Here is a 68469-nt window from a genome sequence, read left to right on the forward strand (position 1 = left end):
ATTTTACCAGGTTCCACTTTAATAACTATGTACAATGCTCTAATAGTTCCGCATCTGCATTTCGGTGTACTATTACGGGGTCTCAATCCGGCACGTCTGGTATATCTACAGAAACGAGCTATGAGGATCATCACCAAAAGCAAATATAATGAGCATACTGAGCCAATTTTCATACGGTTAAATCAATTAAAATGAGATGATATCTACATAATACAGTGCCTGAAATTCTACCACAAGTTCTTAAACAATAACCTCCCTGCTTATTTCCTGAACATGTTCACTCAAAATGCATCCTGTCATAACTATAACACAAGGCACCATCTTAGACTTTACACCCCTTTTTGCAGGACTGCTGCCTACAAACATTGTATCAGACATCATATTCCATATTTACTGACACACTTAGACACATGCATGACAAACTCACTACACATAGCCTTGAAGGATTAACCCGGTATTCAAAAGCCCACCTCATTTCCAAATATTCTGCCAGCTGTAAAACAGAACATTGCTATGTTTGCAACTAAGCTATTTTTATTTGTTTTATTTGTAATAATATTAATTTATTTTAATAGCAATTAACTACTCTGGGTGGATCCTATGATAGAGGCACAATATAGCCTTATAGGATTCTCCCGACAGCATCATATACTTTTCTATACACTCATCTAATTTCTTTGTTTATTTTATGTATTTAATTTATTGTTATTCCATCCGTAAAATTGTACTAATATTGTTGCTGTCAAATAAACAGTTCTGAGTTCTGAGTTCTCCGTGTTGTAGTAGCCTACAACAGCTGGGATAGCGTAGACTTGACATCAGATGGCGCCAAAGCTCAGCGTTTGAATCTTTATTTCTTGTTTTTTGTTCCAATGCGTTAACATTAACATGCCATAACAAACTAGATAGCATGCTAGTAACGTTGTGAAATAGTAACATCTTGTTTGGTGATCCTTTAACACGGTTGTTGAAACGGTTCCCCTGTCGCCACTGTAGGCTACAAGCATGCTGGACAGCGCACAAGCAATCCTAAATTTGCTTGCAGGAAACGGTCCTCGATAGAAGTGACTGAATTCATTTCCACCCAATCATATGGTACCAAGCTTCAAAGAAGGTGTGTACAGTGGCCGGAAGTTCTTTACTCACATGAAGGAGCTGTGGGATTATTGTTGACATTCTGATTTGCTGACTGCCCAACTAGCGGAATTAAAGCATATCTGACGAATTGTTTGGATTGTGTAAACTGCAAGTGAATGTAATGACTGTAACAGTGCTTTACTTTGTAACCAAGATATCACCACACTCTAATGTAAAGGTAAGATTCCATGATTGGTGAAGACCTTTAAAACAGAGTTGCATAGCTACGTAGCTAAATTATACCCGAAGCCCCCATTGCATGTTTTCACCAATTTAAGGTTGCGATTTGGCCTAAGGTAGTACTTAACATAATGTTTTGCTACGTGAGTGCTGTTAATACAAGAGGTGTCCATGTTTGGGGTCTTCAAAATGTTGCTCTAATCTTGTTGAATGTGAGACACAACCCCGCATAGAAACATGATGTTAACGTCAACCTAGCTAGTAATCCAGGTAACGTTGTCGGCTAACTGCTAGCAAGTTTACTAACAAGGCATCGAGTCACCCATTTTAAGTAAGTTGGCTAAAGCTATAAACTGTGTTGTGAAGCACGTAGGATGGGCATAACCTAAGGTCGGATAACTTGTCAACAGCTTCTCAAGATATTTAACTGTCTGTAGGTTATGAATGTTGTAATCATTGTAAGATTCCTGTAATGTTTGCATCGCTGTTTCTGACAGTTTACATAACGGTGTACTAAATTACTAGTACTGAGAAAGCATCTTGTGGACTAACGTTTGTAGACGCTGGCGTGAGCTGTGGTTCTAGATTGAAAGATTTACAGAAATGTTAATGTGGTTGTGAAATGTGATCGTTACCAATCATATGCATGTTCCTCCATGTTTAAGAAATGTCACAAGACAAACTGAGGCGTGACATGCAGTTTATACGTATGTCACGCGACGACCCAACAATTTCGGACTGACACAATAACCTAAAAAGTTATGAGACAATGGGAAAGCAGTGTCGTTGTGCGACGTAAAGTTATGGACAGTACCGTGCGCTTCATCGGAAAAGCACCTTTAGCCAGTTTGTAAGCACCGCCTGTGCTGGTAACTGCTGATGCTCTGTAGTGCGCGTCAGTTGTAATGGACTAGGTACTACCATGCTGAGGATGCTGTTGTGATTTTTATGTCTACTGGCCTCGTTATGTAATAGAGCCCGACCAATATAGGATTTATAAGACCGATACCGATTCCGATTTTTCAGCATTTAAAAAAAATCTGATATGGATATATCAGCCGAAATACATTTTTAACAGAAACACATAATGTAAGATTTTCTTCTACAATCAGCATGGCAATTTAAGAGTTCTGATCAAAGTGGGACATAATGTTGTTTTAAATAATTATTTGGTTGCCGAAATAAAGGCTCTCATCTGTACACAATCAATTATAAAAGGATAAGTAGCCTACAGGTAGGCCTATTGGTTTTTGTTGTTTGATAGTTATAACGATTAATTAATTATCTGTAACAACAACTACTTTCAATGTATCCACATCCAGTTTATCCCTTTCAATTCTATACAAGTTACAAGAATATATATTTAACCACCATTTGTTACCCTTTTTAAAAGCCATATGAAACTATGCAGTAACTTCCTTAGAGTAACCTGCTGTTGAAACGCAAGAAACTGATTTAAAACTAAGGGGCAAGGGGGTGTTTGAATTACCATATTTCCTGAAATAGTGTCTAGAGCCTTTAACTTACCTTCAAAAGGTAACAGCCTTTATTTCAGGCAGACTTTCATTAGAGGCAGGCCTTTATTCATATTTCCTTCTGTTACTGCATTACACTGTATGTCTCTATTTAACTAAGTTAAAGTAACACTATGGAGTTTCTGGAGCCGCCAGGTAGTGGGGCTACTTTCTGCTGGACTATTCAGTAACTTATTTGCTGTCTTGCTTTGTCTTGTTAACTTGCTTGATGTTTGACTGTGTTAGGAAAGTTGTTTGCAAGCTAGCCATAGTTGTAGCCATAGATGGCTAGGCATAGTTGTAGCCAAAGATGGCTAGCCATAGATGTCTTGCTAGCGGGTAAACTTAGCGACACCTGTTGAAATGAAGTTACTTTGTTTATGACAAACTAACAGAGTCCATAAAAAATAGATATGAGCAGGTTTACAATTTGGAAACATGTCCTTTCTTGCCATTGTCAAGTTTAATGTTGAGCTTGCCTTGCGCTTGTTCATTAAGGTTCTTTGTCCTCACCCGGGCACATGATGGCAGCACTCCGATCCCATCCGATTCTCTCCATGGGGTCTCCATGGGGGGTTAACTGCTCTATCTCAAAGCACATGGCAGTGACAAATCTAGATCTTGGCCGCGTCAGTTCAAATCAAATGCGGAATGTTTACATCTGCTACCGTTGATTATACAGTAAATACGTTGTGAAATGAAACAAAAACACACCACAGTTAAAGTTGTATTAGTATTGATTGATTCACATCGATATGAATGGATTACATGACTAACAACTGGTGGAAAAGTAATATGAAAATATTTGTTCACTGAATTAGGGCGTTCTGTCCCAAACAGTTGCGTTCCAGTTTCAAAGTTTCAGTTTCGGTTTCAGTATTTCAACGTGAATGAGAGGGAGCACAAGAACTGAGCGTCTAACAGCGATTATCATATCATAGACATATAGGCTATGATGCATGTATATGTCTGTGGGCGCGATCTCAAGCACGTGCTGTTGTTGTGCAATTTGAATCTAGATTCGAGAGACACATGCGCGCCCAGTCCAATTCCCAGCGGAATCGAATCGTGTATCCAGGGGTTTACATCGGAGTCCAGTCAGACTCAAGTCGGACACAATTAATCTAGATTTGGGGAGACACATGTGTCCAATCTCCAATTTAAATCGGACTGAAATCGTAAATTGGGCACATGTGTCCACACTGCAAAAAACCTGTATGAGCTTTGAGTCTGGGGATGAGTGTGAGGGAGGAGGCACTCCAATATTTAGAATTTTGAACACTTGGTGTCCTATCTGCATATTGCTCCTTTAAACATAAGGTAATGGTTTAGTTGGTCATTTGAACGTTTTATTGTTGTAATTTAATTTCTGTTGCAAACCTTTTTTTACTGGTTGATCGGTAATTGATTGATCAGTATTCAAATAATCAACTTGATTTTTTGCTACATTTTGTTGGCTTGATTTGCCAGCGCTGTTGTTACCGATGTTCCAAAGCCTGAAATCCTATGTTTATGATAGATCTCAATAAGCAGCTTACTCAACTCTGCATTCATTTCACAGAAGATAAAAAAATATTAGTCAGTCTTCAGTCTGTTATAGGGTATAACAGAAGAAGTCATTGCAACAATGTTTTTTTTTTTTTTTTTTTGCTCATAAGCCGCTCAGCAGGTTTTGACATCATGTGATTCAGTTCAGGAATAGAGAATTCGACTCTTTTCATGGCTGCCACTCAGATACTTATAAATAACTCGCATAATGTGGTAAACCTCCTAATATAAGAGTCCCAAGGCTTCAATCTCCTACCAAAACAACGACCAAGTAAAGACTGTGTTGGAAACACTATTGTTCCCTTAAGCCTGTTATGAAACCGAGGTTGATTTGTTTTGATTGATCTGATGAAGCTCTCTCAAGCATTGCTTTAGAGTAAACATCCATTTAAGTGTTTGCTGAGGGATTTCACACATTTGGGTTGTGTCCATCAGTTCTGTAAACAAATTGTTTTTGTTTGTGTGTGTGTGTGCCTATGTGCGTGTGCGTTTGTGGGTGCACAGGTGTAGCTGTGAGCGGGAATGAAATATGCTGCTGTCCTTGGGGATGCTGATGCTGTCCGCCACCCAGATCTACACCATCTTCACCGTTCAGCTTTTCGCCTTCCTCAACCTGCTCCCAGTGGAGGCAGACATCTCAGCGGTGAGTGCCTGAGCACGCTCCACTTCTGTGGGGAGACTGGGGAAGCTATCCTGGGTTACCACACATGCTTAAACAGTATATATAAAGACACTGCCACCACATTGAATACTCTGTGGCTGCTAAACTGTGGCTGTTAAACTGTGGCTTAACACCCAAGTGAGTCCAAACCAAAACGGCTTCTCATTCTGCAGCTTACTTTTACCATAAATATGGTTCAATACATTTGTTTGGGACATATTAAACATATAGCCTAACACCATACGTTTTCTGTGCTCTGTGTATTTTATCATTCATGTAAACAACTTGGAGGGCGAGCAACCCACATGGGTTAGCCACAGCTTCTCACCATGGTCTAAACCGGGCCCGTAGCTCTCCTTGAAGGATCATTGTAACAGTAAAGTCCTCGAGTAATAAGTTGGCCAAAACTTCCATCATTGTGTAGCGTCCTTTGGCCAATGATGAATTGTGTGCAAGACTAATAGGAAAAACCACTGAGATCGATTTCTCGTAACACATCTCAAACAGTTAATGGATGATCTGTCTTTCCCAGAAATCCATTGCTCGGTTTCAATTCTAGGACCTTATAGCCTTAGGGAAGTGAAAAACAGCTGTTTTTGCTGGCTTAAGCATTTAGGTTGTTCTAGGTTCTCAGCATAGATGCAGGGAATATGGCAGTACCTTTGTGTGGGCTGTGTTGGCTTAACAGGCTTAGCAACAAACAGAGAGGCAGCCTGTGACTTCCTCACATTGTCCAACAGCATTGGGACAATGTAAAAGTAAGCATAAGGACACTGCAGGTATGGTCTCTGTGTGGTTACTCATTACATGTAGACTATGTGTTGATGGCACTGTAGCTTTTTTCAATGTGGCTTCTCCTAAAATGGTGTCGAAGGGTTAGTCACTTTATAGTGGTATGATAGGAAGACAGGAAGTCTATAAAGTACAGCTCCAAAGCCACTATAGATTAACAACAGGGCTGATTTATTTTTGAAAGTATATAGAAATATTGTGAGTTAAGATAGTCAGTTAGTGCATGTCAGAGTAAAGGTAAAGACGAAGCATTAAGTATGTATGTCTGTAAGGCTCGGTTGTCTGAAGATGTCTGATTACTGGTTATCAATTCATCAAAAGTAGTTAGAGGTACACTGTGTTGATGCTTCTCTCTTGCTTCTCCTTTGTCTTGCAGTACTCTTTCGACAACAAGACAGAGAACTACGATGACCTTCCTGCGCGCTTCGGCTACCGACTGCCAAGTGAAGGACTAAAGGTTAGGAAGGAGTTATGAGAGTGGCGCCTGATCGTCCTCTTGTTTAGGAGGGCACCTCACACCACCCAACACCACACAGGACCTAATAAAACAGAAAACAGTGCAGTACCCAACCAAACTCAGTACAGTGCATAATGAAAAAGGTGTTGCACAAAAGGGCCCACTTCACTACTTTACACAACGCTTACTTTTCAGGTAGGGGTGGGAATCTCTTGGCACCTCACGATTCGATTCGAAATCGATTCAGAGGTCAACGATTCGATTTTAAATCGATTTTGTAATAAAAAAACACATCCATTTTATGTTGAAATGCAAGCTGCATCGATTATTGCATTGCTCATAGAAAGTCAAAATTGTGACAAGAAAAAGCTTTTTCTCTAATAAAGCAAATAGAGAAGGTAATTCATCTGTTGATTTTCTTTAATTATCAAACACAAAGTAGGAAGTGATTTTAGAGTCTGAGTTGCAAACTCAAATGATTCAATAGTCGAAATGCATCGATAATCGTTCTATCGGTTTCGAATTGATAATCGATAATCAATCGATAATTGCATTTCAACATAAAAAAAACGATTATCAATTCTAAACCGATAAAACGTTTATCAATCCATTTCGACTTTTAAAACATTCGAGTTTGCTACTCAGAGTCTTTGCTCCACTTCCTACTTTGTGTTTTATAATTAAAGAAAATCAACAGATGAATTACCTTCTCTATTTTTTATTAGAGAAAAAGCTTTTCCTTGTCAAAATTTTGACTTTCTATGAACAATCCAATAATCGATGCAGCTTGCATTTCAACATAAAATGGATGTGTAAAAAATCGATTATGAAGTTTTCTGAATCGAGAGACAATCGTTTTAGAGAGAATCGAGAAAAATCGAATAATCGATTTTTTTCCCCCACCCCTATTTTCAGGCCACATGGTATAATCACAAAAAAATATACAGTACTGTGCAAAAGTTTTAGGCAGGTGTGAAAAAATGCTGTAAACTAAGAATGCTTTCAAAAATGGAAGAGTTAACAGTTTATTTTCATCAATTCTTCATAAATTAACAAAATGCAGTGAAGGAACAGAAGAAAATTCTAAATTAAATCAATATTTGGTGTGACCACCCTTTGCCTTCAAAATAGCATCAATTCTTCCAGATACACTTGCGCAGTTTTTGAAGGAACACGGCTGGTAAATTGTTCCAAACATCTTAGAGAACTAACCACAGATCTTCTGTGGATGTAGGCTTCCTAAAATTCTTCTGTCTCTTCATGTAAACCCAGACAGACTCGATGATGTAGAGATTAGGGCTCCGTGGGGGTCATACCATCACTTGCAGGACTTTCTGTTCTTCTTTAAGCTAAAGATAGTTGTTAATGACATTGGCTGTATGTTTGGGGTTATGTTCCTGCTGCAGAATACATTTGGTGCCAATCATACGCCTCCCTGATGGTATTGCATGATGGATTAGTATCTGCCTGTATTTCTCAGCATTGAGGACACCATTCATCCTGACCAAATCTCCAACTCCACTTGCAGAAATGCAGCCCCAAACTGGAAAGGAACCTCTACCATGCTTCACTGTTGCCTGCAGACTCTCATTATTGTACCTCTCTCCAGCCTCCAGCGAACAAACTGCCTTCTTCTACAGCCAAATATTTCTAATTTTGACTCATCAGTCCAGAGCACCTTCTGCCATGTTTCTGCACCCTAGTTTCTATGTTTACGTGCTTAGTTCAGTCACTTGGCCTTGTTTCCTTGTCGGGGTAGAGCTTTTTGGCTGCAACTCTTCCATGAAGACCACTTCTGGCCAGACTTCCCCGGACAGTAAATGTCTGTACCTGGGTACCACTGGTTTCTGCCAGTTCTGAGCTGATGCCACTGCTTGAAATCTTCCGATTTCGAAGGTAAATAAGCTTGATGTGTTTTTCATCAGCTGCATTAAGTTTCCTTGGCTGAACACTGCGTCTACGATCCTCAACGTCTTCTTCAAAAGAGCTGGAACTGCACATTTTGAAACCCCTGTCTGCTTTGAAATCTTTGTCTGGGAGAGACCCTGCTGATGCAGTATAACTACGTTGTGTCTTGTTGCTGTGCTCAGTCTTACCATGTAAATGGATAAAAAATAAACATTTATTGTTTACATTTTTCAAAGCATTCTTAGTTCATAGCATTTTTTCACACCTGCCTAAAACTTTTGCACAGTACTGTATATATCAGACAACAAGTTCGTCAACCTGAATTCAAACACTCCACCCATCTAAAAGGCGTACACTGATGAACACAAGACCACACACTCTCACCACCACCACCACCACCACCAGCCCTCACTCACTGTGATGCCATGCCACACTGCACTGCATCCCCTCACCCCATGGCACACAAGGCGAGCAGGCCCCTTAAACAGGCTTTCAGGAAGCACAAAACAGATGCTCATAAAAATTTCACAACTCTTTTTTATAAGGTTATCAACCCTTATATGTCCCATTTCTGTGTTAAGTGGCTTGGTGGTGGCATTTTGAACAGGAAGTGTGCAGAGAAACTATGCTATTAGAGGGAAAGTACAGCAAGCCAGCAACGTATTTGTGGCTTTGGCTCGTATTTGGTGTTGTGCTTCTTTCAACATTGGCCAAAGTTCGTTCACTTATATCGCATCACACTTATGGCATTTACCTGGAGAGGGTACATTTTGTGTGATTGCTGACAGTGCTTGAAGGAGAGATGGAGATTTTTTTTTTATTAATCGCAACTACAGTTTCAGTGTGATCTGTGTGTATTTTTGGTGACTTGGCTGTGATGGCATAGAAAATAATCAGAACCATAAAATGAGTTTGAAAAGTTTGATGCTATCAGAACATGTCCTCTGGCCGAGTTCCAATTCCTAAGTTGGTAACTGTAGTACATCCACACACACTTTTTCACCCTGCAAGTGCGAACAACACCACGTGCTTGTACTGACCTTCTCCCTATAAAACCGTGAAAAAAACACTGGAGAAAACATGTTTGTGGAAATGTATCCCCCTTTAAATCTGCCTCTGAAATCTTGCACTTGCTGCACTTGCTGTTGTTGTATTTCCTTCTTGCCATTGGAGTTGGATAGATTCTGCCTGTTCAGAAGCATTTTCATTGTGAAATGGTAGAACAATATACATGTGTTTTTATTTGTTTGTTTTCTTGGGAAAGAAATGTTTTTGAAATACCCTTTAGTCAATCCGTGACACCCCCAGTCGTTCTCTGGCTGGCCATTCTTCATTCGCCCACATCATGCAACATGTGCAGAACTGAAGTCTCTGTGTTTGAGAGGCAAGCATTGTCCACTTCTAAGGCATGGCGTCATCGTCGACGTCCCCCCCCCCCCCCATCCCCTTGTCAGTTGCCCATGCCAAAACAGCCAGCCACACACCCCTGCCACAGACTGGAGCGGGCACAAAAGACACTTCTGTGACTGGCAGCCAAGTGTCTGCTGGGTGCCTTTCTCTTTTGGGTGTTTGGTCTTCCTATGTACAGTCAGTCTGGGGCGGGGTCCAAAAAAGCTTTGTTTACTCTATGTTTGTGAGTAGGGCATGTCATTTGATGCAATATAAATATATCTTGTACCCTAAATGTAGTGAAGATTTAGGGATAAAAGTGGGTGAAGACAAAATTCTGTGTGCATTGTGGGCACACAGAAGGCTCATGGCGAGGGCCAGTATGACAGCCAGCTAACATTTGGCTCTTAACAACGCTTTATTTTGTGTCTCTTTTGGAAGAACCCTCAAAATGGGGTGTCGCCAGAGTAACTGGTATAACTGGAATGCATTTCAGACACTCGATTACCCCCTTGGTGTTGGCAGGCGAAAGCTTAGCTTTGGAACACAATGACGACATGGCCCCAACTTTATCCATTCATGTTTCATTCTGCATGAAGTTGCAGCCTGAGCTCCGCCCTCCTAAGCCTCCACCACATCCTCAGTGGCAATGAATAGAAAATCAATTTTTTAATATGATCTTGTCAACCAATCCTTATCATCCAATTTGTTCTATTCCTGCGAGGAGGACCTTATCTTTTGGAAACATCAGCAGCCTAAGTTCTTCACTGGTCAAATGCTGTTCGCCCCAAACCACGTTTTGCTGATTTAAAAAATAGATGATTAATAGGATTTATCTCACCTCGTAGAGCCATAGCTTTTATAATAATCTTGTTTAGTTGAAGGCTATAACTTGTAGCATAGTTTATATAAGGAATGTGGTTTTTAAACCCAACCGTGCTAGCAACAGCATTTTTACTCCTTGTCACGTGGACGTTGTGTCATTGAAAATGAATGGCAGCTGGTCACTTTGTTTCTCTCCTGTGTCTTCCATGTAATTGTAGGTCATGAGTCTTGAATCTTCATGAAGCTTAATATATGTTTGGTCACTCTCTCTGGGAAGCTGTTTATCAGTTGAGACGATCTACTACGTTGATATCCTCCTTTACACTCAGCCTTCATTAATGCTTCATTTAGAGTTTTAAAACCCTTTCCAAAATGAGTCCCAAGGGTGAGGTGGTCAATGAGCCATGAAAAAAATCTGTGTTAGTATGCATGACTTTCCCCTTTAGCCTCTACCTGTTTGTTAATGAAGGCTTGTTAGATGGAAACCCACACCTGGTCCCCTCTGACTCCCTGGAGTAGGACACAGGTGTGGGGGAATGTCGTTAACCAGCAGAGCATCAACCCTGTCTTGAAGCTGAGAGGGCAAGACTTTGCGTCGGCATGGAACTGTTACCCCTACTGAACCCCATCTACTCGACAGTCTCCAGAGCTCAGCTCCATTCATTCGGCGTGTGTGTGTGTGTGTGTGTGTGTGTGTGTGTGTGTGTGTGTGTGTGTGTGTGTGTGTGTGTGTGTGTGTGTGTGTGTGTGTGTGTGTGTGTGTGTGTGTGTGTGTGTGTGTGTGTGTGTTGGGTCCTTCTGGCTCATCAGGCACACTCTTCCCTCTTGTCCCCACTTACCCTCTATGAATTTCCCTTTCTCCGTCTCTCTTGTCTCTCGCCCTCTCTCTCTGTCTCTTTAATTCTCTCTCTCTCTCTCTCTCTCTCTCTCTCTTACCCTCTGGGTTATGCATGGTGGACTGACCCAGAACCCACTCTCTCTCTCTCTAGTGAGCCTGTCTGTGTGTCTGGTTGGAAATTGACCTTATTCCCGTCTGCTGCCTGCACAAAAGACAAAAAAAAAAAAGAAAACAGACGAGAAAAACCTACATGGACTGTTTTTTGGGCAGGAAAGACCGTGATCCAAACCTCCAAATCTCCCATGATTCACCTTGAGCGGCCTGAACATCTTCTCAGTGCTCTCATTACAATAACAAGAGCCCCTCCCTTCTCTTTTCCTCCCTCGTCAGCACCATATAAGGGAGAGTCGCCAGGATCTGCGCTGAACTCAGTGCTCTCTGCTCCTCTGCCCTAAATCCCCACCGTGCTTCGGCTGAGCCTTCTGGGTAGAATTCATACAGTCTCTGGCCAACAGAAAGTTTCTCCAATTGTGCCAAAGAGCAAACGAGGGAGAGAGGAAGAGGGGTAGGGGCAGGTTTTGAAAGCAAGAGGGCAGCTGCTGCACTCGGTTCTCCTTTCCTCTCTGACCGAAAGCAGCCTCGGAGCTAAGCATGTGATTTCACGAGACTGTTGTGCTCCCCTCTCACTTCTGCTTGCAAAAGGAATGCAGATGTGGTCTACCGTTGAAGGTGATTGTTGAGAACTTTAGCATGCTTTCTGTCAGACGGCCACATATCCTGTGGATCAGAAAAGGCAATGGGCTTTATAAACAGAGTGATTCTTCCTCGTTCAGCCTGCTGTGTGTTGCACAGTCTGATAAGCAGTGGCAGCCAAAAGCCACAGAGCAGAGAGGAGCAGGGCAGAATGTGGTTGTTGAGAGGGAGAGGAAGTGGTTTGTCACTTCTTGACACACGCTGGCTGTTTGGGCCATGGGCCAGTGTTGGTTCTTACACTTAGCTTAGCTCGCTGTTAGCTCCTATCATCCTCCAAGGCTGTGAGGACTGTATGACTGACAGGTGGCGTTTCCCTGTTGACAGTTGTGTCTCACAGCTGAGTCTGTCAGACACACACACACACACACACTCACACTCACATACAAATACATCCACACACACACACACACACACTGTGTATGCATGCTCCATCTCGCTTGGAATGACTAGCTGTAAACTGTAGTTGATAGCGCACATTAATATGATTTATGAGTACGAGGAGAGCGACATCAACTCTCGTTCGCTCCTAACTGGGTGTTATTGCAGAAGTGATCTTGTTATAGCAGTCAGGAGCATCCAACCCATCTTTCGACCAGTCATAACATATCCTGTTCTGTAAAAAACACACTCCACTTAAGCCAGCCTGCACAGGAACTTCATTTCTGCATTCAACTTCACAACTGCATTTAAGGGCAGTGAGTGAAATAAATGTTTGTTTTTATTTATTTACAGTCTGCCTGCTGTGAGTCCCAGGAGTGTACCCCCAGTATTGTGTTTGTTCGGAGTGTACCCCCAGTGTTGTGTGTGTTTGGAGTGTACCCCCAGTGTTGTGTGTGTTTGGAGTGTACCCCCAGTGTTGTGTGTGTTTGGAGTGTACCCCCAGTGTTGTGTTTGTTTGGAGTGTACCCCCAGTGTTGTGTTTGTTTGGAGTGTACCCCCAGTGTTGTGTGTGTTCGGAGTGTACCCCCAGTGTTGTGTGTGTTTGGAGTGTACCCCCAGTGTTGTGTGTGTTTGGAGTGTACCCCCAGTGTTGTGTGTGTTTGGAGTGTACCCCCAGTGTTGTGTTTGTTTGGAGTGTACCCCCAGTGTTGTGTTTGTTTGGAGTGTACCCCCTGTGTTGTGTGTGTTTGGAGTGTACCCCCAGTGTTGTGTGTGTTTGGAGTGTACCCCCAGTGGTGTGTGTGTTTGGAGTGTACCCCCAGTGGTGTGTGTGTTTGTAGCTGAAATGTTTTTGTGGCCTAGTTTAAGGCTCTACCCCAGTCTTGGGCTGGCTACATGCCTCCATTTTAATCATGGTCCAATAACCCACTATGTTATTCTGATACAGCCCGCTCTTTTCAGGAATATACAACCCACTTCTGCAGTGTCAGGTTATTTTTTTCCTGTGGTTCGGTGTTCCTTCCATTTTTCTATTTCTATTTTTAGTTGCATTTAAAATTCCTGCCAACTGGCTTTATTGAAACATCTTTCTTTAAAAAAAAGAAGAATCTTCAGATTTCTTCTGTGGTTTTAGTTTTTAAGTTCTCAGATGATTCACTGGAGGTGCTAATCAGTCCTCTAATCTTTTAAAATTGAAGAAGGAGAGGCAGTGGGCTGCAGCGTGTGTGTGTGTCTGTGTGTGTGTGCGTGTGTGTCTGTGTGTGTGTGTCTGTGTGTGTGTGTGTGTGTGTCTGTGTGTGTGTGTGTGTGTGTGTGTGTGTGTGTGTGTCCCAGTTCTGTCTCCGTGGATGTTTCATCCTTCAGATATCATGTGCTGCCTGCCTGCAAGCTGTCTGTTTTCATGGCCATGTGTCTCTGTGTGAGAAGGAAAGCTCTATCATGTGATAGACCCATTCATCCTAAAACACTTACAGTCCCCTCATGCTCATCAAGCACACGTCAGCACTCTTCTACAAAAATGCTTCTCCTGTCCCTTCTTGCTTTATCATGGCAGGCCCGCTGTGAAGGATTGCGGGTTGGAAGGACCGTTTGGGAAAGCGAGACGGCCATGACGATGGCTTGGGCGGGATGGAAAATCCAACAAAGCAGAAGGGTTTAGCCCAGCCCAGCCCAGCCTAGTCAGCTGCAGCCCAGTGAATCATTTATGACTGAGCGGGAATGGGAACATATCCCAGTATCCCCGCCTGCTTTTCTCTTTTTTTTTTTTTTTTTTTCAAACTGTCAGTGAATGAGCCGTTCAACAACAGGCTGCTGGTGAAATTGAAAGATAGCATAGTCCAGATCCCAGCACTGGCTGCACGGCGTATAGAAATGAAGAGATCTTACTTGCGTTTATGCCTCAAAGGAAAAGCGAGACAAGATGGCTCTTTTCTTTCATGTCCCTTTTGTTTTCCAGCAGATGTTTTTCAGCTGTGATTCCTTTGTTTTGTGTGAAGAGGTGGCGCTCCACCACCAGAGGGCACTGCTGCAGCTTCAGTGTGGCTGTGGTGTGCGGGCCCTGGCCTGCAGTGAGCAGGGAGGCTGACGTAAGATCACAGGTCCTTCTCTATCCTGTAAACAATCCAGGGTGAGGGATCACCTCAAAGAGGTGAAAGAGTACAAAAAGTAGTCCTTTCCATTTCTTACAGGACTCCTCACTTATGCTCAACGTTGTGTTTTCCCATAATCCCTTTCCTCAAAATGCTCCCATGAGCCATGAGCAGGGTCGTCCAGCTGGATCTCGAAGACAAAACCGTGCACACAGATAGATATGTGAAGAGGGAAAAGGAGAGGGAGAGAGAAAAAAAAAAAAAAGAGGTCTCTGTTGCTGAGGTCACCACAGAAGCATGAGGAGCGCGTTCTCTAGACTCCAGAGCTCTGCGGAGCACGCGGACGCTTTCCAGGTCTGCTTTAGAGGCGCAGGAGGGAGGAGGAGGCTGGGTGTTGGTGGCGGCGGAGTCCATTTATAGCAGCTGAGACTCCAGGAGCAGGGAGCGCATCAGTTCAAGCCCTGGAGTGTCTGGAAAATCCCAGAATAATTGTCACTCTCCAGCCTCCTCTCTCTCTCTTTCCCTTTTCTCTGTCTCTCTCTCTCACACCCTCCTTCTCCCCACTCTTCCTCCCTCCCTCCCACCCTCCCTTTTTTTACCATCTCATTCTCTTTTGCCTCTCTCCCCTTTTACCCATTTCCGTCAACCTCTCCCTCAGTCTCGCTCTCCTTCTGTATTTCACTCCATGTGAGCCATGTGTGTGTAGCACTGCACTGTGTGGCAGTTCATTTCACAGCCAAAATAGCTCGTCTGTGCATTGCATACTGAGCGACTCCGCGCATATGGACCAAACCTTCAGCCTCCATCCGAGCGAGTTATTTTGATTGGTAATGTGTGGGCCATAGAGAGGGAGCCAGATGGCTTCCAGAGGCAGCTGTGTCCTCTGGCAGACTGCGAGTCGAGAAGCTCGATGTGTGGATCCAGGTCTCTGGAGCGGAGCCGCGGCATGGCCGGTAGCAGAGGGCTGAGAGCAGTCTCACCATGCGGCCAGACAGGCCTGGTCCTGCCCCCTCTCCCACACACCCTCTCACAGAGTAGCACAGTGCTGCTCAACTCAATTAGCCAGGAGAGAAAGAGGCACTATAAGAAATAGATGCTGAGGGGGACAGGAATGAAACCAGAGAGATAGAGCGCTGAAGTGACACAAAGAGGAGCTCTCCCCTGTTTCATTGTGTCACAGACTTGTTTTAATTACATAGGGATTGTGTGTGAGGCTGGCTTGAATGAGCCTGTGTTGTGTACCGGTAAGAAAGGCTGCAGGTAGTCGTTGCTAAATTAAAATGCACTGACTTCCGTCTTTGTTCGATAGTTGATTTGTGTAAAATATGCCCCACACACCACCACTGCCTTCAGCCCATCCCTTATTTCATTTGTTTAACCCTTATTTCACAAGAAAACATTACAATTTATTTCTCAGATATGACAAAACCCTGCATGAACCCAAGTTATTTCCCACAGTACATGTTTATGTGTTTTAATTAAGTATGTGTGAAAGTTTGTGGAACTCCACAGAAAGACAAAGTACAGTTTGGTGTTTTTTCAGGAGGAAAAGGTGCCTGAATTGATTATTTCTCAGAAAAACATAATTTTCTCTCACATTTTGTTTCCCTGTTCTGGGCTTGTGTTTATATCCGTGTTCAACATGAGGAATGACAGGTAGAAATGCTGCCAAGACCTGATCTGGTTTGATCTCTCTGCTTTTGCCAAACCCTGTTGCTCTGATAGCATTATGATGAATTGACATTTATGTAAAGGCCAAATGTTTATAATCACAGTTAGCCTCACAGATTATTTTTCCATCCTCTGTTTTAGCTTGACCAAGTTACAGTTTTATGTTTGAATTAAGTGTCCGCTTTTGGAGTGAGGGTTGTGATTAGTCGGTTGACCCAGTGGTCTGTCTCCTCAGGGCTATCTGATTGGGGCGCGGCCGGAGAATGCGTGCGAGCCAATTGAGCCGCCACCGCCGCGGGACAACCTGACCGGAGCCTTCATCGTCCTCATCAAGCGCTTCGACTGCAACTTCGACATCAAGGTAACAGTTGTGTCATGGAGCTGCCAGTTTGTCTCTTTCAGACCCACACTCACCATACTCATGATTGAAAAAAGTGTATTAAAGAAGTGTGCTCTTATATAAATTCATACACAAACATACACTCACATATACGCACATAAACACAAGCCCTCACACAAAAACACTGAGGTTGTCTACACAACGTTGTACACATTTACAGGAAGGCAGTCCGGAACCAAGCCCCCGGTTTGATGTGGGACGACCACACACACACACACACACACACACACACACACTTCCTTCTCTCGTTTTACTGAAGCATTCCTCTGCACTGAATCCTTTTTTGATGTGTGGACTGAAACGCAGCCAGACAGAGTGAGTGAGTGGGTGAGCAAGCGAGCGAGTGAGGGGGTACAGTTTGGCCTCAGCAGCATGTGAAGCCGTAAGCGAACACCACGCTTACCTCCTCGCCTTTAAGCGTCTCTGGAGGGTGGGGTGGTTGGCGGGGGGATGGGGTGACCACTGTGTGTCGAGCGGCTGCACTCTCTCGAGGGAGGACGTGCTAAGGTTTCACTCCTATAGCGCCTCAGCCGGGTGTGCGGGGTGAGCGTCTCCACCGATAGAAAATGGTGGCTAGGAGGCACGCCATCCCCATCTTGTGTTTCAAAGGGGGAAACGGGCCAGTTTCATATGCTCACCAGTGACTGTGTGTGTGTGTGTGTGTGTGTGTGTGTGTGTGTGTGTGTGTGAAGGGGAAAGTGTGACATCTCAGGTTCTTGAGTTTGTGTTCTCCTAATAAGTCTCTGTGGTGAGGCAAAGCACACTTGATCTGTGCCATTACTCTACCATGAAGTATGGTCCTGTTCAACAGGGAGGGGTGCACAAAGAAGTGTGTGTGTGTGTGTGTGTGTGTGTGTGTGTGTGTGTGTGTCTGTGTCTGGGTGTGCATATCTACCCATGTGAGGATTTTTGAATCTGTTATCTAGGATGCATATATCTGCCCAGGCGAGGGTGTTTCTGCATCTGTCTGCCAAATAAACTGTGTGTTTATGTCTGTGTGTCTGTGGGTGCATTTGTGTGTGTGTATCTGTATGTGCGAGACTCTGGCGGACCAGTAGCCGGCGTGTGAGTCAGTCAGTCAGTCAGTCAGTCAGTCAGAGTGAGTGAGAGACCAGGTGGCCCCCTCGTCCTCTCATGCCTTATAAGGCAGCGGTGCATCACAGAGGTGTTCCCTGCGCTGGGCTGAAACCGGAGTCTCCCAGCACCGCAGCGCACTGCAGCGCACCACCCAGCACTGACCCCAGAGAGTCTCTTCCATGCTCACGGAGGCACTGCCAGCCGGCTGGTCCAGAGCCTGTTAGTCACACCAGTCTCCGTTAAATCACTCATCGGCTTTCTTACGGCTAATTAAGAGAGAGTGTGAATTAAAGGTCATTGTACGTCAGTTGGCCAAAGTTGTTGTTTTATAAACCTCTTTGAGGTGGAACCTGACTGGCCTAGAATCAGTGGGTTAGGTAGGCAAACGCAGACAAAGAAATGCCTATTTTAGAAACCGATAGAGGGTAGTTGCTAGGGGAACCATGCTGAGCTGTAAGGCCAGCAGACTGACCCAGAGTCAGTGAATGAGATGGGCTGCAGACTCTAAGCAGTGGCCAACTGTAGACTGTGAGTCGATATACACACACACAGTCAGTGAGCTTGAAAGGTCAGCTGTAGGGGAGGTGCAGTGAGCGTCTCTCTGACCTGAGATCAGTGAAGTGGGACAGCCCGTAGGAGCAGAGCTGCACCAAGCATGTAGACTGACAGGGGATTGGTGGTCTACTGTAGAGACTTACGTAAGAAGGCACAGTCTGGGAGGATGGATGTCCGGGGGACTGGCTGACTCTGAAATTGAATCACTTGGTCATGGGGGGGTGCATCCCTGCTACTCTGTACCCCTCTCAGCCTCTCTCTCTGTCTTCTTCTCTTTCCCCTTTCCCCCCTTACTTACTTCCACCCATCCAACCTCCCTTCCCCCCCTCCCCTTGCTGTTTTATTTTCTCTCCCGCCCTCGCTGTGTCTGCACCCCCCCCCAACCCCCCAGATCGATTGAGCTGACATTCCTGTCTTGCATGACTCAGAGTGTTCTGTGTGTGCAGATCACAGCTTTTCCTCATCAGTCCAGAGGGGCCCAGATGGAGAGGGCCGGTCCTTCCCCACTGCACACTGCACACTGCACACTGCACGCTGCACGATGCACACTGCACACTGCACTCTGCCCGATGCACACTGCACACTGTACACGGGTGCTTCCCTTCCTGCTTCCACCCACACCGCTCCCGCATAGGCCCCGCTGGAGCAGATTCAGCTGGCACGAGACGCCGCCTACAGTACACAGGCACTGCAGTGTCTTTCTGTGTGTGTGTGTGTGTGTGTGTGTGTGTGTGTGTGTGTGTGTGTGTGTGTGTGTGTGTGTGTGTGTGTGTGTGTGTGTGTGTGTGTGTGTGTGTGTGTGTGTGTGTGTGTGTGTGTGTGTGTGTGTGTGTGTGTGTGAGAGAGAGAGAAAGAAAGAAAGAAAGAAAACTCACTTAACCCAGAATACTGAGGAGTTGGCTGTGGACATGCATTAAAAAGACTGCGGCAGTCACCACTTAGTGTGGGTGTGAGGCAGAGTGGTAAAGGCCACGACTGGAATGATGAGATTGAGAAAGTGCCTGTGTGTGTGCCTGTGTCTGTGTGTTAGTATTAATAGCTAAAGGGGGGGGGACATAGGATACTGTTTGAGTAGACTTTAGACACACATGATGAACGAGTGAAAGAAGGGGATGAGAGGAGAGATGAGGGGGGTTTAGCTGGAACATGGGCTTTGTGAAGACAGAGGGGAGGGGGAACTTCATTTGTGACCTGCCTGACCCGAGTTGTTTGTGTGTGTGTGTGTGTGTGTGTGTGTGTGTGTGTGTGTGTGTGTGTGTGTATATGTTCAAAAAGGAGGGATGAGGGGACACAGGAAACTCAACACTGGATCCATCTGTGTCAGAGATCTCCTCTTCCCCCTCTCTCTCCCTCTCAGCGAGGACGCTACAGAGGAAGGCCAGAGAATCAGCCCTCTTCCTGTCTCCAGCGGCCCCTCCCCCCACTCCTCTCTCTTTTCTTTCTCCCAGCACACACTTGCACATTCATGGAGCGCTCACACAATGGCATGTTATATAACACACGTGCTCTCACAGACACATGCACGTTCAACCCCCTAGGCAGATGCCGCGGCTAAGCATAGGGGTAGTTCACCTCCTCTGACAGAAGTCTTTGTGGAGGTGTTGGTTGTGTGTTGTTTGCTAATTTTAAGTGCCGTCCGTCTTAAATCACCCCGAGCCGCCATTCCTCATCCAGGTCTAGTTTTTGTCTGCTGCCGCCAAGGAAATGCCTTATCGGCCCGCGGCGCCCGTTCCGTCTCCATGGTGTTCAATCGTGGTCACCTTTCTGAGCAGGATGACGCCACCTTGTGAGGTGGGAGGGGTTCACACAAATGCACACGCACACACACCCACACTCACACACCCAGTAAATGTGTCCTAGCAACAGAGGAGACTCTGTACAGTACATACTCAAATAGACACACACACACTCACACACACACTCACACACACACACACACACACTCACACAGACACACACACACAGATAGTCATATACACACCCACTTCCAACACAAAGAATGCTGGTGTGTGCTAGTTACTCAGAGGGCCCTGGATAAGTCTACAACACACACACACACACACACACACATCCTGTAACAGTCCTTTACCTCACAGCATTATCAGTAACAGCCCCTCCCAGCTGTTTCAGCTCTTATCTAATCTTCCATTGGACTTTGAAACCGAACTGTTCTCTTCTGGAAGGAGAAGTAAGGAAGAGAGAGAGATATATATTCATCTATTAGATAAACAGATAGGGCTTCTTCGTAAGGGGGTGTAAAAGTCTGCAGTGTCAGGCTGGCAAGTGTTATAAATGTAAAAAAACACACTGCAGTAATGGCTGCCATCAAGTGTGTGTGTGTGTGTGTGTGTGTGTGTGTTTGTGTGTGTGTGTGTGTGTGTGTGTGTGTGTGTGTGTTGATAAGTGATATTAGTGTGCTGCAGTAATGACTGATGCTATCTTCTGCTCTAAAATGATCAGAAAGACCATGCTGAAAGGGTGTGTGTGTGTGTGTGTGTGTGTGTTTGTGTGAGAGAGAGAGGCTAGTGTAGAAGACGCATCTGTTAAAGGTCACACCATTCAGTGCTCATTATCGGTGTTGAAAACCGCATGTCTGTTGCAGGTTTGGAACCTTGGCATTTTTCAGATTCTTTCATCCCAAGGCCAATACAGTTGGGTGTGAACTAACAAACTAACCAATGAGACGAGGGAAATCAACCCACTCCCAGTCGCATTCGAACTATACGCCTATGACCCTCTGCAGATTATAGCCATTCCTCAATCTTTACAATTGCGACTGTGGACACCATCCAGGCCCAACCTTAACCTCCGCAAACCCCTTTACAGTCCAGTCAGTATAGCTATCCTAGCTTTGCTGCATTGTATGTCTATTCAACCAAACCAGTACTAGCATATGGTTAAACGCTTAATACATGAGTCATGTACAGCAGTTAACATTTACCCCACTTAAACCGTGTACTTAGCATATGCTCTAAACCGGCCCCATCCATCATTGCTGAGGTGTGAATAAACCCAGCCCTGTATTGCTGTTACTACAGTACACACTGATCCCACCTCTACTGTGACCTCTGTACTGCATACTTCTCATTATAAACAGAAGAACACTGACTCAGAGTAGCTCTTACATGTATTGCTGTAGCTCAAATGAAATGAAATTAGAATGCATTTTTATAATAATAATAATAATATATGTGATGCATATTTATAATTTACGTTTTCTATAGTACTGTGAATTCCAAATGTAGGCCCACATGCCTTCTAGCTGTAGTGGAGAGTGCCCAAATACCCTACTCCACCCAACACAGCCTGAAAACAAATGTGCACTCACAAAGCCTCCTAACAAACATAAACAGGCCATACCAGACTGACTGCCTGTGTAGTTCACCCTACACTATTGTGCACCGGTCCTAGCTGTGATGTGATTGTCTTTTTGTGTGCTGCTGTCAGTAACCTGGCTTCGGGATTGCATCAGGCTGCCAGTTTCTTGCCTCTCCGATGCTGTTGTCTTGACACGACGCGGTAAATTAGAATGTCAACTTGATTGCAGGCTTCCAGTCCAAATAAAACTGTCAGCATTATATTGCTGATTTGATTGATCCAGTGCCATCCGGCAGCCTGTTTCATCAGACGCTGCATGTCTTGTACTCACACATCCTCCTTGTGTCTCTCTTATTGACACATTAACTCCCATGTGCACTCTGTCTCCTTCTGTCTGGCTGATATAAATATATGCACAAGTCATACACGCACACACAGATACTCTGATAAAGTATGGGGAAATATAATACTGCTCCTGTGTGTTGATCTCTAGTATGTAAATCCTCTTGAAAAAAAAAGATAAAGACACTTCATGGCCTTTATTAAAACCTGGCTACGTTCTGATAACATGTTATGACATGGCACCCTATATGAACCTGGCTACGTTATGATAACATTAGCTATTGCCTGCTTCACTGTTGTTGTTTTGTGTGTGTGTGTGTGTGTGTGTGTGTGTGTGTGTGTGTGTGTGTGTGTGTGTGTGTGTGTGTGTGTGTGCCTGTCTAGGCCGTCCTAAGCGCACACATATGCTCATCTTTAACACTGTGCAGCGCCCCTGCTGTGTGGCGGAGCGTGAGCCTGTGGAGCAGACGTCTGAGTGGTGGTGTAAAATCGTCACGCAGGCATGAGAGCCTAGGAGGCCTCCAGACAGTCTACCGCAGGCTTACTCTCCCCCCAAACATTTGGAGAGCTTTGTGTGTGTGTGTCTATCTCTTCTCTGTCTTTGTCGTGGTTGAAACAAAACACTTCATCAACAAAACAGTGGAGGGATTTTCTGTTCTTTTTTGATCTGTTCTTTTTCAATGCCTTGGACTTGCACAATGTTGGTGTGTGTGTTTTTTTTTTTTTTTCCTTGGTTGCCTGTGCTGGCACATGAGGGCTTATCAGTCTGGGGGAAAACCCTTTCGGTAGTGTTTGGAGTTGCCACGGCTTACCACAGTTTCGACCACGTTTGGAACTACACGGCCTGCCCTACCCCCACCAGTCCCTCCAACCGTGAGGGATGGAGGAAGCTGATGATATCTGGCTGGCCTGTGTGATAGAGGAAGTGTAAGCCCAGCGGGGTAGGATGTGTTTGATGTGGCCCCACTGGGACCTGCAGTGATTTATGCTTCAAAGAGGGGGGAGGGCGGTGGGGTAGAGAAAGACTCACAATCACTGCCATCACCTCAGGAGACGCACACCGAACCATGGTGGAGGAAGGGTCAATGCGATGTCGAGTGTGTGTTCATGTGGCAGTGCGAGGGGTGGGGGGTTGAATGGGTGATTGCTTGTTTGTGGGTGTGGGTTTTATTACGATGTGTTTCTGCTTGTGGTTCACTCTTTGTCCGTGTGTGTGTGTGTGTGTGTGTGTGTGTGTGTGTGTGTGTGTGTGTGTGTGTGTGTGTGTGTGTGTGTGTGTGTGTGTGTGTGCGTAAAAGGGACTATGGAAGAGGTAGGGTATTGATCCCTCTTTGTCATCCTTCTCCTCCCTGACTGCCCCGACTCCCTCACTTCTTGGCCTCTATCATGCTCACTCACTCACCCTCCCCCACTCCCTCACTCTCCGCTCCTCTGCTTCTTTCTCTCTTCATCTCCATTTCTCTCTCTGTCTCTCCTCTCGTTCCCTCCTCCCTCCCTCTCGGTTACCCTCTCTCCCTCTCCCTGTAAACCCTGCCGTCTGAGGAATGCTTTGAATGCTCTTATCTGTGCCCATGCAAACACTCTGTTATCCAGCCGTTTCTCTCGGATTCCACTCAGCCCTCTCGTCTGTTGCTACTGGAGCTAACAGCCTTTCAAAACACTTTTCACCGAAATGGTCTTTATCTTCTTAGTCTAGCCCTGGCTAGAGTCCTCTTTACCCCGGGCCGGTGCTGTCTGTGACCAGATAGGTACAGTACTGGTATGGAGGAGACTCTAGGTTAGTCACTGGTGTCTATACAATACAATAGATCTTTTGAGAGTTCAGTTTTTAACGTGTGTGTATGAGCACCAGGCCCTCCGTGTGGTCCTGTGGGCCCTCAGACACAGCCAGGTGTCCAAAGAGTAATTCGGGACACAGTGTGTGTTGCTGCTGTGGCGAGTGTGTGTGCGGTAGGGGTGGGTCCCAGGGGTGTGGCCACTCTGTGTTTCAGTACTGTGTTAAAGGGTGGTGTATTCTCATGTGACCCTGTTTGTGTGTGTGAGAGAGAGGGTGAGAGAATGTGCGTGCCTGTGACCGTGTTGTGTGTGTGTGTGAGTGAGAGATTGGGGGTAGGCTGGCTAGTTTCAGATGTGAACCCTGCAGTGAGAGTTGATAGCGCAGGAGGATGTTGGGGGCTGTGGGCTGTTACATGTAATGGGAATCATCTGGTCCTCCCCTCACCGTGACACAGCTTGTTTCTCAGCATATAGAGACACACACACACACACACACAATTAACACACAATTAACACACATACAGCCCCCAGTGTTACCAGCACCCCCTGTGAGTGCATTGATTTATGGCCTTCATTTGTCTGTCTCTCTGGGGGAGCAAACCGAAAACAAGCTAGTGTGGGTTCAAATGGAAATTTGGTGTGTGGCAGCGCCTGTGTTTTTGGATCATTAATGATCAGAGATACAGTCAGAGATACAGCTCATAGAGTAGCACTGTACATTGAGCCGCCACATACACACACACACACACACACACACACACACACACACACTTTCTTTACCCGCAGAGGCCATAACATATCCATGCCCTGCATTGAGGCGTAGCCCACAGTCTCGGGCTAGGGGCCTCCAGCCAGCCGGCAGTGAGCGCAGTGGGCACTGGAGCCTCGCCACTCTGGTAGGGGACTGCAACAACACTGCGGTTAGCACAGATACTTACAGAACCTGCACAGTTTACCCATGGCTGAGGTGAAAAGGCGTTTTCTGTTTTCTGTGCAGCGGTGCTCCAGAATAAAAATATCTCACAGCCAGAACCGAAGGTACTGGTTTGTGGGTCTTAGTTGCCCACAAGTGCTGTGTCACCTCAGAATTTGCTCGGACATTTGGTTTCAAAATAAAAAACGTAGAAGGATGTTGTAAACCCTAACTGTGTGCAGTACATTTAAATGTGTCACTCCAACCTAGATAACTTTCAAATTTCAAATTTCTACAGTTATCTTTTAGAAATCTTTGCATTGTTCAAATTTGAAAGAAACGTTTTGTCATTGATACCTGATTCCTTATCGCAGACAAAGGTCAGAGAGAAATCAACATAAATCTTTACTTGGTCTCATATGAAGAGTGCAAGGCTCTTTTGTTGTCGAGGGATGCCCCAGTAACACTGAACACAAGGCACTTCTCCAGGCTCACAGGACCAGCAACATTAGCAGTGTTTGATGTGTTCACATATCTGTCATAGTTGTCTATAGCCAGAGAATAGATAATGTGTGACTCCCTTGCACAGTTTTTGTTCAGTTCAGTTTTTTTAAAACTTGTATTTATTACGAGCAGCGTGACTGTCGGTTTGACAAATGACAGGCAAGCCGGAGAGGATGAATTAAATTACTTTTTTTTGCCTCCTAGCTGAATGTTCTACTGTTGGAAATTCAAATGATTGAAGACGACTCTAGACAGAATTTTTGCAGATGTCAAATAATGTTTTGAAGCACAGTGGAAAAATGGCTCTGATATGCCAGATGTGCTTTGAGACCCTCAACATGATGTTTAATGTATAGGCCATTGCGATTGTCTATGCCAAAACTGTAAGATGGTCAGACACTGGAGGTGCAGGCAGCAAAGCAAAAAAAACAGCAAAGCTAGAAACGGGCAGACAGAGCTGAGTCAGGGGAGCACACTAGTCATGAAGTGCATCTCAAATTAAGATTAATATAAGACCTAAAAACAACTTCAGAATCATTGGTGGACCGGTATAGCAGGGAGTATGTGACTAGAATAGAACAGCGTGCTGAGTATGGATGCAGGGAAAAGGTCACGCCAGTGACTAGGCCAGAGAGAAGATTGAGGACTGGATGACTTGAACTGGAGCAGGAGGTAGGCCACTGGTGGAGCCATGGAGGCTCACGCTGGGGGAAGGCAGCAGAGTGTGTACAGGGTTGCTGTGGTCCAGAGGCCGTGGCCACAGGCAGTTGCAGCAGGCTCTGGTCTGGAGGAGGGAGTGCAAATGAAGTGGTTTGTACTGGTGGGAACTGGATAGTGGGCGCCGCCATGGGGACCGAGGAGGGAGGCTACAGTAGGATGCCCAGAGCAAAGCAGCGCAGAGCAAAGCAGCGCAGAGCAAAGCAGGGCAGAGCAGCGCCAGTATAGTGCCAGCACATTGAGCTGTAATAGGAGAGGGCTGGGCAGTGGCCTGAAGAGAGGGTACAGCAGTGGGCACTGGCGTGCCTAGAGAAAGGGTAGTGCCCACATTCAGCCCTGCCGGCGCACTTGAAAAAGACAGACAGACGGAGATTTAGATCTTTGATTGCTGATTCTGATTTCTGATTCTGATTCTGATAAGGAAGAAGGGTGACGACTGGGTTGTTTGAACAAACCTTTTTGGCTGGAGTGAAAATCCTGTGCTTCCTGCTTTTCGTATGTGCGTGTGTGAAAAGAGAGGGAGCAAATAAAAAGAGTGTAGTAGCTGCATAGCTGATTAGAGCCAGGCAAAGCTTAAAAACATCTGTATTTTTCCACAGTACCTGATGTCTCATGGGCTAACCAGCACATTTTATGGCAGAGTTCAGCCTGTTTGGGATGCACACAGACACACACACATACACACAAGAGCAGGCAGATCACCCCCCTCCCCCATCACACAGACACATACACACACACACACACACTCAAACACACTGGCCCTCTATGCGACTCCTTGTCTCTGTAATCATTCGGCCATGAGAGCCAAGATCTTGAACCAGGAAAAGTCTGTCAACCCCTGGCCTGACAGGCTTCCAACAAGATGGCCGCCAAACAGGAAATGCTTTAGTTTGTGTGGAGAGAGAAATTGTTATTTGCATTATTTATTTTTTCTGCTGCCAACAGCAATGTATGAATAATTGTAACCTTTAACAAGGGCATTATTGGAGGAATACTTTAAAGTTGTCTAACAACCCGATTCAAAGCACAAATAATACACTTTTACACAAACTCTACCTCTCCCTCATCAGACTTTTCCTGTTATGTAGCCTGTGTCTGTCAACATGGAGGCACAGCCAATGAGAGGGCCAGGGAGGGGGAGTTCCAGCAGCTCGGCTTCTGAGGGAGTACAACTGCCTTTTATGGCCAGTGGATGGCACTTTTTTTAAACCGCATTTACAAATATTTTTGCAGCACAGAGAGAGAGTGTTAGACAAACCTGATGTTAGTCTGAGTGTAGATTCAGCCTCAGTGTTCTGTTTAATTCACAAGAGCGTGTTTTCTAAAGTGAGTGTCCTCGTTTGGTTAGCTATAGACTGCTTTAGAGTGGAACTGAAGGCATGGAGGGAAGTGGATCTAAGGAGGTTTTGATGTGAATAAACTTGAGTCTAGATTAACACTTATGTCTGTAGGCACTCTGCCTTTTGATTAAGGTGCGACTCCAAACAAGGAATCCATGCCTGATAAGAACCCCATACCCATGGCAACGCATGTTATTGGCCAATGTGTTTATGATATGGAGAAGAAATGCACACGCTCATGAGGTCGTTTTTATTACCCTGTGGCAAAGACGTAAGCATTTGAAAAGATAAAAGGCAGTAATGAGTGCACACAGACACAGTGTGCAGGTTGCCTTTGAAGGACCAGGGCCTGTGCCCAATGTAGCTTCCATGTGCACACACTCTTTTCCTCATTTCTTAAATAAAGGCCTGTTGCTAATTCCGCACAGCTACTTTTTATTGCCCATGTCTCCACTAGGAGCTGTCGTGACTTGGTCAGAGTGAGATGGTCATGAGCCTGACGAGTCCCTCTGAGCCTGTCCTAGTGAAGCTCTTTTTCTTCTGCTGTCTACAGATAGGAGAGATGAGTTAGGACAGAGCTCAGTAATCATCGGACGAGAGTCATATGCCTGTCATAAATGTGTGGGTGTTATTTGACAGTCAAAACCATGTGGGTTTGATTACTGTAAAACAGAATGGCTGTGTGGGTGGGGTAGGTGTCTTCTACTGCTTCTGTTGTTTTCGCCTGAATGTTTTCACTGTTCAGTAGAAACTCTACTTTGTTTACAGTTTGTGTAGGTTTCAGGTTCCATCCTGGTTGTTAGGTTTTCTCACACCCCCTTTGTACTGAGTGAATATTGTTCAAAGCAGAAGGTTAAGAATGACTACATATGTAATGTGAAACTTTATCAGCCTTCGCTGAATATGTATCTTAACTTTAGATAAGGATATTGATGAAGTAAGTGGAGTTGCAGTTAACTTGGCATCATGCGACTGACGCCCATTATAATGCACTGGCATCTATGTGCCTGTAAATGTATGTTTGCAGGGCTGTGTGTGTGTGAGTGTGTGTGTGTATGATGCCTATAACCATCTGAACACAACGGTTTTTTCTCCTCTCTCTCTTTCCCCTTCCCAGGTTCTTAACGCCCAGAAAGCTGGGTACAAGGCGGCCATTGTTCACAATGTGGACTCTGATGACTTAATCAGCATGGGATCCAATGATTGTAAGTCTCTCTCTCTCTCTCTCCCTCTCTCCTTCTCTCCCCCCCTCTCCCTCTCTCCTTCTCCCTCCATCTGTGCACACAAACAGTCAAACATGCAGCGGAGTGGCCTGCTCATGGGTCTGTGTGGGACAATCCTCCTTTGATGGCGCAGGCGCTGACTCTGAATCAGCGGCCTTGTGGCGGCCGTGCGCTGCCCCTGACTCACAGCCTCGGCTCTACTGGAATGCGAACGCCTTCAGCAAGGCAAATGGGGCTCCGAGTCTGACTGCACGACTCCTCAGAGAAGATTAAACTTGACTCCAACCCACCCACCCCCCCCTCACCCATAAATGCCAGGCACTGAGATGAATTACTAAAAGATGACAGACGAAATTAAAGAAAAAAGACAGTAAGGATCTTGTGAGTTGTGAAGGACGCAGCCAGAGCTCTGGTTTTACTCTTGTTATCCTTTTGTTTGAAAGTGATGCTAATGGTATGACCCAGATCTCTACTGCCCTGGTGTCTGCCGAGCGCCTATCTCCCGTGGGCAGAGGGCCTCAGAGCCAGGGGCAGAGGGGAGAGCCAGCCTTTCGAGGCTTTGCCTGGAGAGGGCCATTTGTTATGGGGCAACCCTGTCATCTCCTCTCTGTCTTTCTCTCTCTCTCTTTTTTTTCTCTCTCTCATGCGTGTGCTGCTGGAGAGAGGCACTCCCAGAGCCCTGGGTGAAGATAGTCATAAATCAGACCCCTGCCCTCCTGCGCTCAGCACCCCCATGACTTCAACACACACAGCACATCATATGGCATCATAGATGGAAGCCGTTTGTGCAGGGAATCTTTTTGTTGTTTATTTTTATTGTTTTGTCTCATGACACGCCTGACAGCTGACCTGCTGATGTATTTGCTGAAGCCTTTGCCAGACACTGGTAGACTGGTCTTGGGTTCACATTCTTAGTGTTTTGGGGGTGGGGAAGCTGTTGTGTTAAGTTGGAGATGACGAACAAGTCGTTTTTAAAGCGGGAGAGGGACGGGCTTGAGCATTTCATTTTGTTTTTATTAATGTAATGGTACGATGTGTTGTAGTGGTGTATTATTTTGAGAAAGTTGAACAATGGTTCAAAAAGGGAGTGTTAAACCTCTCTCTCTCTCTCTCTCTCTCTCTCTCTCTCTCTAAAAAACACACTGCATGAGAACATCCCATATAGAATGAAAGGGTTTGAATACTGGTTCAATAAACGAGTGTTAAACCTCTGTCTCTTTCCTTAGTGGATGTTTGGAAGCAGATTGACATTCCATCTGTATTTGTTGGTGAGGACACAGCCAACTCCCTGAAGGAGGATTACCTCTTTGAGAAAGGGTAAGTCTTCGCTCCTCAGTGAAGGCTCACTGTCATTAAAACACTGAGGCCACACTGTCATTGAAAAACACATTATAAAGTAATATCATTTCTTATAATTTTTATAAGATGATGATAATATTTGTATATCATTTTAAGTGTGTACAGCCCTCAATTTAGAAGAAACGTTTTATATCTCCTTCCAAAGGCTTGGTCCAGTCAGGTTCACACAGAGTTCAGTGCAAAACTGCTGAGACAAAGGAATTATCTTGTTCCCATGCCTTTGTGAGCTAAAACTGAGAAATTCATTCATAGTCAATTTAATTCTCTTCCGGAATTTTCTAATATCAGAAAACAAAAATTGGTCTATGACACTTAATGTCTTGCCACATCACCGTTGCACAGCACTTTTGGTCTATTATTATGCACACATAGCCTGACGATGTCATACTCATAATTCTAGTCAGAATATGAGTCTGAGACTGAACCATTGGGCTGTGATTATGGGGCGTGTTTCAACGAACCAGGAAAGAAAATGCCTATTCACTGAATTGGATACCTAGAACCAATCAGAGCAACGTAGTATTACCATCTGATAGATTAAACTTGTACCTGATCCCGTAGGAAGGACGGCAAAAACATCTTTTCAATCGACAAATGCCTTGATCGCGTTTCTCTGTTCCTCTTTCAAAATGAATGCGCTGTCAATATCTGTTGAGATATGCCTGCTCACGTTACTTAATTAGCACTCAAGGCTAGAAGCTACCATTTGTTTCAATGTTTTTTTTGTCTACGCGTTAGCATAACCTATCAATAATGGTCTAGAGTGCTTCAGTTAAGAGCTACTATCCGCGGCAACATTCGTGTTGCACATACACAACTAACCGAGTCAATGTAGACATAAAAAAAGTCGTGTAGATAGCTTAAATCATATCAAATATGTCCCACTAAGCTCCCGAGACGGCGCCATCTTTGTTCGATGTTTTATTCTATCTATCATCAGGTCATCTGTCCATCAACGTATAAAGCCTGCCCTTACAATTTGATAGGTTTAGATTGCTTTCTCAACTTTTTCGAAACGTTTAATCCCTCCCAACTAGCTCGACTCCAGACTGAATCTCCCAGACCAAAAATGTTGTGGGCGGAGTTCAGGCTGGTATCCAGGCTAATGCACACATGCAACAAGCACGTTTTGGAACGTTGCACATATTTTTGTAAGAACTGGAACAACCGGATGAGAACCCTTTTAAAATGGCTTTGAAAGATATTTGTGGTACTCCTATTTCATGTGTTTGTCTGTCAGCTTTGGAGTATCTGTCTCTTCATGGTTCATATTATGATTTAATATTAGGCCAAAGTATAAATAAACAGCATCTGATATGAAAGAATGTTGGTCGTATGTATGTATGTGTGAGCAAAACATCTTTAATTGAAAGTGTATTATGTCATAATGGAGACAGTGATGATAATAGAATCATTGAGTAGGGCACTGGTGGTTGTTAGACTTCTTACACATGGTCCTTTGAAGTGTTATGTCATATAGAAGAGATCTCCTACTAGCTGGGGCATATGTTCAAGTGGCCATGTTTGAATGTTTAGTTTTGTTTCTCTTCCCTCACCTGTTTGAGCACCTTACCACCTTACAAATTGGGTTTGTGCTCATCTATTTGTGTTGGCTCTAAAGGCTAATTTAGAGCATGCAAATAATGTTTTGTTCGTGATCCAGTTCTCACGATTGATTTTGTTTCTTCCAGTGGCCATGTGATCCTCATGCCAGACTTCAGTCTTCCTCTGGAGTACTACCTGATACCTTTCCTAATCATCGTTGGAATATGCCTCATCCTAATTGTGGTCTTCATGGTAGGTTCCACTATCGCTCCACTATGCTTTCCACTGCGAATGTTACCCTTAATATCTACCTATGGTACGGTGGTTGATGAAGCTTTGGTTCCAATGCACTTGTCTCGGCCAGATCACCAAGTTTGTTCAGGACCGGCACAGGGCCAGGAGGAGTCGACTCCGCAAAGACCAGCTGAAGAAACTGCCCATTCACAAGTACAAGAAAGGTAAGGGCAACGTGGCCAAGGCCGGCCTCCTGTGCTTTGATGCTATTACGAACATAGAGCTTTCTCCCTGGTAGCGATCATTCATTACCAACACGTCACTCCCAAGTACACTTTGCCAGACTAAGTGGCAGGGGCCAAACTTCAAGGTCTGTGAAGCTTATTGTATGACACTGGTTGAGCAACCTAACAATCAGGTTGGCTGGAACTCTAATAGTACAGTTAACTTTCTTCATGTTTGGACCTCGCACAAAACCTGGAAACATTATGTAAATAATACAAAAAGCGTACATCTTGGAACTAGACAGCTTAACGTCGTTAATGGTGGGGCCTTATGATCTTATCAACAAGCAGTAGTGGCTTGTTTTGAAGGACGGGTCTCTGGCTCTGAATGTGGCGGAGAGTGTTTGTGTGTGTGTGTGTGTGTGTGTTCTGGATGACCTTTGGAATCTCAGACAGAGGCTGGCGGCTGACACCCGAGAACAATGAGACTAAAAATACCCCACTGACTCCCAGCTTCCAGTCCCAAACATGAGCCGGTGTGATGATGAACACTCCTCATCTGATCATTGCAGAGTTATGTCTCTGGAAGTCACAGACTGAAAATGGCTTCTACCGCCACACCCCCCCTCCCCCCCTTTTAAAACGACTTTTCAGCCTAATGGCACTGAATTGACTGCATTTTTACACGTTTTCTGATCAGTTCTATCAGTTTGATTGTCAGTTTTGGATCAGTGGATATCCTGCAGTGACTGCGGTGTCTTATTTACCCTCGTCCAAAGTATTTTGGCTATGTGACTAATATCTTGACCGGCTTAGTCAGACATACAGTGCCCAGCATCCTCAGACCTGCCTCTTCTCTGCCCTGTGTTGTGGCTCAGCAGATTACAGAGGGCTAAGCCCCTTCCTAAAGCCCCTCTTCCAGGAAGGGCTGAGGCGCTTTGCCCGGGCCCTTGCTGTGTGGGTGCACTGGGTAAGCAAGAGAGCCCCCTTCCTCTGCCAACGCCGGGCAGTAAAGACTCCTCCCAGTGGATGGCATTGGACATGGGCAAAAGGGAGCTTTTAGGCATGTCATTTTTTGCTGTGTAGGCAGGTTTGGAAGCAGACAGTAGCTCTATTTGGGTGTTCAGAGTCCTTACCTGATGGAACCATCACCTCACAGTGAAGTCATTTAGCCTTCGGTTGGCATTTCCATTCTGGATTTAGGGGAGCAAAAAAACCCGCACAAGTGGGGGGTGCAGCAAATCGCTCCAGTTAATCACCTGCTAATCTGGGCATCCTGGACTCCCAGCCACCCCGCTCACACAGGAGGGCTGCCTCCGCTACAGGCTGCCTCGCTCCGGGGCTGCAGCCCCACCAGTCTCACCATGCTGAGGGGTAACTTCTGTCGGGGCTGCCCCTGGCCTAGCTCTCATGGAGATCCTGAGTGAGTGAGAGGGAGCTGACACGTACTCTGGAAGGGGTATGTCTGATGTTTGTGTGTGTGTGTGTGTGTGTGTGTGTGTGTGTGTGTGTGTGTGTGTGGAGTGGACAGGAATGGAAGTTGTGGTGGGGGCAGAATGCATTAGCTCACTTTAACGTTGGTGCCGTTTCAAGCACAGAGAGCGGAGGATGCCGAGAATGTCTGCGATGCTTTGCCTGTTCCGTCAGTGCCCTGTCTGGTCTAACCGTGTGTGTGTGTGTGTGTGAGAGAGAGAGAGAGAGAGACACGTGTGTGTGTGTGTGTGTGTGTGTGTGTGTGTGTGTGTGTGAGAGAGAGAGACAGAGATTAACACAAAGAAGAGAAAAGAGGGAACGTGAATGAGCACCTGACAGAAAAATAGGCGTGTGTGTGTGTGTGTGATTTAGAGATGAAGGTGAAAGAGCAGAGAGAGGTAGATATAGAGATAATGAGGAGGACAGAGGTGGCAAGACACTGAATGGAATCCCTGACACACAGTACAAGTGTGTGTGTGTGTACGTGTATGCATGTTATGGGCCAGCCAGCAGACTGCTGTGTGTAGTAGCAGCTGACTCGTACATTTCCCTGCGCTGATGACAACTCTTAATCACAGAGCCGTATTTGCTCCAAACGTCGCTCCACCAACGCTGGGGCTTTGCAGCGGGTGCCTTTTCTGAGCTACACTGTCTGCCCTATTATGTGCTCTTGTGTGTGTGAGATTGTGTGTGTGTGTGTGTGTGTGTGTGTGTGTGTGTGTGTGTGTTGCACTCAGGTCGTGAATTACAGTGACTCACCATGTCACAGCTTGTCGCTGTTAGTGGAACAGCAAGGTTTTGAGCCGTCTCATATGACCCGTTTCTTTCTTTCTTTTGTTCTTTGCGCTTCTCTTTTTTTCCCACCCATCACCCTCCCCTTTTCTCCCGACCATCTCTCTCTCTCTTTCTGTCTAAGGCAGGCCCCTCAGTCTAAAGGTCTAAACAGGGGGTTGAGGTGTTGAGGTCTCTCCCCCCTGCAGTATGTGCTTCAGGCCAACGAGCAGCAGCGGAAAAAGGGAGAAGGGTCAGAGATGGGAGGAGAAAGATCAGAACAGAACAAAGGCAGACATACAGCAGGGGAGATGAAAGAAGAAGCAGAAACGAGCATGGAGGTCAGAGAGGAAAATAGAGAGAGGGATGATGAGAGTGAGGAAGAGGAGAGGAGAGAGGGGTGCGGCCACCGCTGTCACTCTCTCCTGTCCCTGCGGTGGAGGGACGCAGCGATCAGGTTACAGCCTCCGGCACCCAGTGACGCTCCTCGTGTCACACAACACTGGGGTCCGCTGTAAGGGTGTGTGTGTTGATGGGGTTAAGTGCTGCTCGAGAGTGGTCACCTGCTTCCACTTTCTGCCCGTGTCCAGGCCCGAGGCTTGACATGCGTTTACAGGCAGTGGAGGCCTACAGCATGTGACGTCTTCCTCTGGAAGCAGAAGAACAAGGCGTCTTTTCATCCCGTGTGTTTGTCTACTGTCTACCCGTGTCTAGTGTTTATAGCAAACGCGTCAATCGCACACCGTTTGTATTGAATCGTATTCTGCGTCGGTTTGCGGCTTAACCTACTTCACAGAACCACATAGGGAGCATTCAGATAGCACTGTAATCACTTCGGCAAAACCTATGGTGCTGTAATTATGCTTTAAGCTAATGCTCATAAATGAGAATGAATTAGGCAGATGAGTGCAGCGACTCGTGCTGATGATGGCATCTCATTTAGCTTTGCCAGCGAGTGGGTTGGTGTGCGAGTGGTGGGAGATCTACAGGGTAATTAGGGGGCCGGTGGTATTTGTTTGACTGCTGAAATTATCAATCTGCTGGTGTGCGTGTGTGTTTTTTTTTTTTCTTTTTTTTTGTGTGTGTGTGGACAAGAGGGTGTATCAGCTAAATTTAAAATGTGTGGGTACAGTAGGGAGGGTGGGTATACAGACACACTGTTTCTTTGAGTGATACAAAAAACATTCAAATCAAAAGAAGAATCAGCACGTGGCTGTGAAGGGAAGCCTCACCAGCCCAGGGAGCGAAGCTTGTTCTGGGGTTGAAGTTGAGTCCTGTGTTGGTGTGACACAGCTGCTCTAATGGGTGTGTGTGGTGTAGCTCAGAGTCCAAAAGCTTTTGGTCATCAAAGCTGGAGAGCCAGCTGTGTGTGTGTGTGTGTGTGTGTGTGTGTGTGTGTGTGTGTGTGTGTGTGTGTGTGTGTGTGTGTGTGTGTGTGTGTGTGTTTGCTTTTGCTGAGCAAAAATGTCCTCTGTCAGCAGGTCCATACAGCCTCTCTCTGGTGGGCAGTTTCTGTCTCTTTCTCCCTATTTCTAACGCTACGTTCGTCCAACCTCCCTCCCTATTCTCCTTTCTTCTCCATTTCTCCCTCATTTTTTTCCCTCACCCTCCTTCGTGTCGGTTTCTCTCTCTCTCCTTACCCATCCTTTCATGGCCCATTGCCCTTTGTCTGCCCTCCCCCATTCTCTCTCCTTCCCTCTCTTTCTCTTTCTCTCTCTCTGCTGAGTGCAGTGGATCAGTCAGTCAGAGGCTTCACTGCCACTCATCGTCTCCTGGCTCAGCTCCCTCAGGCCTAGCCTCACTTCCCTGTGTGTGTGTGCGTGCGCGGTTGTGTGATAGAGACTGTGTGTGTTTGTGATTCACTGCCTCTGTCTGTCTGGCTTTGCGCTCTTCTTTATTAAAGGCCGAGTTGCTTCCTCACGTGCTCCTACACCCACATGCACACTGAGTTTTTCTCCCCCTGACTCAGGTGGGAGTCTGATGCGCCCGCCCCCCCCCCCCCCCCCCCCCCCAACACACACAGCTACATATGTTGATTTCATGTCAGGCTTGTAGAGGATGTAAAGTTCAGTGTCATTTACCGCATGTCACACACACTCTCACGCATACACACACACAGGCTCTCCTAATTTGCACCGTCTCCCCGGTCACCTTGGTAACAGAAAGCCTAAAGACTTACACAAGTACTCCATAATGTGCTACGCCTGAAGATTTCATATCCCCCACACACACACACACACACACACACACACACCAATGGGCTCCCAGCCTCCTGAGTGGTGTCACCTGTGTTTGTGAACACGCTCACACACTCACAGAGCTGAAGTCCCATGCGAATGTGGCGTGTCAGTGGAATTCCAGCCTGCCCAGAGCTGTTGGCTGTGGGCTGCTGGGACCTGGGCGACGCCACTGCGCGTGCAAGAGGGAGAGGGTGGTGCTGCACTGGAGCATGACGCCAGACGGGTGGAGACTGCCCCATGACATCACAGTGCAGCACTCGGTGAGGCAGAGCTGAGAGGAGTGGGTTGCATACCATGACATAAATGATGAGTGTCCTTCCTTTCGCACACTCGGAAGAGGGAATCAGTCTGATAGTTTGACACTGAAACGTTCTGAAAGTTTTTACGCAATGCTTGACCAATTTTCGAATTCAGCCTTATTTTGCTCTGCAACTGTCATCTTTTACTTAAAACCTTAAGATACATTTTGCACTAAGGTTTTGGTTTGGTTTGTTTGTCCTTGAAACAAGCACATGTTACTTTTTGCCATAAGATGCAATGTGACCGTAACTTATTATGTAGAAATGAACAGCGGTGTGTTGGGACTTGTAGATGTCTGTACAACCGTCTGTGTGTTTATCAACATGTGGATTTGTTTGCTGGCATGTGACAGGGCTGCAGTAAACAACCCCTAACGTTGTTAACCTGTGCAGCCAAATGTTCCAGGAAAAAGGAGCGATGGCTCCAAAACACTTTGATCTCAAAAAAACGTTTTAAATCCCCCTTCCTCCTGTGAGAAAGCCATGTTTTGGTTGGTGTTCCAGTCTAATTCTTACATTTCACCAAAAGTTCAAGCTGGTTGCCTTCTCTCTCGTCTTTAAAGCAGAACTTAAAGCATCAGTGTGCAGCAATTAGCCACTTTTCTTTTTAGTTTTTAGTAGGCAGCTAGTTTAGGTCTCCTCTTCAAAATTATTTAGTTGGTATATGGTCATGTGGAGTGAGGACAGATAATCACCTCTCATTCCCACTAGCCAATGTTTTTTTAGCTTTTCAATGAATACTCATTTGAAAAGTCAGCAAACATCTGCTTTTCTTTTTTTTATGAAGTTCCATATGTTGCAGTGTTGGATTTTTGTTTCCTTTGTCACTTTTGAGAAGCACTCAGCAGTCAGCTTCCTTCTGACCAGCTGACTTTCATTTCCTCTTCCTCTGGGCTGGTCCTGTGTCCCTGTAAACTCCTGCTCTCATAGGCCGCTCCAAGCACACACACACACACACACACACACACACACACACACACACACAAACAAAGGGTTCAGTTCCAAGGGCAGGACGTAGTTGAATCGCTGACGTACTGCCAAAGTCACAATTATTCTTTGGCCATATACGGTCAGACACAGCCTTGGCATTCGGCAGCAAGGAGAGGAAAACATGTTCATTTATAACTTACATAAACAGTGCTCGGCATCAGCACACCTCCTCCCTCTCTCCCCCACAGCCAGGAAAAGGAGCAGGAGAGAGAAGAGTGAAAAAAAAAAGTCTCTGGAATTCAGAGGGGAGTGAGCTGAGGAATGAGAGAACGAGTGGAAGAGAGCTCTGGAATTTCAGGGCTTTTATCAAGTTTTTTTTTTTCTTCCCCTCGCTCTCCCTCCTTCCTCTTTTCCCTTCCGGTGCTCAACAAAGAACCCACAAGAGGAGCGAGGCTTTAAAAGGAAACACAGGCCCGGTCCCATTCACTAGCCAGGCCCAAAAATGTACAAGTTCAGGGCTCAGCTTAGCTTAGCTTCACCCAGCTCCGCTCAGCACTGGCCTTGTCTCTCAGATCACAAGATCATCTTCCTCGTGTTGCTCAGCCCCAAGGAAGCAGTATGACTCATTTTCATGTGTCAATTTTCCGAAGAACCACCAGTATGAGAGAAAAGGAAAGGGAGAGAGAAAGAAAAAGAGAGCGTAACGGGGTGGGGAGGGGAGTGGGTTATTTCGGCTAACAGGCCTCATGGCGAAGGGCCTCACTGTGTTCTCTCCATGTGTATATTCATATCCAGAGCATGTTGTTATGAAAAGTTTCGTATGACTTGCCTCAGTCTGCAGAGAAGAGGCGAGTCAGGAGCCTGAGTCGGCCAAGAGCGAGGGCCTCTCTGGGAGAGGGAGAGCTTTGCTGTGTGCACTTACCTGTTCTATTTTTTCCCTCTGCCACTGCTGTTGTTTATGTTTGTTGTTGTTGCTGTTTTGACTCAGGTGACTCCTATGACGTGTGTGCCATCTGTCTGGACGAGTACGAGGAGGGAGACAAGCTCCGGGTCCTGCCCTGCTCACACGGTGAGGTGCAAAGCCACTGCAACTCTTTTCTTCTTCTCTGTCCTTCCCATCATTCTCAGTTCTGTCCCCTCTACCCCTCTGCAGGTTTCTGTATATTTCCTTTCTTCTTGTGTCTCTCCTACCACCCCTGTCCTGCCCTGGTCTATCTCTCTCTCTCTCTCTCTCTTTTCCCCCTACCTCAATCACCCGCAGCTGTCAGCTTGCATGCAGTCTCCCTGTGGGAGCGGCATCAGTGGTAGGACGGGCAGGAGGCTGCTCTGGAAACGCTCCCATCTACTCTGATCAGAGACAACAGTCTCCTCTCCCTTCCACTGCAGGGCCGAACACACTGCATGTCAAACGTCAGTGCAGATCTCCCCTCCACTGACCCGTTCTCCACATTCAGTCACACCCACTTGAGGATGCTGAAAAGCTTAGCTAATATGCAAGCTAATAAACACTAAATTGATATTATTGATGTACCTCCTCAGCTGAGTCCACGTAAGTGGATCTAAAAAGACTTATAGAGGGCCACCAAAAGTAAGTCCTCCCAATCCCCCCACTGAAGGGTATTAAGATTTAAACCCTGTATTTAAAACATAATGAGAAGGATTAGCATTTATTACACATGCAATGGCAGATTCACCAGTCTTCCTGAAAGTACTATATAGATACAGATCTTTTTTTTCCTTAAAACTGCATATTTATTGAGACACTGCAAATACACTAGGAGGTACATATGAAAATATAAGAATAATATCTTACTAAAAGCAATTAGCAACTTGTGTCTACTGAGGCCATAATGGTTCCTAATGACAGTGTCAGTTCTCTTCTGAATGTCTCCTCTTACGCCGTCCTCAGCTTACCACTGTAAGTGTGTGGACCCCTGGCTGACCAAGACCAAAAAGACTTGCCCGGTGTGCAAGCAGAAGGTCGTCCCGTCGCAGGGCGACTCCGACTCGGACTCTGACTCGGGCGAGAGCAGCCGCGAGGAGAACGAGGACGCGTCGGAAAGCACGCCACTGCTGCGCTCGCTGGCCTCCACCAGCGCCCACTCCTTCGGCACCATGAGCGGTTCGCCCTCGCCGCCGGGCCACGAGTCCTCCGACTATGAGGATGACGACGATGACGACGACATGGACACCAGCGACGACAGCGAACCCGAGGAGGAGGTCACCGTAGAGGCGGTGGTGGTACAGGTGCCACGGCCAGACAAGGACGAGGAGGCAAAGGGGCATCTGCTAGTCTGAGAGGCTATGCTCAGTCACATCACGCAACTCCCACCTCCCACAACACACTGCACCCCATTTGTCCGTACAACCATTCAGGGGTACCTATACCCTCTCTTTATTTTTGTCCCCCCTATCGCAGTAAAATGCACAGATCACAAAACTCACACATTTTCTTCATCATGGTTGATATAAAAGAACAACGCATTCGAAGGGGGAGGAGGAAATGTATCGCATAAATAAAAGAGGGACTGGTATGAAGAATACTGTATTTTACATAATTGGTGATAAGTGGCCTGGGATTCATTTCACACTGGGGAAAGGTTTGAGGATTCCCGAATGTTCAAAGGAAATATTACACTCATCACTGTTGAGGAATGGGTTGGTTTGTGTGTGTTGAAAGTGCTTGTATATATACTGTGTAATGTATAGCTAACCACACACAGTACATAATTTAAACAGAACAAGACTGTTGATTTGACTTCCTAGCTTGTTATATATGTTTCTCCAGCTGATACTGTCAGGGATGTAGGGTGGGAGAGCTCACCTTCTATACTGTACATACACTCGCTGTATAGAATGCTCCTAATCAACTTGACTATGCAGCTCCCTTTTGTAAAATCTAAATATTTTTCCCTCCTGAAAAGAAAAAGTGATATATTGGGAACTTTATTTGTCAATATATTTCTTAACTGAGATTGTGGGGTGCAGAGGCTCTTCTATAGGAATGTAATCTGCTTTTAAAGCAAGTGCTTAATGTTTGTCCAAACCGGTCTTTGAGATGCATCGGACTGCAGAATTGTTTTCCACGTGTTGTCACAGCTTGTCTGGGATTTAGATGTCAAACATGGAAGGCTAGAAAAAGAACTTGCTTGAACTACACTTACATTTCATAGCACGCACCCACTGTCTAGATTTTAGTAAGTCGCCTAACACCGAAAGGGACAGCTCTCTTTCCACAATATTTCAGTGTCGTTCAAGGTGAGATTACCATGTGTTTTGTTCACCTCATATCATTTAGTACTGTAAGTAGTAAGTATATGCTACCGGTGAAGTTCATTTTTTTCCTCTTGCTAACATGACTTGAACTTTTACAGTACATGTTGAATAAGTCTGGTTGCCTTCTGAGTTGTAAAAGCGTAAAAATTGTCTGGTTATGCTCACTTTGTATTCAAATTTCATTTCACTTCATAAATAAAACCTTTTTTGTTCAAAGTATATCTTAGTTCTGTTCCATACATTTTTGTTGCCTTTTTTTTTTTTTTAGAGCTGCCAAGAAGTAATCCAAGATGTAGGATTGCACGCACACGTCAGCGGTCAGCTTCTAACGGTCTTTTAGATGTCCGTGTGCATGCTCAAAAATCAACCCTGATGTTCATAGTCCTGGTTAATGAGAAACATAGCGTCTCAGACCATAAACCACTCCAGCTAATCAACATGCTGCTTAAGGAGCACAGAGGGTGTTATGACATTTTGAACTCCTATCAACCTTTTGCCAGAATCACAAACTGCATCTTTAACCACAACAAATGCTGCAATGACTTAAAACTCTTTAAAAAGAGATATGTCTGTTTCTATCCCTGGCAGCCTAGTCAAACAAACCATCATTTCAATGTGCAGGGCACACATAATTGGCAGGTATGGATGGCAATCACTCTTCATGAGTCTCCTGCTTGTTTCATACAGCTGGATGAATAGTCTTTAGTAGTCATTTCAGCCTTTTTAGTTAATTCTTCTGTCTAGCACCAAGTTGTGAAAGGACATCCCATTCTCTGGCTTTACGAAGTGCAGCCGCGGTGTTTTAATCATCAGGAGTGTGTCATTTCCTCACCTTCCGATCTACAGGAACCACAGCTTTCAGCAGCTCAGAAGCAGAACTCCATGCAAAGCCCAAAAACTCTCATTGCACATATTAAAGAAATCTGGAAACAAGTGCTATGTTAAGTCAACTACTGGATTCTTCAAAATTCATAAATTGAAACCAAATACCAGAATCCTTAAGACTCAATTGCTTTTAAGTCACAATATTTACACACTATAGCAAAGTAAAAAAGACAAAAAGATCTGGTTGGAATACATTTATTTGATCTGTCTGTAAACAATGTGATAAAATCAATTTTATGGCATTTCTTGGTTTATGCATTTGACAGACATCTGAGGACATGTTAGATTGTATCCAATAAGAAAGAAAGGGTGCAGGGGAAAGAAAAAGAACTGAATAATATCAGCACACAAGAACTACTTTGTCTTTTTCTCCTTCAGTCTGTACACAGAACTTCACAAGGCCTGAACATTCTTAACCAAGTGCTAAGACGACTCCTTTCTCTGGACTAGACTTTAAACCAGCTCCACAATAGCAACAGATCTTGAGATTATGGCACAGGTTACACAGTAGTTTTTTTTTTGCCTTTTGTATTTTAAGTGTCAACAAGACAACCAAAAATGCTTATTCCAACCGATAACCATCTCCCATTCAATGAGTGTCATTCTACTTTTTCCTTCCATTTTTTAATAAGGGTCTTCATTTTGACATGACATTTAGTACCGAGCAAGGACAGACAGGGTGATACCACATCTTTAGTTCAAGACTTTAGAAGGCAATTTATTCCACAGTTTTTTGTTTCTTTTTTACACAGCATGGGTTTACAAATGCAGTAATTAATAATAAAAAAAGAACCAACAACTTGTTTTTCTGAAAAACTTTGACAAATGAGGAGACTGCCACTTGTTTTCTAATACAGAGCCATCCACAGCATACCAGTGGTCTTAACGAACTTTCTTTCTTGACAGTCAAAATAGTGGTGTCTAGCGTGTCTTCCTCCTCCACCACAATTTAGAGCAAATGTGTCAAAAACCCGAGCTGCGACTAAAACTTGGTCCTATGAAAAATGAAATTCAAACTGGACGCAATCCAGATGGTTATATGCTGGGGCAAACCTACTGTCCAGAACGGCAGCTTTAAAAAAAAAAAAAAAAAAAAAAAAAAAAAAGCAAGAAAAATAAAAATATATATATATTACAGGAGCTGGCAAACAATAGATAAGTGCCTGAGCTATTGTAATGATGGAATGTCCATGAGATCTAGGTCATCAGGGATGTGCTGAAGAGGGTTGTTCGAGAGGAAATTTCTACCTGCATCTCAGCGCAACACTTTGCCATTTACACCCAGAGGGGAACCGAAAATGCCAGACCAATAGCTCAACAGACTGCATCCCAGGAACAACTCCACACTCCCGCCCGACCCAAAAAAACGAATACAATGTAGTGTTCCAACAGAGGGTGAAGGGCTATAGATATTATCATTGTTTAGTGGTGATGGAGGATGATAAGCCTCATAAGGGTTGGAGTGTCACCTATAATGGAAAAAAAGTGTTGTATAAAGAGTGGAAGGCATGGTAAAGGTAGGTAATTCAGGGTCTAGAATAAGGGACTACTAAAGAAACAAAAACCGGGGTGTCAGGGCAACTGTTGTAAAGGCAGTTCAGTAGGTTCAGAAGATATGCATGCAGTTTTTCCTCCTCAGACAGACTTGAGCAGGAAGACCACATGAGCTTTTACTTCATTTCTTTACATATGAACTGCTCAAGTGCTCAAAAAAGGCATTAGTTTGACTGAACTACCAGGCGTGGGCATACCTTAAAAAAATGTCAGTTGAATTTCAGGGGTATTGCTGTTTATTTTGCGAAGTCTTGATACATTAAGTAATGTCCAGGTTACACATTTACTATTTTCTTCCTATATAAAGAACATGTGTTGTCAATGTCCTGTTAACATGCCTCTCGCCTCTTGGTGCAGCAGTAGTGTAGAGTGAGCTAGGGTACACAGTGTTAAATGTATGAACATGAAGGGGTAGTGTTGAACCAGGTGGGATGAAGGATAAGGAAAGGGGCTAAAATAAAAAGTAAAAAAAAAATGGTGGGGAAAAGAACAACTATGAACTACAAAACGCAACACGGTTGTGATAAGAATGAGTTGCTAAGGTGGATGGGAAGAGAACGCTTTAATATCCAGACTTCCGCAGGTAATCAGCCATGGTAAACGCTTTCTTGTTGAGTTGCCCTCCATGGATACCCTCCTTTCCCATGACTAAAACCATTGCTGGAGTACACAAGAAAACACAAGAACAAAAAAATAATGAACTTTTGAGGGCGGGATGGAGACAAAAATAATAACTAATTTCCCAACTGACAGGGGCGCATTTGTTGACATGAGAACAGTTACACCACATTGCCCTTCATTGTTAGTACTACCACCACAACTTAAGATGTGACTGCTTTTGAAAGGGAAATCTTAACAGCATTTATGTTTTGAAAATTTTTTTTTTCCGTCTTATTCAATTTTTTTTTCTTCGTTTTGTTTCTTTTCTTATCCACCTCTCCATTAACGTTGCTACTTCCAGACTAAACTAAAACCCTGAATCTCGTAAGTATTTTGCCATTGTATATGCCTTCTTATTCAGTCCACCTCCATGGACCCCTTCTTTTCCCATTACAAAGACCAAGACTGAAAGAAAAGAGATAGAAAAGGTAAGTTTAGGGGGAAATGCATCAGTTAGAAAAGTATTCAAGAATCCAGGAAAAAGAGTAAAGTTTTAAAAAGAAACAAGTGGCTCACCAAGCACAACATGCAAGCAGACACGACACACACACACACACACACACACACACACCGTGCATGCCTTTCTAGTTAATTACAGCAGGGAAAGTTAAGTTAAAGAAAATATCACCACTACTGTTTTTTTGCTGCACAGAATTACTGAATACAGCAAAGGTATGATTTCAAGGAGGACAAGGGAGAGGAGCATCAGTGAGCCCAAGAGAATTTTCGATAAATATTAATTTCTGAAAGTTCAGAATGGCTATTTTAGATTTAGGACTGTTAAAAGGTAAGTCATTATGCTGAAATGATTAACAAAATGTGTAAACTCACTAACAGTTCACAGAAGATAAATCAGCTAGTCACTAGCTCAGTGGATCTATTTAACAGGCTAACTTGGGGGGGAAAGTGATTCATTCGCATTGAAGCTAAAGCACTCCTCTTCCTTGTCTTCTGCAAGCTGCAAGCAATATGCAATACCTCTCCTCAATACATGTGAAAGTGCAAAAAGAAAGGTGGTGGCACAGTTAATGTAGGAAAACACCTAGGAGAATGGTGAATAAAACTGTTTACGTCAAGAGTGGAAAAGGTAAGAAAATTGGAAAGATGCTTATCTGAGGAACATAAATGTGGACATGCAGATCAGTGGGGGAGAGAGTTCCTCAGCATGGACCAAGGCAAAGGGACTACTTGTTCATCCACCCTCAAAAAAATACTCTCTTAACTCTGTCAGGAGGTAGCAGAAGAGTTGCTGATTTTGAGAGTAGATTTGACTGAGAATGGGGACCATAAAGGCAAACTGAAAAGTGGCTGAATTAATTTATTTTTGTAATGCTCCTATACACCATACACTTGTATGCATTTTTACTAAACAGCTGAAATTTAAAATTTAGCCCATCACATCCATACAATTAAAAGACAGTATAAAGCATTTCACTACTCTTAAAGTAGTGTTTATTCTGCTCCTAAAGATTTTCCTTGAGGGTTAAACTGAAGGGGCAAACTCACAACATCACAATTTATTAACCAAAACAGAAGTACTTAAAGCAGGACACACAAAAGTGACTTTACTGTGAACTGTTCGCATTTTAGGTTTTCCGTGCCCCTCTACAAACAGCTGAAGTCAGTACCTTCATATACACAACTACAAAATGACAATTCATGAAGCTCTGATGGAATATATTGAGGAAAGGTGAATAACTACATGTATACATGCACTCACCATCTATCTGTAAAACTACTACAAATGTGTAATATGCATCTGCATATTCAACTTAAACCTTACCAATAAAGCACACACAAAACTCATTCATATTTGAGAACATGAAAGAAATGCCATCTTACCTTTGCCAGCTTTGCCTACAGTAACATTATATGTTGGCTCTCCTCCTTGACTCTTTGTCCTGATGTCCATTGTCCAGTCTGCATCGATTAGCAGGCTGTCCCTGATGACGGAGCACTTCTTGTTTCCTAAGGTCATACCACTGGTGAAGAATCCCTCTCTGTCTTTGCCTACTAGGATGTCGATTTCTGTGGGCTAACCACAAATCAGAGTGGAAATACCCGTTACATGTAGCAAGATCAGAGCACAGAGTTCAGCAATGCCTAAAGGACACCAAAATGATGTAGGGAAGAGGAAAACTACAACACACATGCAAGAGTTGAGTAAAATAGGGTTCAGATATTAACAACATGTTGCAAGATATGTTTTGATGAGACTGAGTGGACGCATGAATGTTTTCTTACAAAGAAAGCAGTTTATTCTAATGTTCAGCTTCTGGGTACATAGACATGGTCTGAAGCTATGGTCTTGTTATTTAGTCAGAATCATGCCACTGCAATAAGCCTTCTCAATGTAGGCACTGAATTTCGTTTGTTCCTAGAGTTGCTATAAAACGCTGACAGTGGTCTGCACAAGATATCAACATATCATGTAAAAAAAATATCAAACATATCACAACATATCAAACAAGCAGAGACTATGCAAACTTCATATCAAATGAACTGTCACCTACTCCCATTGGGTGAAAAGTAATGAAGGGACTGCTAAATAATCAATGTATGAGAATCCTACGTTACAGATGTTTCAATAGGAAAGTACAAACGAACATGTATCTGAATCCGCGTGACAAACGTAAGCATACGTTAAGCACAATTCTATCTCAGACTTGTCAAAGAATAAACATCTTACGTCACCTCTGGGGTAGTGTGAAATTATGAAACGTGGTCATCGCTGGAAATATGCTTCCGATTAATGTCTGCTATGCATTCCTGGAAAGATGCTAATGTGTGCTAGGTTGGAGCACCAGACGACGAGACAAACGTTAGCTAAATTACGCAAATAGGTAATCTTAACGTTACTTGAATAACGAGGTTAGGCAACCTACGCCGAGCTGTTCGTATCTGGCTTTCGCTCAATAGGGCCATACAAAGAGCAACCTAGACAGTTTAACTAACCCATAACATAAAAGGAAGGCATGTAAGTCATCACTAAACGAATACTAGCCAGCTAGCTAACATACGTTTTTCAATATGGCTAGCCTGCTAACTATACATTAACGTTTGGGAACCTTTCAGTCTATACCAACTACTGGAAGTGATTTGTCTTTTTCACGTATTGCCCCAAGCAAGGAGTCAACACGTATGTTATGTATACAATATTGATAAGACGAGATGCCTACACTGAGGACTAAAAATATGGAAGCACAGAAACATAGCGCATGGCTAACATTAGAATGAATAAAACAGGGAGTGGAGGCGCCATCTTGGGAGAGGAGCGGGGGGCGTTAACGGGGCCCACGTTCTTCAAATCAGCTACGAACCTAACGCAGAGCAAGAAAACTTGTGAGACACGAGTACGCCCATAACCTGAAGTAGCAAGCTAGTGATTTTCGAATCTGGCCGACCGGCCCGATTTCTTTCCGTTTAACCACCCCTCCCTCCTAACTAGCCTGCAATGCATTCCCGGCAAATATTCGGTTGTTAGCACACTCGCTAACTATGTCTAAGCTACAAACCAGGGTTTATTAAAAAAAAAAAAGCACTGCCATTTAATGTGTACCATATTTCATTGACTGGTCTGCTTGTTAGTCCATGAAACTTGCTACCCCGTGATCCCCGAGACATTGTAATATGTTAATGTTAGCTAATTAACTTAAATTCCAAATGAATCGAATCAACATTGTCTGGCTAATAGTTTAGCAATGGGAAACTGAAGATTGACATGTGCATAAGTACTACAATACTGGATTTTTGGGGTGAACATTCATTTTAACAAATGTTACTTTACCATATCCGATTTTCATCCAGCCCCCCCCCCCCCCTTCCTTTATTCAGCGTCCAACGAAGGACCATGTGTTAGCTACTGTTAGCTGTATAGCAAGTTAGCTTTAGCTCCCGTTAACTAGCCCTGTGAAATTCTGTCTGGGGCTTTCCCGTTAGACAAGGCCTACCGGATTGGTATTTCCGAAGTCAATGAACTGACACAGTCATATTTATACCAGCTAGCAAAATGTTGAATATTTGCAATATTTCAATTGATTGGGAATATTCTTACCGTTATGTTGGCGAAAGTACCACCGGAATGTGATGCCCAGACGTATTTAGCGTCCGTGTACCCAACAATGGCGGCGTCCTGGCAGCTGCCATCGGCCATCAGGTTATCCACGTAGGATTGCCAGGACATGCTTGCGTATTAGTTCAAATGAAGAATTATTTCTTAAAAGGGAGACAAAAACTATCTGGCACGCTGTTGCTCCGAAAAGATTGTATAAATTGACAGCTGTTATGTCTCCAACGGCACCCAGGCTCCGCCGCGTCCCTGCTTTAATCTGAGTTTGGGCAGCAAAAGAAGCCACTGCAATCGGGCAGCGACTGGGTGTAGTCCCTATGAAATCACTCCGCGCAGTCGTTCTTAGGCTAAAATTCGTAGCGAATCACAGTCATGGGCGGAAGAATAAATGTTGAAAAATGATCCGCAGAAGATCTAGTTGTTTTAGTAGGAATACCTCTCAACATCCTATTGCTCTTTTATTGTGTGCCTTGCTTCTTTTTTCTTGCACTGTATTTTCCCCCGCACCTCAATTCGTTTTATTTAGATTTCAAACAAAGCATTTCAGGGCATGTTACTAGGGCATTGTACCATCGTAATGTCAACATCTATGTACAAACTGATGTATTGGCGAGTTTGGTGATCCTCGACTTGTTGCTCTCATCTTGTAGTGAAAGGGGAACACTTTCTTAAACAACTTATTTCTTCACGTCGAGCTTTTCCCGTGTTTCTCCACTACACTGTCGGAACCGTAAAAACATTAATTCGGTATTTGTTTTACCTGGGCCTAATACAAATGCCCATTATTATCTCTTAAAGAGCTGAATTATTAATGGAAATAAGGCTATATTGGCTATTTTAATGTATACAGTTTACGGAGAGTTAAAGGTTGATGAATGGGTAAGGTTAATTTAGGTTCTTCAGAGTGAAGTCTGCAGAGGAGAGAAGCCTAAATCATGTTCTAGAGCCGAGTCATAACTTTCTCTGTTACTTTCCATAACTTGTCATTTTCAGTAGGCCTAGTTAGCCTACTTGAAGGCATTATATGGTAAATCTGTATGATTGATCACAGCGGTTGCATCTCTCAATTCTGTCAATACATGTGCCCAAGTAGGCTTAAATCAACAAGAGGGAGGCAGATTACACAAATGCTGAGTCTATGCAGCCCCCACCCCCCTTCTCCCACCCCTCCCAACGTAATACTGGATCTGTGAAATCTGGAGCTAATTTAGTAATCCGGGCAATCTGGAAGGGCCTGTGTCATTTGTTTGTACAAGTAGAAAGGGTGGATATTTAGTTTGAAATCCAACTAATATGATCCAAAAGGACTTCAGTCATCTACGAGACTGTTAGCCTGGCGTTTGTTCTCAATAGGAGATAATGCATTAAACCATTTCCATGCTGTTGAACAGGTAAAATCACAGGTTTGGAAACATAGTCACACACTCATACATATTATCCTTCAAATAAAAAAAAATAAAAATGCACACAAATCACACAAATTAATATTGGAAATGGAAACCCACCAATCTATGTGAAACACTGTAGAAATATTGTAGAAAGTGAGAGGAATTAAGTGATCCATTGAGATGACGTCATCTTTTAGTATTTACTATAGATCATTGAAGAAAATGTTATACACTGACATTGTTTTTAATTCCACACTTTGCTCAGGAAAAGTATACAATGCTACCGAGTCATGTAACATGTTAGCGATGTTATTCATTCCCATAAAGTTGATGAGACAGAAACATTAATCCTATTGTAATCAAATATTAAATCTGATTAGTTATTGTATTAATCCCCATGCAACTGTCGACTATATTTTTCCCATTCCAATTGACGTGTTTGCGGTCATACAGAATATGAAAAGTTTCCTCAAGTAGGCATCATGTGCTTGATTGAAGGAGATCACAAGAATGTCAGTTCTCACACAGCCTGAGACATGTAGTTGAGGCCAAGGGAGATGAATGAATAACGGACATCCAGGAAGCAGATTTGTCCCCTGGTTCCTCCGATGGGCAACCCCACACAACAGCTGCACCCATCTTCCCGCCTTCACAGGAACACACTGAATCAGCCATTCATCTGCTGTGTGTGTCCTCCTCAGAGATCACACAACTGGTGTTTTCTCTTGCTGTATGTAAGTGAGTGATTGTATAGGCAGTGGGGTTGTGTGTTTGTGGATTCGAGGATGGGACTTGGTTGGTGACTGGATATGGTTCCTGCCTCTGTGTGTCTGCACATGTGTGGAAGGTGTTGAAAATAGGCAAGGTGTGGGTTAACACCACTGCAATACTTTGACTTTTCTCAGATTTACTGTCAGTTGGAATGATGACAAATCCCCCTTAACCTCTGGAGGAAGAAGGATCTTTTAATGTCTCGTGTAGCATAGTGTTTCCCTGTTTAAGACTCAATGGCAGCAATTCATGTGAGAAGACACTGGAGCCCCACCCGCCACTGACGTATGAGGACTTGCCAGGGCCATAAAACTTACAGCATGTCATGTCCTCTGACATGAATCCAGATTCTTCTAGAATGTTGATCATCGTAGAAGAAGGTGACACACTTATGACTGGTTTTAAAACATTATCATGGTCCCCTGAGTCAGTTTCCTGCGGAAGTGTGAAACATAATGTTTTATTTGTTACTTAGACTTTAGTGTGATGCTATTCTGGACATGATTTGAATGTAAGCATTGTTCAAACAGACAGCACATGCACCCAAGGTTTGACATGGTGCTTTGCAAGGCAAAACATTTAAGCCACGAAAAGCTGGTGAAAAAACAAGTCATGGGTGAGATACATCATGTCAAAGCTCTGCCAGGTGCTGTGTGGAGGCTGAGAGTAGTTTTTGCCCGATGTGGGGATTATGTCGTTCTGGCAGTGTACTTCAACAAAGAGTAGACACAGATACAAATGAGCCAAGAACCCCTGGGTCAAGGATGGGTATCCAAATCACCCTTATCTTTGATTTGTGTAATATGGCCTGGAGGCTGTCATTAAATGGGATTTATAGTCTGTTGTTTTAGTGGGACAGTACTTTTATTATATTAATTTTAGAGCCTTTCAAAAACAACATGTGACACTGACAAATGTGAGCACAAATTATGCATTTTGGTATTTCCTCCTGAACCTCCTTCGGTGTCAAGACCATCTGTATTTTAGAACGTATATAGAATACAACATAACAGGATGATTTTATTGACACCGAGGCAAAAAATCTAAACGAGCTGTGTGGTATCCTAAAGTATCCTGATGATCGCGTCAAGCATAAATCCCAACGTGCCAGTGAGCCACCTTGTGGCAAGTGGTTATAACTTCATCATTGATAGACAAATGATGGCAATCACTTCAGAATGAACATTAGATGGCGCACGTCGCCTCTCTGCAGAGCATATTCTCCAGGGAACTCTGAGATTCATTTTTAGCCCTCAACATATGACTTGCATTCGGTCAACAATTGTATTTTATTGTTCACTGACAAACGAATGTATCTTCATTGTATAAGTCATATAAGCCTCTATTTCGAAAAAAATAAACACAGCTTCACACGCATCTTGCCGGAAAACCGCTCAACTTTTCTCAAAGTAATTTTTCTAACCAGCAGAACAAATTAGAAACATGACCGTATGAAGCAAGACACAATCTAGAATTCACTCTGAAATGAATTACCGGTAGTTGTTCTCTGTGTTCTTCATCTCATATCCTCTGTAGCTAAGGTTACCAAGAATTTTCGAGATAAGTTTTTAAGACAATTAATGTAGCAATACAGAGCCTCTGTTTAGATGCACATATGTCCTCTTCACTGACTTATTCTTCTTGAAAAACAAGAATAATATTTTCTTGCTCTTAAAAAACGTAATATATGTGGAACTATAGATTAATACACAAATGCCTTTGTATATAGAGATGATGGAACCACATACAGAGACAAATTTAATTAAATTAAAACAAAGAATGCTTTTTTCAGTAGACAGGGAGGGAATAATGTTCAATTGTGCCTAAAAAAAAACTTTTTTAAATAAAATGTCCTTCGTACCATTGATTACATGAAATAAGAAATACTGTAATGGATTGGCATAACACATTGTATTTTACATTTTAAATAGTATATTATTATTTGGGAATTATTGGTATTTTTTATTTATATTTGTATATTTTGATACATGTCCTGCTGGCTGCCCTTGTTCTCACCTAATTCTGTTTGGCCCTAAAAGCTGATTAAAGGCTGATTTATGCTGGGGACGTAAGCGTAAGCGCAAGCGCAAGCGCAAGCGCAAGAGGCCGCGCAAGCCCCTTGCGCGACCCTTGCGCGACTTTTCACGTCTTGCGTGCGTCGGCCCCTTTTTCTAGACCTGCGTCCGTTTTTACGTAAGGTCTTACGCGAGCCTCGCAGCCTGCATTCTATCAACGAATGTTACGAGATGAGGTTACTTAAGGCTGATTTATGCTTCCTTACGTAAGCGTAAGCGCAAGCGCAAGAGGCCGCGCAAGCCCCTTGCGCGACCCTTGCGCGACTTCTTACGTCTTGCGTGCGTCGGCCCCTTTTTCTAGACTTGCGTCATTTTTTACGTAAGCCCTTACGCGAGCCTCGCAGCCTGCATTCTATCAACGAATGATACGAGATGAGGTTACTAAAATATTCTGCATGTCTACTCAGTTTTACAGTGCTTCCCAAGTAAAGGTTTGAAAATAACTTCAAGCTTCAGACTTTCTGTTAGGGAACCTGTTATCTATCTGCAGAGCAAATGTCAGGCTCATACAAAAACATTAACGTGAATTACTTGATGCTAATACCTAGCGCGGTGTCTATAGGATTTTCCATATACGTTAGCATTAAGCTAACGTATTTTCTACCACAGTTAAACATGCAATACTATGTGATTGTTTTTAGAAAACGAATGTTACGTGATGAGATTACTCAAATGTAGTCTGCATGTCTGCTCAGTTTAACAGTGCTACCCAAGCAAAGGTTTGAAAAGAACTTCAAGCTTCAGACTTTCTGTTAGGGACACAGCTTTCTATCTGCCAGGCAAATGGCAGGCTCATGACAACACGCGCAACCTTTGGGAGCATGAACTGCACCGAGTAAATTTTGCGCAACCGTTAACCCCCAACGCTGTAGCATGCAGCCGCCTTTAAAGGAAAAGACCGAAATGAGTGACTGTCACGCTCAATGCGTGACACTTGAGAGCCCTGAGTTCATGCTCCCAAAAGTTGCGCGTGTTGTCAAGAGCCTGCCATTTGCTTGGCAGATAGAAAGCTGTTTCCCTAACAGAAAGTCTGAAGCTTGAAGTTCTTTTCAAACCTTTGCTTGGGTAGCACTGTTAAACTGAGCAGACATGCAGACTACATTTGAGTAATCTCATCACGTAACATTCGTTTTCTAAAAACAATCACATAGTATTGCATGTTTAACTGTGGTAGAAAATACGTTAGCTTAATGCTAACGTATATGGAAAATCCTATAGACACCGCGCTAGGTATTAGCATCAAGTAATTCATGTTAATGTTTTTGTATGAGCCTGACATTTGCTCTGCAGATAGATAACAGGTTCCCTAACAGAAAGTCTGAAGCTTGAAGTTCTTTTCAAACCTTTACTTGGGAAGCACTGTAAAACTGAGTAGACATGCAGAATATTTTAGTAACCTCATCTCGTATCATTCGTTGATAGAATGCAGGCTGCGAGGCTCGCGTAAGGGCTTACGTAAAAAATGACGCAAGTCTAGAAAAAGGGGCCGACGCACGCAAGACGTAAGAAGTCGCGCAAGGGTCGCGCAAGGGGCTTGCGCGGCCTCTTGCGCTTGCGCTTACGCTTACGTAAGGAAGCATGAATCAGCCTTAAGGCGGCTGCATGCTACAGCGTTGGGGGTTACCGGTTGCGCAAAATTTACTCGGTGCAGTTCATGCTCCCAAAGGTTCCGCGTGTTGTCATGAGCAACCTTTGGAAGCATGAACTGCACTGAGTAAATTTTGCGCAACCATTAACCCCAACGCTGAACCAAGCAGCCGCCTTAAAACACTACGGCCCTACACAGCTCGCAAAGGCTGTGATTGGCCGGCTACCACAGCCTTTCACACAGAGTCTCACGTTTCCGGGTTAATAGCATACAGTCTTTTTTAGACCCAGGCGTTTTTTTAAATCATGAATACCCTGCAGACCGTCTCACAAGCATTTTCTTATGGATTAGGAACAAACATAGAAGAGGTCCGAAGACATGAACTCCTTTACAAATCCTCTTTAAACACTTATAAGGATGCTCAAATTACCGCGAATATCCCATTCTCACCCGCGATTGTTTGGAGAGAATGTGGTCATTCACGAACAAATAGGTACTTTCATATTCATTTTCCGCCAATTGTGAGTCATGGTGATATCTTTCATTGAGTTCATATTGACGTGAATCCATCAATTGCACCAGCGAGTTTGATAGAATGAGCCCAGTCTGCTCATACAAAAGTTAACAGTAACCTGCCGTTACCTTGTGGCCAGCACCATTGTAGTTACAAGCATTGACAACATGATCAGATTCTCTCGCCGTTTAGCACCTCATCTCTGAATAATGTAACTCATAAACACATCGTTTTAAAGCCTGTCGCAGTCATTAAAAGATGTCATTAAACGAACTTTTGCGTCATGTGCTGTCTTTTTCGCCACTGGTACTGAATTGCCAACATTTGTATTTTGTGTAACACATGTATTCATAACATCAAGCCTTTCGCCAACTACACTTTCATGCTCCGGTAAGTTTTTTTCCTTTGTCCTGCTGCAATAAATAGGCTTACTTAACTCAAAAAAAATCTACAGTTCTGGCGTCAATTTGCTTTGCAACACGCAACACGGCTCACAAGCCTTGCAACACGGCTCTGCGTCTAAAACGAACCTTAAATCAAAACTTGTCTAAAACAAGTTCCTTGTGTAAATTACGTGCTTACGCGTTACGTCTAAAACAGAGCATAATTCGGCCTTTAAAGACCGAAATGAGTGACTGTCACGCTCAATGCGTGACACTTGAGAGCCCTGAGTTCATGCTCCCAAAAGTTGCGCGTGTTGTCAAGAGCCTGCCATTTGCTTGGCAGATAGAAAGCTGTTTCCCTAACAGAAAGTCTGAAGCTTGAAGTTCTTTTCAAACCTTTGCTTGGGTAGCACTGTTAAACTGAGCAGACGTGCAGACTACATTTTAGTAATCTCTTCATGTAACATTCGTTTTCTAAAAACAATCACATAGTATTGCATGTTTTACTGTGGTAGAAAATACGTTAGCTTAATGCTAACGTATATGGGGAATCCTATAGAGACCGCGCTAGGTATTAGCATCAATTAATTCACGTTAATGTTTTTGTATGAGCCTGACATTTGCTCTGCAGATAGATAACAGGTTCCCTAACAGAAAGTCTGAAACTTGAAGTTCTTTACTTGGGAAGCACTGTACAACTGAGTAGACATGCATAATATTTTAGTAACCTCATCTCGTAACATTCGTTGATAGAATGCAGGCTGCAAGGCTCGCTTAAGACCTTACGTAAAAATTGACGCTAGTCTAGAAAAAGGGGCCGACGCACGCAAGACGTGAAAAGTCACGCAAGGGTCACGCAAGGGTCACGCAAGGGGCTTGCGCGGCCTCTTGCGCTTGCGCTTACGCTTACGTCCCCGAGCATAAATCAGCCTTAAAGGCCCTTGCATGCTTCTAAAGGGAGCATGAATTGCTAGGTGCTTACGCGTTGCGTTGGAGGTGTTGCCAAGCAATTCTCACCCAGAACAATAGGCTTGCGTAAAATGGCGCAAGTCTAGAAAAAGGGGCCGACGCACGCAAGACGTGAAAAGTCGCGCAAGGGGCACGCAAGGGGCTTGCGCGGCCTCTTGCGCTTACGCTTACGTAACCGAGCATAAATCAGCCTTAAAGGCCCTTGCATGCTTCTAAAGGGAGCATGAATTGCTAGGTGCTTACGCGTTGCGTTGGAGGTGTTGCCAAGCAATTCACACCCAGAACAATAGGCTTGCGTAAAATGGCGCAAGTCTAGAAAAAGGGGACGACGCACGCAAGACGTGAAAAGTCGCGCAAGGGGCACGCAAGGGGCTTGCGCGGCCTCTTGCGCTTACGCTTACGTAACCGAGCATAAATCAGCCTTAAGTCACGCACTCCCGCCACACGTCGTATTTCTCACGCTGAAAAAAACAAACCTCTAGGCTGTTTAATGTGCCGCCCGCGCTTCCATGAAGGAATCAAGCACGTCTCCCTGAATCCCCTCGAGTTCTGCCGTGAGGTGCACAATAGCCAATCAGAAAAAATATGTATCTTTTGTATCTGGGTAAGATTTAATCCAGCAACCAATGGAAATAAAGCATCCTGGAGTGTTTGTAGCCAACACAGTTTTAGGCTACAGCCTGCCTTTTTACTATAGCTTTGACTCCGAACTTCGTTTATAGGCTAAAATAAATTCGAGTAGGCCTATTCAAAATATATATATAGCCAATAATTCGAACGAATATTAGGCAGCCCTTAATATTCAATTATGTTATTGGCATTATTTTTTGTAAATGTGTTTGCTTGAACAGTCTATTCAGATTCCGGGGTTTCTTAACACCTGGTGGAGTTGTGAAACGCGAGCTCATTAGTCATACTAGCATGTATAAATATCCTGGCATGGCATGGATGCATTAATCATTGCATCTGTCTTTCAAAGATGTCAGGTAAAAAACAAATGAGCATAACACATTAGCGGAGGAGATGGTGGAAGAGGAAGAGACAGTGCAGGTGGAGGAGAAAGAGAGTGCAGGTGGTGGAGGAGGAGATGGTGGATGAGATTGTCGAAGAAACAGTGAAGGAGATGGCTAGAACAAATGGGAGAAAATTCCAGGAGCAGCCATTCACCTCTTTTGATAGTGAATGTACCTCTAAATGGCCATTTATTACTATAGGAAGCACCAGCTCATAATACTGGTGCTCTATCTGCCGCCAAGAGAACTCCTGTGCCCATCAAGGTGTGTGGGATGTCATAATTCTCTCTCTCTCTCTCTCTCTCTCTCTCTCTCTCTCTCTCTCTCTCTCTCTCTCTCCAATCGAAAACATACTTTGTAATTGGTCGAATTGTCAGTGCCATGTGTCAAATCTTTTCTGCAAGTCTGAGCAAGTATTATTAACAACAACAAAACACTAATAAAAATATGGGGGGGGGGGGGGGGGGGGGGGGGGGTCTGGCCTGGTCTGTGGGCATACAGCAGGGGTGGCGCGGGAGGAATACGGCGGGCCGGGGCGTGGTCGGGGGGATATGTCACTCTTGCCGGTCTTCAAAACTTGAGAGCCCTGTGAACTGCACTGAGTAAATTTTGCGCAACAATTAACCCAAACGCTGAACCAAGCAGCCGCCTGAATTTACCTACAGAATCCCTGGGTCATGTTCAAACAGAGTGCCTCTAATCAAATTACATTGTTTTTACAGCATTCTACCTGAAGCTAAAAGATGTATATGGACTTAGTGAACGTGCATGAACGTGAGATGAAGAATGCTGACTAGTGTGGCAGCTGACAAAGGTCAGCTTCCATTGCACATACTATTTCATGTACAGACATGTTTTATTGCCATATCCACCCTGTTCACAGATAGTTTAAAAATACACTGGTCTTAATTTCATTGAGGAGTAACACCTGAACTAAATCTAATTGAATAACTTGGCAAAATCATTTTGGTAATCTAATATCATGATCAAGATCCTTAATGCAAACATGGGTATCAGCACAATGCTCCCACACGCCACACGATAGCCTTAGTTGCCTTAGCCTTAGTTGGTATATTATTGGTTTTATACAAGGCCATAATTTATATAGATCCGACTGTTCCGCATATCTTTTCAAATCACTATTTTAAATGGAGAATGGTACAGATAATTTATTGATACATTTACACAGCCATAATACTAAAACATGAACATTCTGTGGTCATGTTTTCTTTAGTAAGAGAAAGCTAGCCTTTTATGGCACCCTGGATGACCCCATCATCTATATGAAATAATATACTAACCTATGCCACGTTGAAATGGTTGGTCTGGAGTCTCACACTGCACTCATGCCTCAACCACATGACCTTTCACTCCATGTTAACCAAACATGAACCTAATCCTGCTTAAATCACTGAGATCGCTTGGCCAAATATCCTGACACTGATAGCCCAACACAAGCAATTCAGGCCGCTGAACACAGCTTACTGGAATCCTTTCCCTGCAGTGACCAAAGGCCCCAGACTATTGTTCACAAAGCTATGGTGTGAAATGAGCAGAAGCCAGAAGATGATTGCTCAGCTCAGCTCAGAGTAAAATCCCCCCCCCCCCCCCTCCACACACACACACACACACACACACACACACACACACACACACAGAAACATGGAGAGAGGAAGAGAGAATAAAAAAACAAAGCGAGAAGGTTCTATCTTAAAGAAAGATGTATTTCTTTCGGTAATTATGAACTCCTCTTTTCCATACTTTTGAAAATAGAAGCTCATACTTACTGCAAATGATTTCAATGAATATTGCATGAGGCTTTTGTTTCAATTTAAAGAAAATGGTTTCACCAAAAACCACAGTATTTACATGTGTCACTAGTGTATTGAACAATTGCAAGTCTCAATTTAGCCTCATTCTGAGAAAGATTCTATTTTCTTTACACTTGAAGGTTTTTACAGGCAGAGGCAGTAAAGACCATGCCACAGTATTGTTTGCACTCTTAAATTTAGCATGACATTTTGCCAGGTTGACCCTGCTTGGCCCTACGGGAGTCTTGGGGTAATAGCATCACTTTATATTCAGCAGACTCAGGTCTGGTTGGAAAATAGTATTTAGAAAACTTCCTAGTCCAGTGCATTTTGGGAAGGGAGAGGTCTGAATTGTACCAGTGCATATTGTCACTAGCTGTAACCATTCCGATAAAAATATATAGACAGTGTGTTTACTTAGATATAACAAACAGTGCTTGTGAGTTGCCTCAACCACGCTGAGAAGGTTGGGGAATTTAAGGCTCTCAAATGCTGGAAAATATATATATATATATATATTTTTTAATCTTTTACCACACCAGCATAAATAAACATAGCCAGCTAATTAAACATAAAAGCCACACTGGTTGTGACAGGCCCAACACAGTGCATACTGAAACAATAGTCTATCGTACTGGGATTAGTTACAATATAATATCAAATATAAATAGGTCACACAGACATTAACAGCTACAACTTAGTCTTGCAGTTGCAGCTGTACAACTTTTTCAGCTTCTAGAGTACTCAAGTTCAAAAGCCAGGTTAATATAGCTCAGTTTGTGGCCTGACGTTCATTTTTGGAGAGGGTAAAAAGGAGCACGATGTGGTCCAAAAACCAAACAAGCAAAGTACAACCTGGTCTTGGAATCTGCTAATAATGAGCTAGACCAATACACTTAAACCAAGATGAAGGCATTTTGCAATCAGCTCTTAAATCTAACCTAACTTCCCTCAAACATTCCACTGTGCCATGTTCTGCATGCACAGGGGTTTTACAGAGATGTTAAGGCTTATTTATGCTTCTGCCTAGGCTACGCCCCTAAAAGCCTTGTAAGATTGACAGGTCAACAACCATGTGATGCCCCTATGAATGGCTGGGTTGAAGGTCCATGTCCCCATTGAGCACTTATTATTTGGGGAAGGTTTGATGCAAGCAACTCATTTAAAGAGAGCCACTCTTTACTGATATTTTGCCTAACCCTCTGTTGGTAAAGCCGATAAGTGTACGTGCACTCTGCCCTCACTAGTCCGTAAGCAAGACACAGACCAAAGGTTCCTACCTTCATAAGAAACCAGTCGAGACCCTAACTTTTAGGAAGATAGACAGCATCCTGCTTTGGTCCGAGTAATACCACACCATAACGTTTGGTTATGATTTATTTTATCAAAGCAGTTGACCTTGGTTTGATTCCTATCAAAACCAGTAGTACTGTTACCTGGGAAGTACTGTTGATGTATATATTGTTCCTCAGGGAAGTACTTTAAACTTCCACCACACTTTGTTGAACTCTTAATGTATATATTTATTTTTAAGCTATTCCTGTTTTATATGTTCTTGTTGTGTTTTAGGTTGTCACTCGCCGCACCAAAAGAATGTACAAATTTCAAATTTGTATGCAAATACAATGACAATAAAGGCTTTTCTATTCTATTATATTCTATCGTGTCCAATTTTAATTAATTGATTATGGTCAGTAACCTTAATTCATTTATGATGTGACTGGACATATGGCCTACACTGACTAGGAAGTGTCATGGAGGCACACACCGACAGGGGTCATTGGTCTTGTTGCGACCAGAGGTACCCACACCTAGCAGTGCCCTGTTGCCCCCGAGTCGTCTAAGCGGGGGAACAACCGTTCTTTTGACTCTCTCGGTTCGGAATTCCACAGCGATAACAGGTGCCTGAAAAGAAACTCCAAACCAGTCCCTTGCACTGTTGTCTTCTTGGGTTAAATTCCTCACTCAACAAAACAGAACAATATGTCTATAGTCCAGAGAAAGCTAAATGTAGCAGCCTGCCCTGCCAAGGTAAATCAACAGAAAACCAGAGAATATAACTGGATACAATTTGAACTTTTCTCTTCAGTTTCTTTGTTTCTTTGTTGTTCTTTGTCAGCTTCTTGCTACATCTCTCTTCCGACCTTGGCCTAATTGATTCTCCACTCCACTCCCCTGTCATACTTTACTTCCTCTCTTTTCTAAACTTTCTAAACCCAAACGTCATTTTACTAATTGATATAAATCAGAGAAATCATGTGACATTGTTAGTCTAAAGGACATCTTTATTATGTGTTTTATTAACTTTAGTAAGGTTCTAAATGTTTCTGTTTAAGCGGCAGAACTCCCACATACAGTCAGAAGATGATAGTTTTTCTGGACAAAAATCTCTGTGACACTGTGTTTGTCTCTGTGTACTTCTGGGTTTATAGGCTGTTGGTCTGTGTCTGACTTCACAAGTTGTATTCGGTCTTTTAGAGGTAGCTTTGTAAAACAAAAATAAACTGTATAGATACATGTAAAATCTGTGTGACTGCGAAACAGTCATGACTATAAATCAACATAATGGGCAGACAACGCAGCAAACCAGTTCCTGGCTTGGCAATGATCCAAAACCATTAAAGTGTCTGTCACAAACCAACATTGTGTGATTCATTTTAAGCCATCTGTTGTCTTTTTTTACACTCCATTCACACCATTTTCTAAGAGACTCTTTATTCACTCACACGATTCATTATTGTTAAATATATTGAGATAGAAGTATCTTTGTTAAACAATCATATAAACATGGTACTTCTATTCCAATCTTTAATCTTCTAATATAAATTCAATTTAGTAGTTGACATTTGGGGACCCTCTAGATAGGTGCCACGATTTACTTCAATTAGACTGTGAAAACAGAACAATTGATATAATGGGTTGACCAAGGTTTGGACAGGCTGGACAGGCGGCCAGCCGGGTGGACTGTCGAAGAGTCTGGTGGCTGACCGGGTGGGCGGCCAAGCAGGGGCAGACTGTCTGGTGGCCGACCGGGTCGATGGCCAAGCAGGGGCAGAGTATCTGGTGGCCGCCAGGGTGGGCAGCCAAACAGGGTCAGAGTATCTGGTGGCTTGCCAGGCGGCCAAACAGGGGCAGAGTATCTGGTGGCCGGCGGGGTGGGCGCCCAGAACGAGGCAGGCGACTGAGAGCCTAGAGGGGCGAGGAGATCACGACCTCGACCAGGACCTAGGAGATGTCAGGGAGCGATGCCTTGGTTACGGCACGAGCGGTGACTGGGGTTACATGGCCGGTGACTGGAGTAATCGTGGCACCTGGACTCACTGGTTCATTAGGGCTGGAGGCACCGGGGACTGGGACTGTTGCACCTGGGACAGAAACAACCGGGACAGGAAATCCTGGGACGCTCGGGACAGGGACAGGGGCGCCTGGGACGACGAGTCATCAGCAGCAACGCCATCTGCAGGGTCATCAGGGGGTGCTGCTGGGCTGGTGTTGGCAGAGGGTGCTGCTGGGCCTGCTTTGGGGACAGATGCTGGAGGGTCTGGGTCAGCACATTGGCCGCAGGGTCTGGGTCGGCAGCGGTGGCTGCGGCCTCTGGGCTGGCGGCCTCTGGGCTGGCAGCATCTAGGACTGCGGCATCCGGACTGGTGGCTTCCGGCTGACTTGCTTGTCCGGGCTGCCTTGCTCGTCCGGGCTGCCTTGCTCGTCCGGGCTGTCGGCCTCTGGGCTGCCTGGCTTACTCAGCTTACTCAGGGATTCGGCCTCTGGAACTGGGGCATCCAGGCTGGCGGCCTCTGGGCTGGCAGCATCTAGGACTGTGGCATCCGGACTGGTGGCCTCCGGGCTGCCTGGTTCACTCGGGCTTACGGCATCTGGGCCATCAGCATCTGGTCTGACTGGTTCACTTGGGATGGCACCATCCAGGCAGGCTGCATCTGGAACTGCGGCATCCGGGCTGCCTGGTGCACTGGGACGGGCGTCTTCTGGGATGTCGGCATCCAAGCTGCCTGGTGCACTGGGACTGGGGGCATCCAGGACTGCTGCATCTAGGCTGGGTGCATCTGGAACTGCAGCATCTGGAGCACGGCGAGGTTCTGGCACTGGTGTTGGAGGTGCAGGAGGTGCTGGAGAGGGAGACGTAGGAGGTGCTGGAGCAACACTGGCGACAGCGGCTGCTGCAGGAACAGCAGAGGCAGTGGCTGAGTTGTGTCCATTTCTTCCTCCTCATCTGAAGCCTCCTCATCCTCGAGGTCATAGTCTTCCCAGTCATTTTCATAGACTGACTTCTCAAAGAACCGATCCCCCAAGATAAAACCCCCATCAATCCACTCACTGATATCATCCTCCTCGATATCATACTGGGGTGCTGAAACTGGAGGGGACGAGACCTGAGGTGGTGTTCTGAACGGCGTAGGCCATATAGTCAACCGTCTACCCTCAAACAGAGCGTCTTGGCTGGGTCCGAGTTCGGGCTCAGTAACTTCGCTCTCAGACCACTCACCCTCTGAGAACTCGTCATCGGTGACCCAGTCCTCCCCACTTGCTGTATCACCATTTAAAAACATCTCCCACGGGAGCAGATTTATTAGCCTCAAAATCCAAAGCCGTTCAATTTAGGTCCAATTGTATTGGTCTGACTTTCACCAGGTTCGGGTCTGCTGGGTCCATCTTGGTCGGTTCGTACTGTTAGGCCTCGGCTGGGAAAGGACCCAATCGCAGACCAGAGGTATAGACAAACTAAGGATTTATTCTCAAAAACACAGAAGATCTGGGCAAAAATTGGATTCCAAAAGCACTAGAAAGAGTCTCTCACCATACTAACTTAACAGGACTGAAGACTAACATTCAAGTTACGAAACCGACACATGACAGACTAAACTTAAATAACAGAGGGGGAACTAGACAACCAGACACAGGTAAACTAAACACAAGGGGAATTAACAAGACACAGGAGGAACCAATCAGGGAAACAAACTGGGTGATTAACGAGGCAGGTGTGGTAGGTGATGGAAAACACCAGGACGTTGTGGAAGGGAACACAGGGAAACACATGGCAAAAAAAAGCACACAAAAGAAGCACATGACAAAATAGACAAACACAAAACGAACAAAGCAGGATCCTGACAAGACATGTACTTTTGTTTTTCCATGATGTTGTCTAACCAGAACATTTGTAAGGGGAATAAACAACATTTTCTTTAGGAAAATCCCGGAACTAGTAGCGTGACAAACGTTGCTACACAATAAGTGAATTCTCACTGATCAGGGTTTTGTCTCAGGCCAGCGGGTGAAATCATTCTGCAGCAAAGGAGAAAAATGTTGTTGTCTGCCTTTTTCCTTTACTGATTGGGTGTTTACAGATCAAATTTAGTGGCTGTTAGAACCACAGAGCGAAGATCATAATAATTTAAAATGGGGATTCTTAACCTTTTTGTTCCCAAGGCCCTCATGTGTCCAAAAAAATATTCCAGTCAATAACCTGTCTGCCTGTCATCATTGCGACTCCATCTGTACACACTCTGAAATCAAATGCATTTAGTCAAGCTTTTTCCACCGGACCTCTTAAAAACATCCAAGAACAACTTCTGCCGACATATTACAAGAAGAATCCCCCTGTAGAGAACAACTGATTGAAAACAACTTTACTTTTTATGCTGTAAACTGACACAAAAAAATGTAGCGTTCTCTTCAATTTTTACCATTATGCGGCATTAAAAGTGGTATCCCAACAGTGTGTACACTGCATTTAACACACTTTTTTTTTTAAACAAAATGCATTTGAAAACGAAACTGTTACACACTGTTACTCTGTGATAAATATATACCAACATTTGAAATCTGTGCTTCAGCACACCCCAGTATGCACATATGAGTAGGGTTGGGTACCGAGAACCGGTACCAATACGGCACCGGTTCCATACAACCGATACCTACCCGGACCGAAATGCAACGCAGATTTCGGTGCTTCCTTTCGGTGCCTGAGCAGATTTTTTTTTTTTTTTTTTTTTAATTTTTGTAATTTAACAAAACTAGCGATAGCTAACGAGAAGTAACGTTAGTGGCGTAGATCGTTCTGAGTACGATCTGTATACTTTTTTGTGTTGCTAACAGATTTCGTGGTGGCACATATAAAACTGCTCCATCTCCCAATGTAGACTCTCGCCTGTGTTCACGCTCATTGGTGATAATGTAGCATTCCATATGGGACTAGTGGAAACGGGATTTGTGTTGAGGAGTTGCCATGGTAATGGGCTGACTTGCGTGTGGTTTCGGTTTAAAGATAAGTGTGGTTGTTCTAAGCAGAAGTTGGATATGCTTTATTAAACGGAGAGCCAGTGGCGCCTGCAGCCGTACGGCTGTACGCACTGTGCGTACCTTCTGCTACGCGAGAAGAAGAAAAAGAGAGAGAGTCTGAAATCATGCGCTGAGCCTGGCCAGTGCACAAGGCACAAACAAACGAATAGTGATTAAAGCACAAACAAACGCTTACAAAAGTTTTCTGGCACACGCTGTTCCCAGCACGACGCATGCATTGCCACTGTAATTCAATATTATGAACGCATATTACAATAGGGAAACTGCAGACAGAGGGGCGCGCAAAAATTGCGGTAGTCATTTGACTTTATGATCAGCATATTCAGGGTTTGCTTCAGTATCTTACGCCCCTCGTCCTTATCCGACAATGTATGGCAGGAAATAAAATCGGAGTACGGACAACTAATGGCCGTTGAGTATGCAGAGCTGGAGCTGTGGAAACAGCTAAATGAGTTACAGCCTAATCGCAGTGAGCTTTGTCAAGCAAAGTTCGGCAAATTTCTACCCAAACATTCATTGCGTCTTGTTGACAATGACCGTTTAAACAACTTCTGCTGAGCGGTCATTCAGTACAATCTTAAGACATATAGAAGTACGATGACTGACCGGACTTGCTCTCATGAATATTCACACAGATTTGGAAATCGACAGTGAAAAAGTACTAAAACAATATGCAGAAGGAGAATTAACTTAAATTATAAGGGCAATACGTTTTGGCTGTAACCCATTATCTGCGCGTGAGTGTTAATGTGCGTGTTTTTTTGGGGGGGGGGCGTTGGTGGCTCTGTGGCTACCGTCTCATCCAAAGATATTCCTTCTCAATGTGAGTTCTTAAGAGAGCCCTAGCTCGGACGCTACAATAACATTGCAACAGTCTAATGTAGGTAAGGTAAACGATCAAAAGTGTGGCTGTATTTCGCACAAAAAGATTCAAACAACGCGACGTGCAGCATGTAAATGGGGTAGAGAACTCAAGAGGCCCTGAAGCTAAACTCTTATAGGGCAGTACACATTCACGAAACCAGTGGGTTTAAATAAATGCAAACTAAATAATATTTTTTTTTACTCTGAAGGCAAACATGCTCATATTTCTGCAAAAGAATTACTGAAGTTTGAAGTGTGTGTACAGAGTGTGTTATGTATTTATTTATATTTATTTAAGTACACTGTAAACAGTTGTTATAAGTTAATATATTGTTCATAGTTTGAAGTTAAAAGGTTTGAAGCCAAGTGTTTTGTATTTTATTTTTATTTATAGTATACCTTAAACAGTGAATATATTGTTAAATTTGAAGAAAACTATTTGCCTTGGCAATAAATAAGCCTTTAATGTCTTTAATTAAAAAAAAAAAAAAGTATCGGTTCTGGCACCGTTTAGGCACCGGTATCGTTTTAAAAGTATCGGTTATGTACCGGTATCGGAAAAAAGCCAAACGATACCCATCCCTACATATGAGCCTTTGCTATTGAAGCTTATATGCTGCAGAGAATGCAGAGAATAACCATTAACATCCGCACAGTCCCCAGGTGACTGAATCACTGTCATTTTTAATCAACTATACATTATATACAGAGGCCTGTGCTTTACAAAGGGGTTTGCTTTGTGTTGAGAAAAAGAGGAATACACACCTTCAACAAGCTCCAATGCTTAATTAAGCAAACACAAACAGCTCCTGTCCTATAAAATATTTTTTTTGTCAAAGAGCAGACAGTCTTTAATTCTTACTTTTCTTACTTTTCTTTTCTTACGGAACCTGGCATCTGGAATGACTTATGAGTATCCTGAAATAGGAAAATTCAGAACATTCAGAATATTCTGGTTTAAAGCAGCCCCAGTGACTACATTAACACTTGGGGTTGAAAAACTTGGCTCTTAAACACTGTTTTCCTCATCTCCCCCTTCAAATGCAGACTGCCAAAAGTATGTTTTATTAAACATGGCTTGCCCTCCAGTGCGAGCTTACGGTGGTCATACTGCCTCTCTGAATCTCTGAAAGAAGCCTCACTTTGTCCTCATGCCCTGAACTAAATTGACATTACCCTGTAAAAATAATACAATGCTATATTGTGTCATTGTATGATTTCAATGATAGCCAAGTAATGTTTTAGCCTGACATGGGTTTGAGACAAGAATGCCATAGTCCTCTGCTTTTGACCCGAAACATTACTTTTGTGGTCTTATACAAGACAATGGATAAATGGATAAATGCATAAATAATAAAAGGGGCTCTTATGGTGCAGCACTACGGAGGTCCTGTCGTTATGTTAGGCCTGACGCCACCTGTGAGTAGCTGCACCACTCCATATGGCCTGGCTTATAATGGTTCTCATCACAAAGGATGCATTTTGCTGTCAAAATTATCAATTCAAATTGTGGCTGAAAATAAACTGTGATATCCAGAATTTGAGAAGTTTATCTCAAACCATTGAACTTCGATGTGGAGCGAGATATTTTCTAAAAACATCTTTAGGGAGAATCTCATTCATTTCGCCTTAGGAATGCATCCACCAGTAGCTTGCTGGTAATTCCACTACATTCATATTTGCATAGTGATTCAAGTAGTTAAATAACCTTTTTGCCATTCGTGTGAAAGTAACTACTGAAACTACTAACAATTTTAGACCTCAAAAGGAAAGGAATTATCTTTTTTTTTTTTTTTTACTATCTACTATGATTTGACCCCATTTGACCATCACCCGTCCCCCGCTCCCTTTTCATCCTGACCACTGTGAAGGCATGTCCAGGCAATGCATTCGTCAACCTGCATACACTTGATCTTTGTGAAGTGCTTGTGCAAAATAGATTTTTGCTATTAATTGACAAATGGTAAAGAAATGATATTAATTGATCTGGGTAACTGAGTAATATTGCTTGGTGCCATATCCCCACCTGGACTCTAGCTTCTGGAAGGCAGGGGTCTGACTGATGGACATTGTATACAACATTTTTAATTTTAAGTATATGCATGACCTGTAAAAAACATATCACCTTTTTCTATTATAATTTGGTGCCACATATATATTGGCTTTTTGATATTTTTTTTTACAAAGTAGTTTGAACGGCTGCTTCTAGGTAGCTTTAGTTAACAAGATCCATCTCAAGGGGAGCTTTGCTGTAGTTTCACTTCCACTGTAAAGTAATTGGTAGTTTGCTTCTGTAGCTTCCTAATCAATTTATTTGCTATCAGTTTTGTTCATTAACTTCAATGGTAGATTGATTCAATACAGGGTCTGGGGACTGATTGAAGTTCACACCCATTCTTGAAGGTCCCAAGAAGTCTATTGAAATCTTCATCATCCTCATTAGGGGCATATTACATAGGTTGGTTCTCCTTCTGTTAATTAGGGCTTCAATGCAGACAACCCTCACGTCCTCATCTTTATGTTCTTCAAAACAGAAGTCAATTTCTTGTGCACCAGAATTGGAACACCCTTTTGCATCAAACAAGCTATGAAAAACATGTAAGTTTCATGGAGTTTTTTTTATACGAGTCTCTTATAAAAACGCAACATCTGCCTATCTTGATTTAAGATATAGCAAACAGTTTTTCAACTTAGCGGCATTCTGTGTCCCATTTATATTCCACGAAATTAGTCTGATTATCCTTTTCCCTTGTATAATCACAGCCATCATGCCCTAGTCGTGACACTTTGCCACCACCGAGATGCAAGGAAATAAAAATACCCTGAAAAAACACCCAAATATGAACAAACCCTTGAACCTAGGTTAAATGGGAAATGGGCTACATGCAGCATTGCTACCACAACTTTTGGATGCACCAATTTAAAAAAAAAAAAAACAAAAAAAAAAATATCC

The 68469-nt window shown here is 43.9% G+C and overlaps 2 protein-coding genes across 4 annotated transcripts; one reads left to right on the forward strand and one right to left on the reverse strand.

Annotated features, from left to right (window-relative positions):
• The first annotated feature begins 1163 nt into the window (after positions 1 to 1163).
• On the forward strand, positions 1164 to 40876 carry rnf13 (ring finger protein 13). The gene is made up of 10 exons (XM_080860446.1): positions 1164 to 1315; positions 4884 to 5022; positions 6209 to 6289; positions 16377 to 16502; positions 28201 to 28288; positions 29533 to 29623; positions 31357 to 31462; positions 31575 to 31668; positions 38370 to 38450; positions 39291 to 40876. The coding sequence occupies exons 2-10, from the start codon at positions 4909 to 4911 to the stop codon at positions 39677 to 39679; spliced, it is 1170 nt and encodes a 389-aa protein (XP_080716572.1). The 5' UTR covers positions 1164 to 1315; positions 4884 to 4908; the 3' UTR covers positions 39680 to 40876.
• Positions 40877 to 41721: 845 nt separating this feature from the next.
• Positions 41722 to 48126, reverse strand: LOC308360787 (profilin-2-like). Of its 3 annotated transcripts, XM_080832917.1 has the most exons (4): positions 47811 to 48126; positions 45599 to 45791; positions 44106 to 44161; positions 41722 to 43756 (listed from the first exon to the last, which is right to left on the reverse strand). In XM_080832917.1, the coding sequence occupies exons 1-4, from the start codon at positions 47937 to 47939 to the stop codon at positions 43745 to 43747; spliced, it is 390 nt and encodes a 129-aa protein (XP_080689043.1). In that variant the 5' UTR covers positions 47940 to 48126; the 3' UTR covers positions 41722 to 43744. The 3 variants fall into 3 exon arrangements, with proteins under 3 accessions (XP_080689043.1, XP_080689042.1, XP_080689041.1); XM_080832916.1 differs by lacking the exon at positions 44106 to 44161; XM_080832915.1 differs by having other exon boundaries at positions 41722 to 44161.
• Between the last annotated feature and the right edge of the window lie 20343 nt (positions 48127 to 68469).

The sequence above is a fragment of the Sprattus sprattus genome, assembly GCF_963457725.1.
Source record: "Sprattus sprattus genome assembly, chromosome: 2".
NCBI lineage: Eukaryota > Metazoa > Chordata > Actinopteri > Clupeiformes > Clupeidae > Sprattus > Sprattus sprattus.

What these genes read in the sequence shown, in the direction of transcription:
- LOC308360787 (XM_080832916.1), bottom strand. Translation starts at nt 47,939, where the DNA reads ATGTCCTGGCAATCCTACGTGGATAACCTGATGGCCGATGGCAGCTGC. An exon ending in GTACTTTCGCCAACATAACG is followed by an intron (nt 45,792 to 47,810) that starts GTAAGAATATTC and finishes ATTTGTGGTTAG; the next exon opens with CCCACAGAAATCGACATCCT. An exon ending in TGTAGGCAAAGCTGGCAAAG is followed by an intron (nt 43,757 to 45,598) that starts GTAAGATGGCAT and finishes TGTGTACTCCAG; the next exon opens with CAATGGTTTTAGTCATGGGA.
- rnf13 (XM_080860446.1), top strand. Translation starts at nt 4,909, where the DNA reads ATGCTGCTGTCCTTGGGGATGCTGATGCTGTCCGCCACCCAGATCTAC. An exon ending in CAGCATGGGATCCAATGATT is followed by an intron (nt 28,289 to 29,532) that starts GTAAGTCTCTCT and finishes CTCTTTCCTTAG; the next exon opens with TGGATGTTTGGAAGCAGATT. An exon ending in GGTCCTGCCCTGCTCACACG is followed by an intron (nt 38,451 to 39,290) that starts GTGAGGTGCAAA and finishes CGCCGTCCTCAG; the next exon opens with CTTACCACTGTAAGTGTGTG.